A 72,089-nucleotide genomic window follows, 5' to 3' on the forward strand; every position below is an offset into this window, starting at 1 on the left:
TCATCAATATGTGGATTCTATAGGGTATCTGACTCAAGTTTTAGAAAGTAAAGACAGTTGTGCTGGACACATCTTACCCTTGTTAACTGCTGAATCACTAAACAAAAGTACATAACACAGCTTGGCCAGGCTGTCTGTTTATCTGCCTGTCTGTCTCTCTCTGCATGTGCACTTTTCATTTTATTACAATGGCCTCCTTTCACTCGTATTACAAGTAGTAGCCGTCTCCCTGCTGATTTCTGATCATATTGATCTGTGTTTTCATAATTAGCTTTATTATTACAACAATAACAACATTATCCTTTGTCTGTTAACATCTCGCACAAACAGCTGACACCAGCTTCTGATGGAGAGAAGACAGAAGTAGCAATAATATTGAAAAAACAATTGGATCTCCTAGCATTCTTTCTAATCTAGACAGTCATTTACCCCTGCAGCAGCAAATCTTTGTTTTTCTAATCAAGTAGCATCCCGATATAGTAGTATTCTGATATAGCAGCAGGCCTATTCTGATCGGTAGTATTCTGATTAAGTAGATTTCTGATTTAATAGAATTCAACTGTTACTTCCTTCGCCACAAACTTCGTGTTAGGTTTCCAGAAATTTGAGACCCTTAATTTTTATTACGCCAAAAATGGAATATCTAAGTTTTGACTTAAAAAACAAATTTTTGGCAGAAATGCAAAAGTTTCACTCAGAATTTGACGAACTGGTCGAGGACGTCACAAATGAAGGTTCCCTCAACAAAGTGGAAACGGAGGCGCTAAGCAGGTTCAAAGAGGTAAGCTGTAGATTCTTTAAGCAAATTTTATAATGAATAAGTGTTCACGACTTAGCCCAACATTGCATGACTTTATACAAATCGATTTGTAATCAAGTGGACCACATCTGTGTCAGTGTTGTAGTGCAGGAATTCCAAAGACTAAGTCTCTGACAGATTGACTCAACCTTTCGCTACAATAGTAGAAATAACAGGAGAGTTTGAACAGAGCAGATGGAGAGAACGGTTGAAAAATGTATATTAAAATGATGGTATATAGAATGAAATGATTGTATATAAAATGAAATGATGGTACATAGAATGAAATGATTTCATATAGAATGAAATGATGGTATATAGAATGAAATGATGGTATATAGAATAAAATGATGGCATATAGAATGAAATGATGGTATATAGAATGAAATGATGCTGGCAAGGAGCATGCAGTGGTAACATCATTCTCTTTACGTATCAATAGCCATGCAAATGATAATAATCAGTAATAAGACTAATCACTCCAAGTCCAAACCTTGCGGTGTCATGCCAACAGCTGGTCTCTTTCACGCTAGCAACAGCTTCGCCCCCACACACCACAGCTATAGAGGACTCAGCTCTATCCTACCAGCGAAAAATACAAATATATCTCTTGAAATTAATAAAATCTTTTGAAAAATCAAGAAATCTCCTGGAATATAGACAAAATTGTCATTTTGGGAAAAACACCAATTATAAGCGCGGTTAAAAAACAAATGGCATTACACAGTACCCGTATTTGTGCCATCTGTTGAAAGAAGCTTCTTGCGCCTCAAACTAATGAAAAATTACTTGAGGTCAACAATTGTGGAAGATAGATTGAAACATTTGGTAATTCTTGCTATTGAGGGTGATCTATGTTGGAAACAAAAATTCGATTGAAGGCCGACACTGTATGACTTCACTACACGCACGGCTCGTAAAGTAATTCTGTACGTAGTAATGTACGTAGGATGGCTGCCTGGTCGTGCGGTTTGCGCGCTGGACTGTCGTTCGGATTTATCGACGGTCGAGGGTTCAAACCCTGCCCGCTCCCATCCCCCGTCGTCCTGCGGGAGGTTTGGACTAGGAAGTAATTATCTTCAACTCTGAAGGAACATCCGAAACATGTAAAACATTTTACAAAACAAACAATGACTTACTTTCTGCCAAGTCACTTGTTTTCCTGGCAGGCTCAGGCAACCCATTCCATGCTCTAATAACATTAGGGAAGAATGAACTTTTGTACAAATTTGTCCTAGCATATGAAACGTATCCCTGCCCAAAACTGGGCGCCGCGCGATCCGTCTCGTATAGGACCCTGCGATTGTTAAGGCCGGCCCTGCGCAGGATATCCACGAAACGAAACTAACATCATTAATAAGCTTGCGCTATACAAAAACACAAAAAAAAACAAACAAAAAAAAAACACAGAAACCTAGACGGCGTGACATAAGAAAGAATACGGACATCATCCGAGACCAAACGTTACAGAAGGCCTGAACACTGACCTGCAACGTCACAACCTGTGGGCAGTTTAGACCAATAGCTCGTTGCCCTGTCGTACAGACCTATGAGATGGCTACGAGCTATTGATGTACACTGCTCTCAGGTTGTGACATTTGCAGGTTAGTGTTGAGGCCTTCTCGAATGGACCTCATTCACCAATCGTAAACAAACAACATTTAATCACGTGATCTTATTGATAAAACAACGGAAAAAACTGTCACGTGACAACCATCATGAATTAAACATGAGATCGTAAATTATATAGAAGATATAGAGCACCACGTGCTTAATGTTGTTTGTTCACGATTGGTGAATGAGGTCCATTACGATCTAATTTTTAATACACAATGGCTATCACGTGACAGTTGTTTTTTTCTTTGTTTTATCAATATAATCACGTGACTAAATGTTTGTTTACGATTGGTGAATGAGGTCCTTTGTGTCGCATCACCGGCCTAACGGAGATAGACCCATCAAATGTAAACTTGGTTGATTTTTTTTATTTTTTTTGTGACAGTGCGGTACACACACACAAAAGTACGTACACCACCAATACTTATTCGTTGTGTACACAATGCCTAATTCACTAGAACGAGCAGTTGGTAACCTGGACTGAACGTGACATTAGCGTACACATTATACAGGTACAGAGGCTATTGATAGAAGAGTTTGAAACCGAACTTTAACATAAATAAGCTCAAACGAGAACCCCAACCACTTATGAAAAAAAAATATTTCAAGTCAGTAGAGTTATCTGGGCCCATACTGTAACTTTCGGGCGATGTGATGTAGATGTTATCTGCAGCGGACGCCTTGACTGGCTTGGCCTCGTGTTCACAGAATGCCAGAAGGTCGACTCCCACAAGATATTCTGTATGATCTAACAGAAGGCAGGAGATCCACTGGTCGTCCACTTTTACGGTATATGATTGTATGCGGACGCGACATGAAGATTTTGAAAGTCGACACTAAAAGCTGGGAAAACGTGACACTGTATAGATCCACATGGAAAGCGAGCATAAAGGAAGGGTCTCGGATTGCAGATTACAAACACAACAGCGGTAGAAAGAAGGGTCAAAATGCAACAGCCCCTGGTGATTACAGATCACCTGTGACGCAGCTGTGTATCAAGGATTGCCCTCTTTAGTCACACAAGAAGTTGCAAAGGGAAAAGATCGTCTCTCGAACCGTAAAATGCCAAAGATGGTCCAATTTGATGTTTGCCTAGTAAGTGATGGTTGTTAATCGGACCTTACGCATTGGCAATCTGGATATGGTCACTTTACTCATAATAAATATTAGGCTTAGTTAATATAAAGTTTCCCTTTCAGACCTTGCGACCTATGAGTCAGACAATGTAAAGGTCATCTGTTTATGTGGCCTAGGTTAACGAGGGTGTCATGTGGCCAGCACATCGACCAACCGCCTTTACTTTTTCCCAACTAATGTCAGGTACCTATTAGAACTGGGGGGACTTAGAGGCGCCCTAAAGATCTCGAAGAAAAAAATCTCAATCTTTTTCATGATTCGAACCCGGGACTCTCGGTTGGGAAGCCAATCGCTTTACAAATCAGTCACCGCACCCTATTTAATTAACGTAAGACGATTAAATTTTAACCCTGGTGCTATTAATGGGACTCCACTGCTGAGTCTTTGCTTATTTCTATTTTAACGAGTTTTTTTTTTTTTTTTATATTCAGATGATCCGTTACACTGTACCCAGAAGCCTCAACAGTAAAGGTTTGATAGTGGTGATCGCGTACAAATACCTGGTTCCAAATGCTGGCGAAGAGGATCTGAAGATAGCGAGAGTGTTAGGATGGTGCGCTGAAATGGTGAGACCATAAAGACATTCCATGCCGTAGAGATTAGTTGAGACAATACCTCGTTGAGAAAGATGTAATAGGAAGTTTACTCCGTCCCCACGCAATTGCAGACTCAGGACTTTTGAGATTTTGAACTTTATATGTTTTGCTTATATATAAGCCAGAGCCCTCCCTGACTGACTCATTCAGTCATCCGTAATTCTCCCACGTAATGGATTTATCTTATCTTATTTTATATAATACAGACGATACTTACAAAAAAAATGAAGATGATTACGTCCTACGCGTCATGCATTCAGCCATGCATATTAACCAATGACTTAAATTCTGCCAAGTCACTGGTTTTCCTGGCTAGCTCAGGCAACCCATTCCATGCTCTAATAACACTAGGGAAGAAGGAGTATTTGTACAAATTTGTCCTAGCATATGGGATGAGGAATGTGCCTATATCTTTGTGTCTTTCAGAGTATTTTATTAAATTTTGTTTTTGTATTTGAAGATTATGGTTCAGTGTTTTATGTATAATTGCTACTTTACTTTTCAGTCTTCTGTCCTGAAGGCTTTCTAAATTTAGTGATTTTACTAAAGGTGTTACTCTAGTCAAATGTGAATATTCGTTTGTTATGAATCTCACTTCTCTATTTTGTGTCTCTTCCAGTTTCTTAATGTTTTCTTGAGTTGAGGGGTCCCAAACAGAGGATGCATATTCTATTATTGGCCTAACCAAGATTTGTGACTTTTGGCACGCCAGCCAATGCCCTCACAGGTTATGGACGATATTCCTTAAAAAGTACTTGGAATAACTAAGCAATTAAAAAAAATTCCGTTATGCATTATGAATGACCTCAAGTGTCAAGTGTCGTTCCTTTTTTAAAAAATGCTTTTAAAAACCTATTACGGTAACATTCACCCAGATATCCATTTTTCCCACCCCTGCCCAACTAATAACTGATATAATTACGCTTCGTATAAGCTTTTTTATTTTAAAAATATTGTTTTTATAATGTTTCTCTTCCTTTTTTTTTTTACTCGGTCAGCCGCGATGCGTGCGGTCAAGCGTGACACCATGTGGTAATCTTATAAACCAGGACCAGGTTTAGACTTAATATGATTCTTAGCTATTTGAGACGTGAAAACTTTTTTAATCAACATACAACCCTATAGCTTTGCTATTTGTTATTCAAATAATAGAAAATATCATAGAACTTTTTTTTTTTTTCTGTAGACCCCCGGTTTAACTTGCACACTTTTGCAAATTCATCAACTTTTTTTTTAAACAAATTTCTAACTGTAGTTAGTTTAAGAGTGAAAAAGTAATTTAAAACTACATAGTACGTTATGGAGATCCTATCTTTTTTATTGATAACATTTAAATTTAAACCAATGAAAATAACAATGAATATGTATTACTGGAATCACCAACAAACACACTGGAAATGTTTATTTGTTTAAATGTTGTTGTTTTTTTTTGCAGGTTTGTCATAAGTTGCTACGGATATTCTGTTTCATATAGAAATGTGTTGTTCTATGAAGTATCTTTCAAACATTAAATATTGATTAAATTAATTAATTTGCCTTATGTACTGAGCGCCTAAAGGCAGCACGGAAAACCAACTCCTAGATACCCCCTCCCCCCCACTGGTCCACAAAATAGATTGGACCAAAAGCGCTCTGAGCATGCTATAAGCAAGAAAGTAGTGCTATATAAAAGCTGTAATAATAATGTATTATTGTAAAAGTTTTCGGAAAAAGTTTCTCGTGTATTTCTTGCTCTTTCACGTCTGGCTCAAATGTTGAGTCCGCGTAAGTAACTGTTTTCATTAACAGGAGAAGGGGCAAAGGTGAGTAACTGGCGCCGTAACCAGTAAGCTTCGAGCAGGATGGGCTTATTAGCCTTGGCTACCCACCTAGCAGAAGGAAAACTGAATTCAAATCTCTGCTGCTTTGCAACTTTACCCAAACATGGGAAAGGTTTCGTGGGTCAAACTTGTGGAAAAATAAGGAGACGGCGACCATTAGGTGCCACACCTTGTCAGACCTGTGACGCCGCTGATCCCAAACTGTATATATGTCGTTTGCAAAGAATCACTTAAGAAGTTTTTAATTGTATAACTCATGCCATCGATGTGTCCTTGAATTGGTTGCTTAAAGAAATTCTTTTAATAGTAACAGATGTAGGTTTGTGTAAAACGGCTGGTAAATTCAATGTTTGACCTTTGCCGTTTTCCTCATTTTGCTATAAGTAAAGAAATCTTGTAAGACGCTCACAAAGTATCATCCTCTCTATATGATGTCGAAGAGAGATTTTGTGGGTCTATTCTAAACTTAATCTTTGAGTGTTCGAAAGTATTATCAGTGTTACATTGTCTCAGATGATCCTCCAGCGTAATTGGTTTCATTTTGTCATAAAAAGGCACTTAGGTAAACGCTTGTTTGAGAAGAAAGGAATGAATTCCAATTTTAAATAATCGAAGATGTTCAGTCTACATTTCTTTTTTAAAACATTAGTTACACGTAGACAAAATTAAGCTTTTTAAATAGGTATTGGAATTAAATACAACAATTTTTCGTTTCAATAGCAGGATAAATATTGAAAGAATTAACTTGGGTACAAATCATATATATTAGTGTAGGAAATAATTACATTAATGGAATGTAAAATAGAGTCACGACCTACTTAAATGAAATCTATTATCGTAGACCCCCGGTGACATCTCACAGACCCCCAATTTATTTTTTTTCACTTTCGTAGACCCCTTGGAAGTCTTCGTAGACCCCTGGGGGTGTATATAGACCCCTTTGGGAATCACTGCTGTAGACTTTAACAAAACTTAACGATTTATTAAGTGCTACTAAAAGTGTAAAAAAAAAAAAAAAAGATAACTAACTACTTCTTTGTTTTAGCTTTTCCAACAATGTTAAATATTAATGCGCCATAACTTTTTTTTTGTTTTCAATGCAGTTACAATCTTCTTTTATCGTATCAGACGATATGATGGATAACTCTGAACTACGAGACGGAAAGATGTGCTGGTACAGAAAGGTGACGCTTTTAACTTTTCACAATCTAAAACATGTAACAGGTCAAGTTGGTGACCTATTTTTTTGGTTTCCGAACCTGGGTCCTGGGTTTGAATGTCAGTAAAGACTGAGATTTTGAATTTCTTGATTTTTAGGGGGTCCCCGAGTCCACCCAACTCCAATGGGTACTTGGCTTTAGTTGGGGAAAGTAAAGATGGTTGGTCGTTGTTCTTGCCGCATGACTTCCTGATTGTTAACAGTTGGCCAGATAAATAGATGACCTTAACATCATCTGCCCTATAGATCGCAATGTCTGAAATGGGAACTTTTTTTTTTACTCGACACCTATCAAACATTTAGTGGTCCGGTTAAGTTATGAGCCCTGGCAGTTGTCTGAGTGGCCCGGGTTTAAGGCATTTGACAACCTGCTCGCCGCCATCCCCAGTCGACCAGCGGGAGGTTTAATCTAGGATGTAGTCATCTTAAAATCGGAAGTAACACCCGAAACAAGATTAAACAAAACCAAACAACCAACTTAAAAAAAAAAATCCTCCAAAGTAAAAGTTCCCATTTCAGACCTTGCAATCTATTGGGCAAATGATGTAAAGGTCATCTGTGGCCCACGGTTAACGAGGGTGTCATATGGCCAGCGCAACGACCAACTGCCTTTACTTTCCCTCCACTGATCTCAGATACCCATTAGAGCTGGGTGGACTTAAAGGTGCCCATAGATACCGAAATTAAAAATTTAAGTTTTCATCAGGATTCGAACCCGGGACCCCCTGGTCGGAAGCTAACCGCTTTACCACACAGCCACTCTGCCTCCAAAAGGCACCTTCCAATCAATGAGGTTACTCTCCAATCCACCACAGAGTTGTCGTTATGTCCTAATGTCTGTCAAGGGATTTCACTTAATATCCAAAACATAGCCAATGAACCAAGTGGGAAAGTCGGAACTTCCATCATGGCAGGCATTCAATTGTTGTCTTTTTGTGTTTTTCAGAACAAGTTAGGCAATAAGGCTCTCAACGATTGCTTTCTGTTAGAGTCTTATGTCTACAAACTCATCAGACGATTTACGTCACGGAAACAGTATTACGTCCATCTTGTGGAGCTATTTTTAGAAGTGAGTAGTATTGTACTAGATTGTATAATAATAATAATAATAATAATAATAACAATAATATTATAAATACTCACCACAAGAGGTTCTCGAGTCTACGGATCATCTACTATACTGGGATAGGCCTATTTTGACTGACAAAACGGTAGATTTTAATCGCCCAGAACTGCTGCTCATCGATAAAAAAGAAAAGGCCGCTACCATTATTGACATCGCCGTACCACTATCTCATAATTAAAAAAAAAACTGAGCTGGAAAAACAACGCAAAATATGGGAACCTTTGCTTGGAGATAAAGCGTTTATGGAAATTATCTAAAATAACAATATACCCCATTGTCATATCAACCTAGGGGATAATAACAACTGACCTCACAGATACCTTCAAGGCCCTTGGCATTCCCAAGAACATTCTCGTTGCCTGCCAGGACTGCTGCAGACCTACCACATCACCAGAAAATTCCTCGGTGGAAACTGATAAAGGGACTGCGATGAATTTTGTTTCCCTTTAACGAAACTCGACCCTTGCTTCGCCAGAGAATGACTACTCGCTCTTTTATAATAATAATTTTATTTATAAAGCGCTGTTAACAAACAAAATGTAGGCTCAAGGCGCTTTGATAACATTACAAACACAAACACGACAACAGTAATCAAAAACTAATCTAAAAAAGTTTTAAACAAGTAGGTCTTAATGTTCTTCTTAAAAGTGGTATAGCATGTTGTCTGTCTGAGATCAATGTAGAGTGAGTTCCAAACCTTTGGTCCATGCACTGAAAAAGCCTGCAGACCGTGGCTTTTGAGGGAGAAACGTGGCACCACTAAAAGCGTTGCGTCCATTGAGCACAGGGCTCTCTGTGGGACATATGGAGTAATCGGTTCTCTAAGGTAGAGGGGCATCTCATTGTTATATATACACTGATGACAATAACATAACAGATATAAACACAAGAGTTAAAATGACAAACTAATCTAAGAAAGTTTTGAAAAGGTAGGTCTTTATGTTTTTTCTAGAATCTAGTGACGGAGGTTGTTTGTCTGAGATGAATGGGGAGTGAGTTCCAAGCCTTTAGTTCATGCACTAAAAAAAGCCCGCAAACCGAAACTAGGCGTAATCAGAAGCGTTGAGTCCATGGAGCGCAGTGATCTACAAGGGACATATGTGGTGATCAGTTCACTAAGGTACAAGGTCATTTTTTTTTGTGGTGGTAGATGCAGTGTTGACAAAGTGTGGCCACCTTATGGTTACTTCTTGCATTCACAGGAAGCCAATGGAGTGAACGCAGGAGAGCTGTAACAGAATCACGTCTTGTTTTTTCGTAGGACTATTTGTGCAGCGTCGTTTTACATTTGCACTCTAAGAACGAGTTCAGAATCAATGAAATTGATCATAAAAAGAATCAACTTAAAATAGGTAGAGAAACTGTAAGGCATCCATTCTTACCATTCCACAGCTCCGCTCCGCCGGGTCGGACACTTATTTAGCTCGAGGGACGACCGCATACCAAAGGCAATCTTTTTTTATGTTTGCGAGCTTAAAGAAAGTCGGCGTGACCTAGGTGCCCTGGAAGTTCCATAAAGATCAACCAGGTGCCATTCCGCTCTCACTTAGAGGAAAGAAGCTCGCAGCTGATGGATTCTGAAAGAGTCAGTTGGAGAGCTTATTATTATTTTTCTCTTAGTATAATTACTTTAAATACAACGTGTTATTTTAATTTTGTTATAAAGGTAACGGATAAAGTAGTGATAGGTCAGTGCATAGACGTCATCACATGTCCAAAAGAGGGCAGCCTCGATTTCACCAAGTTCAACATGGATAGATACTGTGAAGTAGCCAGATTGAAATGTGGGTTCTCTCTGCCACTGACTATCGCCATGCGTATGGTAGGTTTCAGGATTTTATCTCTTACTAGCATCTAGAAGATAATGCTTTTTTAAAAATCTAGTTGTATGAGCCATGAATTAAAATGAAATGGTTTCACCCTTTATGAATGGATTTGTTGTCGATGCTCTAAAGTCTATAAGATGAATCGTACTCATTCTAGTACTTTTTTTGCGGCCTTCTTCAGTTGAGAAGCGACAATGGATAAACTCATAGAAATGAGATGATTCCTGGGCGTTAGCTATGGTCAGAATGATGTCGCACTCACAGGTGTTCCCCCCACTCTCCAAGCTGCTGATGTTTCCAAAGAAACAGCAAGTGCCGATACAGTTTGAGGTCTTCGCGTCGCAGGTTCTGCCAGGGTTTACCTTCTCCTAGGGGGGTGGCTAGCCATGGCTAACGAGTCTGTACTGAATTAGGCACAAGCTACCCGCCTTCACCCTTTCTCATGGTTCCTCAAGGTTGTCCTTGTCGGAAGTTGTAATGGATATAAGCACTCCACTACCTACAAAATGCTTCCTGATAAAATGTGCTTCAAATAGGCTCTGATAGCCAGTCCAACAAGTGTGGCCCAGATATTGAGTCCGGCGGAACCTTTTTCACTTAGCTTTCTCATACCAAAATGCTCAACACACACACACACACAAACAAACATACACGCACATATTCAAATATAGATAAACAAAAAAAAAGATGAAAGCTAAAAGTAAAGCACTTTCATGTTGAAAGAGCATGCTCAGAGCGCTGTGGTCTAATCTCTCTTGGGAATGAGGACAGATTAAGAAGCTTAACCGGGTTTCGAACTCGAGACACCTTGATAAGTACCCCACATCCCATTTCTCCACACTTTTCTCCGTATAATATTGCTATATTCAAAACTGTTTCTAAATTGTCGAAGTATCGCTAAATAGTCGAAGTATCGCTAAATTGTCGAAGTATCGCTAAATAGTCGAAGTATCGCTAAATAGTCGAAGTATCGCTAAATAGTCGAAGTACCGCTAAAAAGTCGAAGTATCGCTAAATAGTCAAAGTATCGCTAAATAGTCGAAGTACCGCTAAAAAGTCGAAGTATCGCTAAATAGTCGAAGTATCGCTAAATAGTCGAAGTACCGCTAAATATTCGAAGTATCGCTAAATAGTCGAAGTATCGCTAAATAGTCGAAGTACCGCTAAAAAGTCGAAGTATCGCTAAATAGTAGAATTATCGCTAAATAGCAGAAGTATCGCTAAATAGTACAAGTATCGCTAAATTGTTGAAGTATCGCTAAATAGTCGAAGTATCGCTAAAAAGTCGAAGTATCGCTAAATAGTAGAATTATCGCTAAATAGCAGAAGTATCGCTAAATAGTACAAGTATCACTAAATAGTACAAGTATCGCTAAATAGTACAAGTATCGCTAAAAGCGTTTTTAATCGGCAAGTATATATGTAAAATAGCAGGCATACAAAAAAAGTGTTTGTGCATAGCGACCTAAAAAAAAACCCAGATCTACTGAAAGGTAATGCAAAGCTTGTTTTTTTTTTGTTTTTCTTCCAGGCAGGAATTTCTGAGACAAACTTCTATACCATAGCAGATAACATCATGCTGGAGATGGGACTCTTCTCCCAAGTAGAGGTAATTCTGTTGGTAGTATTCTGCAGACTAGTGTCAACAATAATGCTTAACAAAAATATTATACAAAGCACGTCTCAACTCACTCTGTCTGTTTGACTGTCTGGTAAAAGTTTGTACACGTTATTTCTCCCACACCCAATCTCGGATCAAGCTGAAACCTTGCACAATTATTTCTTTAACATGACAACACAAGAATCAATTTAAAAAAAAAAATAAAACCAATTCGTTAATTAATTATTGATAATAAATTAATTTGTTTGGCAACTTGAACAAGGGAAAGAAATGTAGTTGACTGAAGTGGTGGTATAAGCTGAATTAGTCCCCTTTTAGGTCGTCATCTGAGTCTTAGTGAAGACAAACTTAAAAATAGGACGAGACTATAGAAACAATAGTTCATAAGCCCTCCACCGTTTTGGCCTGAGAAACCTGAGAAGGCTTGAGCCATGAGTTCGAATTCAGATCATGTCCTCTTGTCAATTCTTATCTATGCTTTTTGATTGTTAGTCTAGATTTATCACAAATTTTAATTACTTGATAGATCCAAACTAATTGATACAACTACTACTACTACTAATATAAGTGTTTTTAAAAAGTATTTTAAAAATATTTTCTTGTTGTATGAATAAGACAAGCATAAACTCATAATGGGGAACAGACGTAGCTTGTCATTATCATCATCTGACCCTTGACTTTCGTAGTAGGGGGCGCTGTGATAGTTCGCGAAACCAAATCCCTCCACTTCGCCCAGTCATCAGCTTTTCTTAGCAGGATTTCAAGAGAGAGGCCCGTCCATTCTTTCATTTTATGCATCCATATTTTCTTTGGACGACCCTTTCTTCGTGTTCCTTCCACTGTACATTGAAGAATGACTTTCGATAGTGAGTCATGTCTAGCACTATGACCAAACCAGCTCAAGCTTTCGTTTCCTCACAGTATTGAGTAGTTCTTTTTCGAGTGTGTGGGCTTATACACAGAGACAATAAAACATTCTGACTAAATACCGAAACAGATCAGAATAGGACGAAAATATTCACACACACACACACATACACACACACATACACACAAACACTCTCTCTCTCTCTTTCACACACACACATACACACACACCAATAAACAAAATTTATATTCGAAATTGCAAACAGCCAATCGGAAAGCCTCTTTACATAATTAACAAACCCACTGGGCATTCAATACAGCTTCATATAAATTCCATATAAGACTGCTGCCCGTCAAATAATTGTAATATTTAACACTAGTCGACTTGCGGTGTAGCATACGCCGCTATTTTGCAAGGCCGGCCTTAGGCCACTGCAACCTATGCGACCGCAGCGGGCCCCGCACTTTCATAGGCCCCACGCTAATCCTAGGTGTAAATTATTAAATTAAACCATTTTATAAATTATTAACAGATTTCCCGCGGCCTCCTGATTTACCAGGAACTCCTTGAAATCTCCTGAGCTTGCAAAATATACGAAAAAGTCCTAGAAATCTCCGAAAATTATTAAAACCTTTTAAAACTCACAAAAACCACCAGAAATATAGACAAAAATGTCATTAAATTTGGAAAACTCTTATACTACCCGCATTAAAAAAAAAACGGTATTATACAATACCCGTTATTATGGAATCTGGTGAAAGAAGCTTCTCGCGCCTCAAACTAATGAAGAAATATTTAATACAGGGGCTGCACAATTTTTACGTTTCATAGTTATGATGACTTATAATAGTAACATATTATTATTGATACACAATTAGACAATGTTTGCAATAGATTGACGTGTCCATTCTATTTAGACATTTGTTCCACGGATATTACAGAATGATTACTTAGACTGTTATGATTCCGATGTATCCAGAAAAATCGGAAACGACATAGAGGAACGCAAATGTACTTGGCTCATTGTCCGTGCTCTGGAAGTGGCCACACCAGAACAGAGGCGGAGACTTATGGTGGGTATTTGTTTGTTGTTGTTTTTATTATTTTTGGATACAGTGATTTCAACGTATTCAGTGTTTATACTTGTTATGACTTCCTTAAGCGTTGAATTGTTCACACTATCAAACGGTCTCTCGAAGTTAAGTAACATTTGAAGGTTTGGTGGTGCTTCTACACAAACAAAGCGAAGAAACAGTGTTTTAGACAATTTGCAATTTTTTCCAACTTAATTCACCTCACCTCACCTATCTCTTAGTCTGTTGACACAGTTGGGACACCACACAAGATCTGTCGACCGTCTTTCTCCTTTCCTCACTGTCTCTTGCCTTGGTTAGAATTCCCTAAGAATTCACTATTCACTAAGACAATTAGTTCAGTGTTGAACAAAATTCCAATCAAACATAAATCAATTACGCAAATCATAAGCGTGGTAGAATATTTTGCCTGAAGAATAATATTACCAATAAATAACACACAGTGAACAGTCACTGATAAAAAATTACTATCAATGACTATTGACTAACGACTAACAACCAATGATCCCAAATGAAAAATGGTTTCCTAGGACTAATGATCCCAAATGACCAATGGTTCCCAAGGACTTATGATCCCAAATGACCAATTGTTCCCAAGGACTAATGATCCCAATTGACCAATGGTTCCCAAGGACTTATGATTCCAAATGACCAATGGTTCCCAAGGACTAATGATCCCAAATGACCAATGGTTCCCAAGGACTAATGATCCCAAATGACCAATGGTTCCCAAGGATTAATGATCCCAAATGACCAATGGTTCCCAAGGATTAATGATCCCAAATGACCAATGGTTCCCAAGGACTAATGATCCCAAATGACCAATGGTTCCCAAGGATTAATGATCCCAAATGACCAATGGTTCCCAAGGATTAATGATCCCAAATGACCAATGGTTCCCAAGGACTAATGATCCCAAATGACCAATGGTTCCCAAGGACTAATGATCCCAAATGACCAATGGTTCCAAAGGACTAATGACCCCAATTGACCAATGGTTCCCAAGGACTAATGATCCCAAAGGACCAATGGTTCCCAAGGACTAATGATCCCAAATGACCAATGGTTCCCAAGGACTAATGATCCCAAATGACCAATGGTTCCAAAGGACTAATGATCCCAAATGACCAATGGTTCCCAAGGACTAATGACCCCAATTGACCAATGGTTCCCAAGGACTAATGATCCCAAATGACCAATGGTTCCCAAGGACTAATGATCCCAAATGACCAATGGTTCCCAAGGACTAATGATCCCTAATGACCAATGGTTCCCAAGGACTAATGATCCCAAATGACCAATGGTTCCCAAGGACTAATGACCCCAATTGACCAATGGTTCCCAAGGACTAATGATCCCAAATGACCAATGGTTCCCAAGGACTAATGATCCCAAATGACCAATGACCCCAATGATTAATGATCTCGATAACGTAGCCTTGTTTTACTTTAACTGATACATTAAATAGTATTTAGATATTTTGTTTAGGTTTACAATGATTGGGCTAATTGACGAACCAAATGTTCATGGGAATGAAGTGACAGATTAACGAGGATATAGATTGAATATAAAGAAGAGAAATCAAAGATCTGCAAAAAATATACCGAAAAAAAAAGATACATTCTTTTTTTAACTTGTAGATAAATGTTCCTCTTGATTGTCCGGGGTTTGAACCCCGTCGGTTATCCCTCGCAGTCCTGTGGGAGATTTAGGCTGTAATCATTTTCCATTCTTAAATAACTCCCGAAACATGTTCAACAAACAACATGTCTTATGTATTAAATCTCTCTTATAAATAATCTGAACTCTCAAGTGACATTCAGACAGTTGTTGTTAAGTGCAGATGAGACTCTTAAATTAATCACCTATAGACTCATAGATAGTAGATGATGAAGACTTTAATCTTGAGAAAACCATTATATATATATATATATATATATATATATATATATATAGTTCGTCCATCGTGGTTCGATGATGACCACTTTGTCATCCAATAACAACCTAGTGTACATCACTCCGTTTTTAGATCCTTCTTACCTCTGCACTCTCCTAACACGCTTTCGCACCATCCAACATTCACGCTTTGCTGCGCACGTAACAGTTGTGTGTTTTTTTTTAAAGGAATTATACGAGAAATGCAACGTACCAGACACTACAGCCATAGATGAGGTAAAACGCATCTACCAAGACCTGGACCTACCTAGTCTTTACGCCCAGTATGAGGCTGAGAGTTACAGGAGGGTGCTAGGCATGATTGACTCCCTGGACGGTAGATTACCAAAAGGCATATTCCTGGAATTTGTAAACTTCATCTACAGGAGACAAAAGAGTAAGCTCTCCAGCTGACGTGCCAACTACCATTGGGCGAATAACAATAGCTAGCTATTTTTGGCATTTCTAGCTAGTGGACAGACTAATGAACGTGTTGATAACCTATGTGTCTTAAGAAGTAATTAATAAATTGTACATATTTGAACATTGCAAAATCTAATTTCTTAACTCTATTGCTTGAAGCTCAAAGCAAATGTCACAATTTAGTTAGCGTCCTTGACATTGTTTAGCTTATATTGTTCTTTCAAAATCTTTTTCGTTCTTCCTAGTTTTTCCAAAGCTTCTATCAACTCACTCTGTCTGTCTGTCTGTCTGGTCAAACGTTAGCACACGTTGTTTCTCCTACACCCAATCTCGGATCAAGTTGAAATTTCGCACAATTATTTCTTTTACCTGACAACACAAGAATCAATTTAAAAGAATTAACCAACTAATGAACTATTGGCAATTAATTATTTTGTGTGTATCTCGAAGAAGGAAACGAAATAGTACTTGACTGAGGTGGTGGTATAAGCTGAAGTAGTCCCTTTGATAGGGCGCCTCTTTAAAGTAAGGTTGAAACAAACAATAGATAACTATACAATCTTCTATGTTCATACGCAACTCACAGGCCGTTCCACCCCCCAGCCCTCTTTAGTAAATGGGTTTAAAAAACGATCACAATGAAATTCCCGCAGGTCTCTCTTTCTTTGTACCCCCCACTCCCACCGTCCTAAGTGGTCCAGATAAGTGATTGTATCATAGCATATTGAGAAAGCTAATAGCAGGAAATAGCGCAAAACAAAACAAAAAAATGGTGAAAATATTTCTAATCGCACAGATTTATTGCTGTTGGTTTAGACGTCTATTATAAACTTAATGACATGACAGATCCAAATGAATTGATACAACTACACTTCGTATAAGCTTTGTTAAAAAAAAAGCATTTTTTTTTTTTTTATGTTTTTCTTGTTATTTTTCTTTCTTTTATCGCCTTCACATTTATCCAGACCGATTTCTCTTTTTGATCCATGTGATTTGATTTTATTGCACAAAGAATGAATCATCCAATAGGAGATCGCTGTGTTCCAAATAAAATGTTTGTTTGTAAAATGTTTGTTTGTAAAATGTTTGTCAAATGTTTGTTTGTAAAATGCTTGTAAAATGTTTGTTTGTAAAATGTTTGTAAAATGTTAGTAAAATGTTTGTTTGTAAAATGTTAGTTTGTAAAATGTTTGTAAAATGTTTGTTTGTAAAATGTTTGTAAAATGTTTGTTTGTAAAATTTTTGACATGTTTCGGATTTTCGGAGTCGAGGATCATCTACTTCCTAGTTCAAAGCTCCCACACGACGACGGGGGATGGGAGCGGGCAGGGTTTGAGCTTGAGACCATCTAGATAACCGAACGACAGTCCAGCGCGCATTCCACTGGACCAATATGTGCCATAACTCTACTGCTGCCACACGTTATCTGTCCGTGACTATTTCTACCAGTCTCTCCCCTTATTTAATTGTCCTACCAATTAGTCTCACCCCCTTCTTTAATTGTCCTACCAATTAGTCTCACCCCCTTCTTTAATTGTCCTACCAATTAGTCTCACAACTTCTTTAGTTGTCCTACCAATTAGTCTCACAACTTCTTTAATTGTCCTACGAATTAGTCTCACCCCTTCTTTAATTGTCCTACCAATTAGTCTCACCCCCTTCTTTAATTGTCCTACCAATTAGTCTCACCCCTTCTAATTTGTCCTACGCTCATTTTAATTTGATGAACATACGCCTGGAGAATGCATTCTTTTCGTTTCAGGCATATTATTAAAGTAGCATATATTGTTATATATGGTAGCATATATTGTTGTATATGGTAGCATATATTGTTGTATATGGTAGCATATATTGTTGTATATAGTAGCATATATTGTTGTATATGGTAGCATATATTATTAAAAATGGTAGCATATACTGTTATATATGGTAGCATATATTATTGTATATGGTAGCATATATTATTAAAAATGGTAGCATATATTGCTATATATGGTAGCATATATTTTTATATATGGTAGCATATATTGTTGTATATGGTAGCATATATTGTTGTATATGGTAGCATATATTATTATATATGGTAGCATATATTTTTATATATGGTAGCATATATTGTTATATATGGTAGCACATATTGCTATATTGGTAGCATATATTGTTATATATGGTAGCTCATATTGCTATAATTGTAGCATATATTGTTATATATGGTAGCATATATTGTAGTATATGGTAGCATATATTGTTGTATATGGTAGCATATATTGTTGTATATGGTAGCATATATTGTTGTATATGGTAGCATATATTGTTGTATATGGTAGCATATATTGTTGTATATGGTAGCATATATTGTTGTATATGGTAGCATATATTGTTGTATATGGTAGCATATATTGTTGTATATGGTAGCATATATTATTCAAAATGGTAGCATATACTGTTATATATGGTAGCATATATTGTTGTATATGGTAGCATATATTATTAAAAATGGTAGCATATACTGTTATATATGGTAGCATATATTGTTGTATATGGTATCATATATTATTAAAAATGGTAGCATATACTGTTATATATGGTAGCATATATTGTTGTATATGGTAGCATATATTATTAAAAATGGTAGCATATATTGCTATATAAGGTAGCATATATTTTTATATATGGTAGCTTATATTGCTATATTGGTAGCATATATTGTTATATATGGTAGCATATATTGTTGTATATGGTAGCATATATTGTTATATATATCCTAGCATATATTGTTATATATTGTAGCATATATTGTTATATATGGTAGCATATATTGTTGTATATGGTAGCATATATTGTTGTATATGATAGCATATATTGTTGTTGTATATGGTAGCATATATTGATGGTTCCCGGTAATTTCTTCCACGGTCATTTCATCCCCTGGTCATTTCATCCTTCGTCACCTCATCCCCGGTCACTTCACCCCCTGTCATTTCATTCCCTTGTCAACAGCACATCACGCAACAATATGCGCAGGATAAATTTGACATCCCATCAACAAACAGACACAATATAACTAAATTTAAACTCCGCATTACAACATCTACTTATTGAAATATATTCTTTCATTTCTCAACAAGTATGAAGAGACTGGTCGGAACACTATCAACACTCTAATAACATGTCTCAAATATCAAAAAAGAATTCTAAATAAACATACTTATATATCTGATGAAACGAGACAAAATCTTAGCACAATTACACAATGACTAAAATATTTAATTGGGGATGAAATGACCGGGGATGAAAAGACCGGGGATGAAATGATCGGTCACTAAGAAAAAGCCTTTGACCGAGTAAGCCATAGCTTCTTGTTCAATGTGCTTGAGAAATGTAAAATAATGTCCCTGTTAATCATATATATTGTAATGACCATGCTCTGTAGTGACTCTATGGCTGCGCACCAGCGCACGAGAATAGACTAAATGAATGGGGAGACAGGAAGAGGAAGTGCGAGGAGATTGAGATGAGCCTTGTTTTTTTTATCTATTTTTATTCTTGTAAATATTGTCTTTGTTCCCTCACGGTTGAGTTGCTTACTTTAAATGTTGTAACACTCTAAAGCTTGTCTATACAATACAACAAGTCGGCCAATGTTATGCCTTTATCTTATGATATGCTTTCTTGGAGGTTGGGTGATGTCATAAATGAATAGTTTAGTCTCTAGTTCATTCGGTGGGTGGAATGAAGAAAATGTACATTTTAAGCATTTTTTTTTCATATATTAATTAGTAAGAAGCGCTCAGATTTAGTAGGGCCGAGTAGTAATAAAAGTATATTAAAGAGGACGGTGTCCTCTCTCTCGACATAATTTTGACATCAATAGATAATTCAATAAAATGTGAAAAAGTAGATCTATGTATTTAAAAATTTTATGTTATTTTAATGGTATTCTACTATTCGTAATATTTTTAAAAAATTACATCTTTATATAAAAATTAAATTTAAACAGTTCAAATAATTTAATAAAAAGAATGAAAACTTCTTAATTATTCCTTAGACTGTAGCGTCACTGGGGTGGTGTCACAAGATTAGCTCCAAGTGTCTCTCCCTATGAATTATTTTCGCCATCAAAAAGTCCGGATACCTCCTTTCATTGTTTCAAAACTGTAATTACTCTCGTGTCTTTTTTAGCGGCCCCCGAAAGGGGAATAGACTCTATTAGTTTTAAGTGAAATATATGTCCGTCCGTTCCGTTTAGATATTGTAAACTAGAAAAGATATTGAAAATCCGACATCACACTATTTTAGACCATTCAAAGTTCTGATGCAACGGCTACTTTTTTTTTTTCTGAAAGCGAAAAATCTAATTTTTAAAAACAGTTATGCAAGCAGTTTTTTTAAAGAGAAAAAGCTAATTAGTATAGTAATCTTGTAAACTTTATTTTCCTGAACAATTTTTATTATAGCGGAATATTTTGCCTCCTAACGATTCCAACAAAGAGATAGTCTTTTCAAAACAATTATATCAATTATACGACTTTAGTTAGGCAAGGAAAGGCGCAGTAGCTAGGCGGTAAAGCGCTTGGCTTCCGAACCGGGAGTCCCGGGTTCGAATCCTGGTGAAGACTGGGACTTTCACCTTCGGATCCTTGGGCTCCTCTGAGTCCACCCAGCTCTAATGGGTACCTGACATTAGTTGGGGAAAAGTAAAGGCGGTTGGTCGTTGTGTTGACACCCTCGTAAACCGTAGGCCACAAAAACAGATGAACTTTACATCATCTGCCCTATAGACCATAAGGTCTGAAAGGGGAACTAGTTAGACCAAGTTCGCATCTAACTTTGCATTCACTTGCACCTATCCTTTGATCTGATGGACCGTTGGAGCACTACACCAGATCTGTCAACCTTCTTTCTCCATTCTTATCTCTCATTTGTCTTTGATATAATTTCATTTGGATGTTCTTTCTGAAAATATTGAAGCCTGCCTGGGTGGACTACTTTGGAGCCGATTTTGAGTTTGTGTTTCCACACAAACTGTCTTTGTAACCTTGTTAAATTTTGATTTTATTTTTGTTTGGACATTTTATTAAAAGTGTATAATACATTTTTAGGTTTGTAATAATAAGATTAGAAACAGATTTACCGACAAATAACGTGTATTCCTTATACGATGAAAATAAAACAATTTGTTAGATTAACATTCCACAGCAAAGTTTGTAACAAGCATTGATCTTTCGTCGCAAGTAAATTTGACATCTCTTAACCCTTTCTCTCCGTAATTATTTACTACATTCTGGTGGAATCAACGCTGGTATCGTCAGTTAGGAAGAAAGAGTTTATCTATCTCATATGTCATCGCTTTTAGCATTTCTCTCTCATTACATACCTGACAGTGTCACCGCTATTAGCATTTCTCTCTCATTACATACCTGACAGTGTCACCGCTATTAGCATTTCTCTCTCATTACATGCCTGACAGTGTCACCGCTATTAGCATTTCTCTCTCATTACATACCTGACAGTGTCACCGCTATTAGCATTTCTCTCTCATTACATACCTGACAGTGTCGCCGCTGTTAGCATTTCTCTCTCATTATATGCCTGACAGTGTCACCGCTATTAGCATTTCTCTCTCATTACATGCCTGACAGTGTCACCGCTATTAGCATTTCTCTCTCATTACATGCCTTACATTGACATCGCTATTAGCATTCCTCTCTCATTACATGCCTGACAGTGTAGAATCTCACTATATTCTGTCCTCGCTAATTGAGTTACTTTCTCATATCTCGTGCTTATTTTTTTTATTAATACCTATTTTAGACCTTGAGATCTTTAGGGTAGATGATGTAAAGGTCATCTGTTACTGTCGCTCACGGTTAACGAGGATGTCATGAGGTCAGCACAACGACCAACCGCCTTTACATTTCTTCAATTAATATCAGATACACATTGGAGCTACGTAGACTCAGAGGAGATCCCGAAATTCAAAACCCAAATCTTCAATGAGATTTAAACCATTGAACCTGGTTCTGAAGCCAAGCGTTTTATCTCTCAGCCACCGCGACTTCTGGTACATTTCTTTTACTATCTCTCGCTTATGTCATCGCTAGTAACATTGACCCTTTTTTATTTTATTTCTATAGGTCATCGTTAGTAACATGTAGGCCTACCTCTTACTGCTCGACTAATAAATGTTACATTTCCTTTTGTAACAATCATTTGTCTATGTCTATTCTAATTTAATACTGTTGTAAATCTATAGCAAGGTACAGGTAATTGTAGCCTAGGTTTTTATTTACAGCTAGTATAAACAATCGCTGTTGAAACAGGCATGGTCTTCAGCTATCAAGTCCCAGAGTGTCCTATCTCAAGTGACACCAGTCCTTTTCTATCTAAATACCAGTGCAGAGTACCGACACACTTCCTAGTGCCGACCCAGGTCCTCAACACAGTGCACAGATAGCACCAAGGACGTTCTCTTGAGTTAAGACAGCCCAGGGATGAAACGATTAGTGATAAAATGACCGCAGATGAACTTGACCGCGTATGAAATGATCGGTCACCAAGTAAAAACCTTTGACAAAGTAACCATAGCTTCTTGTTGAATGTGCTTAAGAAATGTAAAATAATTACCTTGTTAATCAGATATATAAGGATTGTGTATACAATACAACAAGTCGGCCAATGCTATGCATTTCTTATAATATGCTTTCTTGGAGGTTGGGTGATGTCATTAATGAATAGTTAAGTCTCTAGTTCATTCGGTGGGTGGAATGAAGAAAATGAACATTTATTGGAAAAATTAAAAAATGTATATTTTCACCTGATCTATTTTATGTTCATATTTAATTAAGTAAGAAGCCGAGTAGTAATTATTGTATGTTAAAGAGGACTAAGTCCTCTTTTTTTTTTTTTTTAAAAAAAAAAAAGGGAACCTCAGAATTTGCGCTATTCAGTTTTAGCTTTATCATCATAGGAATCCTTGGGCCTCTTTTCTTTGCCTCTTTTTTGGGCTTCTTGTGCCTCTTTTATGGGCCATCTTGCCTCCTTTGTGGGCTTTTTTTTTAAATGTTTTTATTTGTAAGTTATCATAATTCACAAGTATAAAATCATAAACAATTGAAAAGTGATTAACCTAAAAATATAATAACAGTAATAGAAATATTATTTAATATATAATATACTACCTAACCTTTTTTTTTTTTTTTAATGTTTTTATTTGTAAGTTATCATAATTTACAAGTATTAACAGTCATAGAAATATTATTTAATATCAAAGACATACTACCTAACCAATGAACCCCCTAAAGACAGAAAAATGATACAAGTATACGTTAGTCCAGAACAAAAAGTAGAAAATCCTCCCCCTTTATTACATGTCAGATCCAAATTAATTGATACAACTACACTTCGTATAAGCTTTGTTAAAAAAAAAGTCTTTGTTTATTTAATGTTTTTCTTGTTATGTTTCTTTCATCGCCTTCACATTTACCCAGACCGATTGATCTTCTTTTTCCATGTGATTTTATTTTATTGCACAAAGAATGAATCATCCAATAGGAGATCGCTGTGTTCGAAATAAAATGTTTGTTTGTAAAATGTTCGTAAAATGTTTGTTTGTAAAATTTTCGTAAAATGTTTGTTTGTAAAATGTTTGTTTGTAAAATTTTTGTCTGTCAAGTGTTTGTTTGTAAAATTTTTGTTTGTAAAAATGTTTGTTTGTAAAATGTTTGTTTCAAAATGTTTGTTTGTAAAATGTCTGTAAAATGTTTGTTTGTAAAATGTTTGACATGTTTCGGATGTTCGGAGTCGAGGATCATTTACTTCCTAGTTCAAAACTCCCACACGACGACGGGGGATGGGAGCGGGCAGGGTTTGAACTTGAGACCAGCTAGGTAAACGAACGAATGTCCAGCGCGAATTCCACTGGACCAATATGTGCCTGAAATGTTCATAACTCTACTGTTGCCACACGTTATCTGTCCGTGACTACTTCTACCAATTAGTCTCACCCCTTTCTTTAATTGTCCTACCAATTAGTCTCACCCCCTTCTTTAATTGTCCTACCAATTAGTCTCACCCCCTTCGTTAATTGTCCTACCAATTAGTCTCACCCCCTTCTTTAATTGTCCTAACAATTAATCTCACCCCCTTCGTTAATTGTCCTACCAATTAGTCTCACCCCCTTCTAATTTGTCCTACCAATTAGTCTCACCCCCTTCTTTAATTGTCCTACCAATTAGTCTCACCCCTTTCTAATTTGTCCTACGCTCTTTTTTATTTGATGAACATACGCCTGGAGAGTGCATTCTTTTCGTTTAATACATGTTATTAAAGTAGCATATATTGTTGTATATGGTAGCATATATTGTTGTATATGGTAGCATATATTTTTGTATATGGTAGCATATATTGTTGTATATTGTAGCATATATTGTTATATATGGTAGCATATATTGATGTATATGGTAGCATATATTGTTATATATGGTAGCATATATTGTTTTAAATGGTAGCATATATTGTTGTATATAGTAGCATATATTGTTGTATATGGTAGGATATATTGTTGTATATGGTAGCATATATTGTTATATATGGTAGCATATATTGTTGTATATGGTAGCATATATTGTTATATATGGTAGCATATATTGTTGTATATGGTAGCATATATTTTTGTATATGGTAGCATATATTGTTGTATATTGTAGCATATATTGTTATATATGGTAGCATATATTGATGTATATGGTAGCATATATTGTTATATATGGTAGCATATATTGTTGTATATGGTAGCATATATTGTTGTATATGGTAGCATATATTGTTGTACATGGTAGCATATATTGTTGTACATGGTAGCATATATTGTTGTACATGGTAGCATATATTGTTGTACATGGTAGCATATATTGTTGTATATGGTAGCATATATTTTCATATATGGTAGCATATATTGTCGTATATGGTAGCATATATTGTTATATATGGTAGCATATATTAATGTATATAGTAGCATATATTGTTGTATATGGTAGCATATATTGTTGTATATGGTAGCATATATTGTTGTATATGGTAGCATATATTGTTATACTTGGTAGCATATATTGTTGTATATGATAGCATATATTGTTATACATGGTAGCATATATTGTTGTTTATGGTAGCATATATTGTTATACATGGTAGAATATTGCTATATATGGTAGCTTATATTTTTATTCATGGTAGAATATTGCTATATATGGTAGCATATATTGTTGTATATAGTAGCATATATTGTTATACATGGTAGAATATTGCTATATATGGTAGCATATATTGTTATATATGGTAGCATATATTGTTATATATGGTAGCATATATTGTTATATATGGTAGCATATATTGTTGTATATGGTAGCATATATTGTTATACATGGTAGAATATTGCTATATATGGTAGAATATATAGTTGTATATGGTAGCATATATTGTTATACATGGTAGAATATTGCTATGTATGGTAGCATATATTGTTATATATGGCAATCAAATCATTAAATAAGAACAATTTGATATAAACTTTGTCACATGTAAATTATGAGTGCGTCTGGTGTGAATGTACACTTTGGTTTCTTATAGTTATAATGTTTTTTTGTTTGGTGTGATGCACAAATTGTAAGACAAATTTCCATACGAACAATAAAGATTATTATTATAATTATTATTGTTGTATATGGTAGCAAATATTGTTGGTTCCCGGTCTTTCATCCCCGGTCATTTCATCCTTCGTCACATCATCCCCGGTCACTTCACCCTCGGTCATTTCATCCCCTGGTCACTTCATCCCCAAACCTTTTCATCCCCTGGTAATTACATCACGCAACAATATGCGCAGGATAATTTTGACATCCCTCCAACAAACAGACACAATATAACTAAATTCAAACTCCGCATTACAATATATCTATTTAATGAAATATATTCTTTCATTTCTCAACAAGTATGTAGAGACTGGTCGGAACACTATCAACACTCTAATAACGTCTCAAATATCAAACAAGAATTCTAAATAAACATATTTATATATCAGATGAAACGAGACAAAATCTTAACAGCACAATTACACAATGACTAAAATATTTAATTGAGGAAGAAATGACCGGGGATGAAAAGACCGGGGATGAAATGATCGGTAACTAAGAAAAAGCCTTTGACCGAGTAAGGCATAGCTTCTTGTTCAATGTGCATGAGAAATGTAAAATAATGTCCCTGTTAATCAGATATATTGTAATGACCATGTTCTGTGGTGACTCTATGGCTGCGCACCAGCGCACGAGAAAGGACTAAATGAATGGGGAGACAAGAAGAGAAAGTGCCACGAGATTGAGATGAGCCTGTTTTTTTTTAATCTATTTTTATTGTGATATATATTGTCTTTGTTCTCTCATGGTTGAGTTCCTTCCTTTAAATGTTGTAACACTATAAAGCTTGTCTATACAATACAACAAGTCGGCCAATGTTATGACTTTATCTTATGATATGCTTTCTTGGAGGTTGGGTGATGTCATTAATGAATAGTTTAGTCTCTAGTTCATCCGGTGGGTGGAATGAAGAAAATGAACTTGTATTAGAAAAATAAAAAAATGTATGTTCTTAGCTGTTCCATTTCATGTTCATATTTTAATAAGCAAGAAGACGAGTAGTAATTAATGTATGTTAAAGAGAACCATGTTCTCTCTCTCGATATAATTTTTGTATGTCTATTTGTATGTAGAAAAATTTTGAAATAATAGATCTATGTATTTGAAAATTTTATGTTATTTTAATGGTGTTCTACTATTCGAAATATTTAAAAAAAAAATTATCTTTATTTAAAAATTTAATTGAAACAGTTCAAATAATTTAATAAAAAAAAAAAACTAAATAAACTTCTTAATTATTCCTTAAATATTAATTTATTTACTATATCTCGAAACAGTAGCGTCACTGGGGCGCTGTCACAAGGGAGGCTCAAGGAGTCATTTAGAGGCAATGTTAATAGCCATCAAAATGTCCGGATACCTTATTTTATTGTTTCAAAACTGTAATTATTATTTATTTTCTTTTTAAATTTTGATTTTTATTATTGTTTGGACATTTTATCAAAAGTGGTATAATAGATTTTTTAGGTTTCTAATAGTAAGATTAGAAACAGATTTACCCACAAATAACATTTATAAGATGAGAATAAAACAAATTTTTAGATTAACATTCCACAGCAAAATTTGTTACATACATTGATCTTTCGTCGCAAAGAAAATTTGACATCTCTTAATCTATCTACTATGTCATAAATATTAGCATTTTTCTCTCATTACATGCCTGCCAGTGTCACCGCTATCAGCATTTCTCTCTCATTACATGTCTGACAGTGTCATCGCTATTAGCATTTCTCTCTTTTTAAATGCTTGACAGTGTCACCGCTATTAGCATTTCTCTCTCATTACATATCTGACAGTGTCATCGCTATTAGCATTTCTCTCTTTTTAAATGCTTGACAGTGTCACCGCTATTAGCATTTCTCTCTCATTACATATCTGACAGTGTCATCGCTATTAGCATTTCTCTCTTTTTAAATGCTTGACAGTGTCACCGCTATTAGCATTTCTCTCTCATTTCATATCTGACAGTGTCATCGCTATTAGCATTTCTCTCTCATTACATATCTGACAGTGTCATTGCTTTTAGCATTTCTCTCTCATTACATGGCTAAAAGTGTCACCGCTATTACCATTTATCTCTCATTACATATCTGACAGTGTCATCGCTATTAGCATTTCTCTCTTTTTAAATGCTTGACAGTGTCACCGCTATTAGCATTTCTCTCTCATTACATATCTGACAGTGTCATCGATATTAGCATTTCTCTCTCATTACATATCTGACAGTGTCATTGCTTTTAGCATTTCTCTCTCATTACATGGCTAAAAGTGTCATCGCTATTAGCATTCACTTTTAGAATCTCACGCTATACTGTCCTCGCTAGTTGAGTTATTCTCTCATATCTCGTGCTTATTTTTCATTAGTTCTTATTTTAGACCTTGAGATCTTTAGGGTAGATGATGTAAAGATCATCTGTTACTGTCGCTCACGGTTTATGAGGACGACATGTGGTCAGCACAACGACCAACCGCCTTTACATTTCTACAATTAATATCAGATACACATTGGAACTACGTAGACTCAGAGGAGATCCCGAAATTCAAAACCCAAATCTTCAATGAGATTTAAACCATTGAACCTGGTTCTGAAGCCAAGCGTTTTATCTCTCAGCCACCGCGACTTCTGGTACATTTCTTTTACTATCTCTCGCTTATGTCATCGCTAGTAACATTGACCCTTTTTTATTTTATTTCTATAGGTCATCGTTAGTAACATGTACCTCTTACTGCTCGCCCGATAAATGTTACATTTCCTTTTGTAACAATCATTTGTCTATGTCAATTCTAATTTAATACTGTTGTAAATCTATAGCAAGATGCAGGTAATAATAGCTGAGGTTTTTATTTACGGCTAGTATAAACAAATTCTGTTGAAACAGGCATGGACTTTGGCTATCAATACCCAGAGTGTCCTATCTCAAGTGACACCAGTCCTTTTCTATCTAAATACCAGTGCAGACCACCGACACACTTCCTAGTGCCGCCCCAGGTCCTCAACACAGTGCACAGATAGCACCAAGGACGTTCTCTTGAGTCAAGACAGCATAAAGTTGGTTAGTGATGAAATGACCACAGATGAACTTGACCGGGTATGAAATGATCGGTCAACAAGTAAAAGCCTTTGACAAGGGTAACCATAGCTTCTTGTTGAATGTGCTTAAGAAATGTAAAATGATTTCGTTGATAATCATATATATATAAGGCTTGTCTATACAATACAACAAGTGGGCCAATGTTATGCATTTATCTTATAATATGCTTTCTTGGAGGTTGGGTGATGTCATTAATGAATAGTTAAGTCTCTAGTTCATTCGGTGGGTGGAATGAAGAAAATGAACATTTATTACAAAAATGTATGTTCTTAGCATGACTAAATGCATGACGCGTAGGACGTAATCATCTTCTTTTTTGAAGTAACGTCTGTATTATATAAGATAAGATGAGATAAGCTGTTCCATTTTATGTTCATATTTTAGTAAGTAAGAAGCCAAGTAGTAATTAATGTATGTTGAAGAGAACTAAGTTCTCTCTCTCAATATAATATATGTATGAAATTTGTATATAATAAAAAAACTATGAAATAATAGATCTATGTATTTTAAAATTTTATGTTATTTTAATAGTGTTCTACTAGTCGAAATAATAAAAAAAATTATTTTTATTTAAAAATTTAATTGAAACAGTTCAAATAATTTAATAAAAAAAACTAAATAAACTTCTTAATTATTCCTTAAATATTAATTTCTTTACTATGACTCGAAACAGTAGCGTCACTGGGGCGCTGTCACAAGGAAGGCTCAAATAGTCATTTAGAGGCAAAATTAATAGCCATCAAAATGTCCGGATACCTCATTTTATTGTTTCAATACTGTAATTACTTTTTTTTTTTTTTTTTTTTTTAATTTTGATTTTATTACTGTTTGGAAATTTTATCAAAAGTGGTATAATAGATTTTTTAAGATTTCTAATAGTAAGATTAGGAACAGATTTACCCACAAATAACATAAGATGAAAATAAAACAACTTTTTAGATTAACATTCCATAGCTAAGTTTGTAACAAGCATTATTCTTTTGACGCAAGTAAATTTGACATCTCTTAATCTATCTCCTATGTCATCGCTTTTAGCATTTCTCTCTCATTTCATGCCTGACAGTGTCATCGCTATTAGCATTTCTCTCTCATTACATGTCTAAAAGTGTCACCGCTATTAGCATTTCTCTCTCATTTAATGCCTGACAGTGTCATCGCTATTAGCATTTCTCTCTCATTACATGTCTAAAATTTCACCGCTATTAGCATTTCTCTCTCATTTAATGCCTGACAGTGTCACCGCTAATAGCATTTCTCTCTCATTACATGCTTGACAGTGTCACCGCTATTGGCATTTCTGTCTTATTACATGGCGGACAGTGTCACCGCTGTTAGCATTTCTCTCTCAATACATGGCTGACAGTTTCATCGGTGTTAGCATTTCTCTCTCATTACATGCCTGAAAGTGTCATCGCTATTAGCATTTCTCTCTCATTACATGCCTGACAGTGTCATCGCTATTAGCATTTCTCTCTCATTACATGGCTGACAGTGTCACCACTGTTAGCAATTCTCTCTTATTACATATCTGACAGTGTCATCACTATTAGCATTTCTCTCTAATTAAATGCTTGACAATGTCATTGCTATTAGCATTTCTCTCTAATTACATATCTGACAGTGTTATTTCTATTAGCATTTATCTCTCATTACATATCTGACAGTGTCATAGCTATTAGCAATTCTCTTTTATTACATATCTGACAGTGTCATTGCTATTAGCATTTCTCTCTCATTACATGGCTGACAGTGGCACCGCTTTTAGCATTTCACTCTCATTATTCCTTATAAGATAAAAAATAAAACAACTTGTTAGATTAACATTCCAAAGCTAAGTTTGTAACAAGCATTGATCTTTCGTCGCAAGTAAATTTGACATCTCTTAATCTATCTCCTTTGTCATCGCTTTTAGCATTTCTCTCTCATTACATGGCTGAAAGTGTCATCGCTATTAGCATTCACTTTTAGAATCTCACGCTATTCTGTCCTCGCTAGTTGAGTTACTCTCATATCCAGTGCTTATTTTTCATTAGTTCTTCTTTTAGACCTTGAGATCTTCAGGGTAGATAATGTAAAGGTCATCTGTTATTGTGGCCCACGATTAAAGAGGATATCATGTGGTCAGCACAATGACCAACCGCTTTTACATTTCTTTAAACTAATATCAGGTACACATTGGAGCTACGTAGACTCAGAGGAGATCCCGAAATTCAAAACCCTGGTCTTCAACAAGATTTGAACCATTGAACCTGGTTCTGAAGCCAAGCACTTTGTCCCTCAGCCACCGCGACTCCTAGTATATTTCTTTTACTATCTCTCGCGTATGTCATCGCTAGTAACATTAATCCTTTTTTTAAATTTTAATTCTATCGGTCATCGCTAGTATCATTGACCCTTTTTTTTTAATTTTAATACTATCGGTAATCGCTAGTAACATTGACCCTTTTTTTAAATTTTAATTCTATCGGTCATCGCTAGTAACATTGACCATTTTTTATTTTATTTTATTTCTATCGGTCATCACTAGTAAAATTGATCTTTTTTAAAATTTTATTTCTATTGGTCATAGTTAGTAACATTGACCTTTTTTATTTTATTTCTATCGGTCATCGCTAGTAACATTGACCTTTTTTATTTTATTTCTATCGGTCATCGCTAGTAACATTGACCTTTTTTATTTTATTTCTATCGGTCATCGCTAGTAACATTGACCTTTTTTATTTTATTTCTATCGGTCATCGCTAGTAACATTGACCCTTTTTTTTTAAATTTTATTTCTATCGGTCATCGCTAGTAACATGTACTGTTCGCACGATAAATGTTACATTTCCTTTTGTAACAATCATTTGTCTATGTCTATTCTAATTTAATACTGTTGTAAATCTATAGCAAGGTGCAGGTAATAATAGCCTAGGTTTTTATTTACGGCTAGTAAAAACAAACACTGTTGAAACAGGCATGGACTTCAGCTATCAAGTCCCAGAGTGTCCTATCTCAAGTGACACCAGTCCTTTTCTATCTAAATACCAGTGCAGACTACTGACACACTTCCTAGTGCCGACCCAGGTCCTCAACACAGTTCACAGATAGCACCAATGACGTTCTCTTGAGTTAAGACAGCCCGGGGATGAAATGATTAGCGATGAAATGACCACAGATGAACTTGACCGGGTATGAAATGATCGGTCACCAAGTAAAAGCCTTTGACAAAGTAACCATAGCTTCTTGTTGAATGTGCTTAAGAAATGTAAAATAATTACCTTGTTAATCAGATATATAAGGCTTGTCTATACAATTAAACAAGTGGGCCAATGTTATGCATTTCTTATAATATGCTTTCTTGGAGGTTGGGTGATGTCATTAATGAATAGTTAAGTCTCTAGTTCATTCGGTGGGTGGAATGAAGAAAATGAACATTTATTAGAAAAATTAAACAATGTATATTTTTACCTGTTCCATTTCATGTTCATATTTTATTAAGTAAGAAAACGAGTAGTAATTAATGTATGTTAAAGAGAACCAAGTTCTCTCTCTCGATATAATTTAAGTATGTAACTATGCATATAAAAAAAATTATGCCAATATAGATCTATGTATTTTAAAATTTTATGTTATTTTAATGGTGTTCTTTTATTCAAATATTAAAAAAAAAATTATCTTTATTTAAAAATTTAATTGAAACAGTTCAAATAATTTAATAAAAAAAACCTAAATAAACTTCTTAATTATTCCTTAAATATTAATTTATTTACTATAACTCAAAACAGTAGCGTCACTGGGGCGCTGTCACAAGGGAGGCTCAAGGAGTCATTTAGAGGCAATGTTAATAGCCATCAAAATGTCCGGATACCTTATATTATTGTTTCAAAACTGTAATTACTTTTTTTTTTTTTTTTTTTTTTTTTTTTTTTTTTTTTTTTATTGTTTGGACATTTTATCAAAAGTGGTATAATAGATTTTTTAGGTTTCTAATAGTAAGATTAGAAACAGATTTACCCACAAATAACATTTATAAGATGAGAATAATACAAATTTTTAGATTAACATCCACAGCCAAATTTGTTACAAACATTTATCTTACGTCGCAAAGAAAATTTGACATCTCTTAATCTATCTCATATGTCATCACTTTTAGCATTTTTCTCTCATTACATACCTGACAGTGTCATCCTTATTAGCATTTCTCTCTCATTACATACCTGACATTGTCATCGCTATTAGCATTTCTCTCTCATTACATGCCTTACAGAGTCACCGCTATTAGCATTTCTCTCTCATTACATGTCTGACAGTGTCATCGCTATTAGCATTTCTCTCTTATTACATGTCTGACAGTGTCATCGCTATTAGTATTTCTCTCTCATTACATATCTGACAGTGTCATCGCTGTTAGCATTTCTCTCTCATTACATGCCGGACAGTGTCATCGCTATTAGCATTTCTCTCTCATTACATATCTGACAGTGTCATCGCTGTTAGCATTTCTCTCTCATTACATGTCTGACAGTGTCATCGCTATTAGCATTTCTCTCATTACATATCTGACAGTGTCATCGCTGTTAGCATTTCTCTCTCATTACATGTCTGACAATGTCATCGCTATTAGCATTTCTCTCTCATTACATGCCTGACAGTGTCATCGCTATTAGTATTTCTCTCTCATTACATGTCTGACAGTGTCATCGCTATTAGTATTTCTCTCTCATTACATGTCTGACAGTGTCATCGCTGTTAGCATTTCTCTCTCATTATATGTCTGACAGTGTCATCGCTATTAGCATTTCTCTCTCATTACATGTCTGACAGTGTCATCGCTATTAGCATTTCTCTCTTATTACATGTCTGACAGTGTCATCGCTATTAGTATTTCTCTCTCATTACATGCCTGACAGTGTCATCGCTGTTAGCATTTCTCTCTCATTACATATCTGACAGTGTCATCGCGGTTAGCATTTCTCTCTCATTACATGCCGGACAGTGTCATCGCTATTAGCATTTCTCTCTCATTACATATCTGACAGTGTCATCGCTGTTAGCATTTCTCTCTCATTACATCCCTGACAGTGTCATTGCTATTAGTATTTCTCTCTCATTACATCCCTGACAGTGTCATCGCTATTAGCATTTCTCTCTCATTACATATCTGACAGTGTCATCGCTGTTAGCATTTGTCTCTCATTACATCCCTGACAGTGTCATCGCTGTTAGCATTTCTCTCTCATTACATCCCTGACAGTGTCATCATTGTTAGCATTTCTCTCTCATTACATCCCTGACAGTGTCATCGCTATTAGCATTTCTCTCTCATTACATGCCTGACAGTGTCACCGCTATTAGTATTTCTCTCTCATTACATGCCTGACAGTGTCATGTCTTATAGCATTTCTCTCTCATTACATGCCTGACAGTGTCATCGCAATTAGCATTTCTCTCTCATTACATGCCTGACAGTGTCATCGCTATTAGCATTTCTCTCTCATTACATGCCTGACAGTGTCACCGCTATTAGTATTTCTCTCTCATTACATGCCTGACAGTGTCATGTCTTATAGCATTTCTCTCTCATTACATGGCTGACAGTGTCATCGCTATTAGCATTTCTCTCTCATTACATGTCTGACAGTGTCATCGCTATTAGCATTCAGTTTTTAGAATCTCACGCTATTCTCTCCTCGCTAGTTGATTTACTCTTGTCGTGCGCATCTGGTAGGGTATTTTCGTTTGAGCACCATAAGTTCTTATTAGTTCTGTTTCTAAGGATACGTTATATAGTTGTCATTGTTCTCTTGTTGTGCCTTGAGATGAGTCTCTTTGTGTTCTCTTAGTGTGCCTTGAGATTGAGTTATCTGTGTGGTGTTATTCCCCAGTATTGGGTAAGTTAGTTTATTTTACTATCTTCTACATGTCGTAAGTTTACAATCGTTTCTTTAATAATCGTGAGAATGGCGGTATCAAAGGAGTGTGTATTTTTCTTATCTAGGGACGCAGGCTTGGGACTCTGCTGGAGTTAAGTCTGAGTTGTAGGCTTTGTAGTTGACTACTGCCCGTGGCGTTGGGTAGGCGGTGTGAAGCCTGATTGACTATGGCACTGAGATTAAGGTGTGCTATAGCCCTTTAAATGTAATCGGTAATTGCTATTGATATTTAGTCATAATGTATGCCTCATAATATCATTAACTCATTAAACCTTTGTTGTTATATGCAATATTGTTATTCACTAGTATACGTTGATATTCGGTTTATTCGTTCCTAGATATTTATTGCATAAATTGATTGCTAGACTGTTAGGGGTGCCCAGGCAGACGAGCCAAGGCTAAATTATAACCCCGGCATAAAGTTAATAAACACTGTTCAGGTGGGGAGCCCGGCGAAGTACCTCATACCCTTGATGAGCGCGAGGACAAAACCCACCTGACAACTCTCTCATATCTCATGCTTATTTTTCATTAGTTCCTATTTTAGACCTCGAGATCTTTAGGGTAGATGATGTAAAGGTCATCTATTACTGTCGCTCACGGTTTATGAGGACGTCATGTGGTCAGCACAACGACCAACCGCCTTTACATTTCTTCAATTAATATCAGATACATATTGGAGCTACGTAGACTCAGAGGAGATCCCGAAATTCATCGCTTTTAGCATTTCTCTCTCATTACCTGGCTGACATTGTCATCGCTATTAGCATTCACTTTTAGAATCTCACGCTATTCTGTCCTCGCTAGTTGAGTTACTCTCTCATATTGTTATGAAATGTTTTTGAAAAATATATCCTTAAACAACTTGTAGCAAAAGTCAATAACAGCCTAGACCCTCACCAATTTGCATACAAAGCAGCTAGAGGAACTGAGGATGCCATTCTATTGCTTTTGGACCAGCTTTATAAGCATCTCGATATACCCAAAACATATGCACGAGTCCTCTTCGTAGATTTCTCCTCGGCTTTCAATACCATACAGCCACATCTAATGATAAACAAACTGAGTAACTTAAATGTAAGCCCTTACTTGCAAGCATGGGTTCTAAACTTTTTAACCCAACGGCCCCAGTATGTTAAAGTCAACAACACCAAATCGTCAACTCGAGTACTATGTACGGGTGCTCCACAAGGTTGTGTACTTTCTCCTGTGCTATACACTCTTTACACTAATGACATAAGAAGCATCTATGACTCAGTTAAACTCATTAAATTCGCTGATGATACTGCCATAGTCGGTCTTATTTCAGGAGACGAAACTCAGTATCGAAGCTCGATAGAAGAGTTTACAAACTTTCTAGAACTGAATGTAACAAAAACTAAAAAACTTATAATAGATTTTAGAAAGAAAAAACAAACTATACGTGAACTGCAAATAAACACTACATCTATAGAACAAGTAAAGGCATATAAATATCTAGGCGTTATCATCAACAACAAGCTTTCATGGGAAGACCACCTCGGAACTCTGACAAAGAAAACAGCCCAGCGACACTTTTTTCTATACAAACTCAACAGTTTTAAATTAAATAAGAAGATCCTTGAGATATTTTACGGCGCGACTGTACAAAATCTGCTAACATACGGAATAAGTTGTTGGCAAGGCAACGCCTCATCTAAACTGTTGCAACGTCTAGAAAACATCATTAAAAAAGCATCAAAAATTACACTCACAACATTACCACATTTAAAGGAACTTTTTGAACAAACGTGCCTAAGAAAAATCGAAAAAATCTTGGAAGACAACGGCCACCCGCTCCATCAGAACTACGCCAGGTCGTCGCGAAGTGGGCGACTGCTGTCAATCAAAACAAGAACGGAGCGGTACAAAAACTCGTTCGTACCTCACTCGGTCAGACTCTATCACCGCCACTCACTGATCAGGGAACATAAAATGCACCAAGATACCTGTGTGTAGTCGCTGAATGAACTCTTTATGTTGTCTGTTGTATTTATGTGTATTTTTCTGTTGTGTTGTCTTTATATGAGAAACGAGTCCTTGTAATCACAACAAATTTCCGTAAGGATCAATAAAGCAGTCTTAGTCTTAGTCTTGTCTTAGTCTTATATCCAGTGCTTATTTTTCATTAGTTCTTCTTTTAGACCTTGAGATCTTTAGGGTAGATAATGTAAAGGTCATCTGTTACTGTGGCCCACACTTAAAGAGGATATCATGTGGTCAGCACAATGACCAACCGCTTTTACATTTCTTTAAACTAATATCAGGTACACATTGGAGCTACGAAGACTCAGAGGAGATCCCGAAATTCAAAACCCTGGTCTTCAACGAGATATAAACCATTGAACCTGGTTCTGAAGCCAAGCGCTTTGTCCCTCAGCCACCACGACTCCTTGTATATTTCTTTACTATCTCACGCGTATGTCATAGCTAGTAAGATTGACCCTTTTTTTAAATTTTATTTCTATCGGTCATCGCTAGTAACATTGACCTTTTTTCTTTCATTTCTATCGGTCATCGCTAGTAACATTGACCCTTTTTTAAATTTTATTTCTATCGGTCATCGCTAGTAACATTGAGTTTATTTATATCTTTTTTCTATCGGTCATCGCTAGTAACATTGACCTTTTTTATTTTATTTCTATCGGTCATCGCTAGTAACATTAACCCTTTTTTATTTTTATTCTATCGGTCATCACTTGTAACATTGACCTTTTTTATTTTATTTCTATAGGTCATCGCTAGTAACATTAACCCTTTTTTATTTTTATTCTATCGGTCATCACTTGTAACATTGACCTTTTTTATTTTATTTCTATAGGTCATCGCTAGTAACATTAACCCTTTTTTATTTTTATTCTATCGGTCATCACTAGTAACATTGACCTTTTTATTTTATTTCTATCGGTCATCGCTAGTAACATGTACCTCTTACTGTTCGCCCGATAAATGTTACATTTACTTTTGTAACAATCATTTGTCTATGTCTATTCTAATTAAATACTGTTGTAAATCTATAGCAAGGTGCAGATAATAATAGCCTAGGTTTTTATTTACGACTAGTAAAAACAAATTTTGTTGAAACAGGCATGGACTTCGGCTATCAAGTCCCAGAGTGTCCTATCTCAAGTGACACCAGTCCTTTTCTATCTAAATACCAGTGCAGACTACTGACACACTTCCTAGTGCCGACCCAGGTCCTCAACACAGTTCACAGATAGCACCAATGACGTTCTCTTGAGTTAAGACAGCCCGGGGATGAAATGATTAGCGATGAAATGACCACAGATGAACTTAACCGGGTATGAAATGATCGGTCACCAAGTAAAAACCTTTGACAAAGTAACCATAGCTTCTTGTTGAATGTGCTTAAGAAATGTAAAATAATTACCTTGTTGATCAGATATATATAAGGCTTGTCTATACAATACAACAAGTCGGCCAATATTATGTATTTCTTATAATATGCTTTCTTGGAGGTTGGGTGATGTCATTAATGAATAGTTTAGTCTCTAGTTCATTCGGTGGGTGGAATGAAGAAAATGAACATTTATTTAAAAAATTTAAAAGATGTATGTTCTTAGCTGTTCCATTTCATGTTCATATTTAATAAAGTAAGAAGACGAGTAGTAATTAATGTATGTTAAAGAGAACCAAGTTCTCTCTCTCGATATAATTTAAGTATGTAACTATGCATGTAAAAAAATTATGACAATATAGATCTATGTATTTGAAAATTTTATGTTATTTTAATGGTGTTCTACTATTCGAAATATTTAAAAAAAAATATCTTTATTTAAAAATTTAATTGAAACAGTTCAAATAATTTAATAAAAAAAAACTAAATAAACTTCTTAATTATTCCTTAAATATTAATTTATTTACTATAACTCGAAACAGTAGCGTCACTGGGGCGCTGTCACAAGGTTGGCTCAATGAGTCTTTTAGAAGTGAAGTTAATAGCCATCAAAATGTCCGGATACCTCATTTTATTGTTTCAAAACTGTAATTACTTTCGAGTCTTGTCAAGACAGCCCGGGGATGAAATGATTAGCGATGAAATGACCTCAGATGAACTTGACCTTTGACGAAGTAACCATAGCTTCTTGTTTAATGTACTTAAGAAATGTAAAATAATTGAATTATTAATCATATATATTAGGCTTGTCTATACCATGGGTCGGTAACCTTTTGTGTCGAAAGAGCCAAAAATTACAATTTACAAAATTTTTAAGTTTGTAAAGAGCTACAAAGTTTTTTTCTTGCCAACTATAAATAGTTCTCAAACAATGAACATTTTTTAATTAAAAAAACAGCAAATTAATATATAAGTAATGTTTATCATAACAAATTAGATTATATATATATATATATATATATATATATATATATATCATGGGCGTAGCCAGGGAAGGGTTCTTGGGGTTCAAACCCCCTCCCGAAATGAAATCCCCCCCCCCCTGCGGGGTGGGATCGGAATTTAGTGACTGATTTTTTGCTTTGATTTTGTTTATTTTAGGTGAGATTTTAATACTAAACCATCACTTGCCCCAGCACAACCAAGGGGATTATGAGTTTAAAACCACCTACCAGGGGGGTTTGAGTTTAAAAACCCCTACCAGGGTGGTTTGAATTTAAAACCCCCTACCAGGGGTTTTTGCAGTTAAATCCCACTCTTCTATAAAACAAAACCAACAAAAATTGCAAACGACAATCCCCAAATTCCAAAAGCACAATTTACGATAAAACCCCTCTTCAATATAAAAAAAAAGCAAACTACACACTCAAAATTCTATGAGCGTAGCCAAAGGCTTTTTGAGTTTACCCCCCCCCCCCCCCAACCTCTCTTCAGCAGGGTTTTGAAGTTAAAAAAAATACCTTTTCAATGTAAAAAAAAAGCTAATTACGCACTCAAAATGTTATGAGCGTAGCTTAATGGGTTTTGAATCAGTTTTGAGTTTAAACCCCCCTTCAGCGGGGTTTGAAGGTAAAAAATACCTCTTTAATAATAAAAACAAAGCAAATTATACACTCAAAATGTTATGAGTGTAGTCAAAGGGGTTTTGAGTTATAAACTCCCCTTTAGTGGAGTTTGAAGCTAAAAAAATACCTCTTCATTATATAAAAAAAAGCAAATTACTCACTCTAAAATCTATGAGCGTAGCCAAAGGAGTTTTGAGTTTAAACCCCACGCCAGCGGGGTTTGAAGCTAAAAAATACATCTTCAGTGTAAGAAAAAAAAAAGCTAATTAAGCACTCAAAATGCTACGAGCGTTGCCAAAAGAGGTTTTGAGTTTAACCCCCCCCCCCCCCTTGAGGGGTTTGATGCTAAAAAATACCTCTTCAATATAAAAAAAAAGCAAATTAAACACTAAAATTATTTGAGCGTAGCGTATTGGGGTTTTAGGTTTAAACCCCTCTCCTACATATGGCTTTTTTAAAAGTTTAAAACCTCTCCTGATGGTTTTGAGTTTAAAATTCCTCTACAGAGTGTTTTGAGGTAGAAAATCTCTATCTTCAATATTATTCTAAAACAAACTACAGTTACACATTTCTACCAGTGGCGGGGCTCCTTAATAAAGTGCAGTGAATAGTCATCTGCCGAAATTGAAAAACACTAAATGTGGCTCAACAAAGATGGCTAAGACAGATTTTAGGAGTCAGTTATAGAGATCGGGTCTAAATCAATAAAATCCTATGCCGAAGTGGGAGTCGACCCCTTAGTAAGATTGTGATAGAGCGTCGCATAATATTTGCGGGCCATGTTCTCCGACAAAATGAATTACGCATAAGAAGATTTGCGATGACATCCTAGTACAACTTAGCGCCACACATTCATGGAGGTCCTCAGAGCAGGTGGGAAGAGGCTTCAGACATTACCAGTGACAGATTTTTATGGAAACAGCTTGACGGCAAATGCGCCGAACGGCGCGGGAGGGTCTAAGTCAGTAAGAATAGCAAATTAGTTTTTTGAAACAAAACTTTTTTAAAAGCAGGAAAATACACTGTAGATACCTCAGAATATGCATTTTGTTGGCTTTCAATACCAGAAATCGCGTTTGGCGGCGGGGCTCCGCCCCGCGATTGGGAAGCTCCTAGCGCTCCCCCAGACACCCTTGCTGGCTAAGGCGGGAAATCTACAATTTTTTCACTAACTCCAGGAAGAACCTATTCTAGGGCACAATAAACGTCTTCGGAAAGAATGAATGGTCAGAATGTAATAAAGATGATGTACACACACACACATATAAAAATATATTTTTTTATTCGTGGGGGGGCTTGGGGGGGGGGGGGGAGAAAAAATCCCCCCCCCCCAAAACCCTCCCCGAAAAAAAATCCTGGCTACGCCCATGATATATATATATATATATATATATATATATATATATATATATATATATATATACTTTTTTATTTTTATTTTTGTAATAAATAATGAAGATTAAACTTCAATAACAAACAATCGAGCAAACAAATTCAGTGGGAGCGTTAACTTTGTATGGTTTTAGAAAGTTTTCCTCATAACTTGTTGTTTTTAGTTTCAAACAAGACTCTAAATTTTCATTTGCTAGTTGGCTTCTTACTTTACTTTTAATTATATTCATGCAAGAGAATGAGGCGCAGTGGCTGAGCGGTAAAGCGCTTGTCTTCCGAACCAGGGACCGGGGTTCGAATTCTGGTGAAGACTGGGATTTTTAATTTTGTGACCTTCGGACGCCTCTAAGTCCACCCAGCTCTAATGGGTACCTGACACTAACTGGGGAAAAGTAAAGGCGGTTGGTCTTTGCGCTGGCCACATGACACCCTTGTTAATCGTAGACCACAGAAACAGATGACCTTTACATCATCTGCTCTATAGACCACAAGGTCTGAAAGGGGAACTTTTTTTAAGAGAACGATTGCTCGCACGACTATGTCGATCCAAAGATAGTCATCACTTCGAATGCCAACTTCACCTCACTGTAGCATTCTGGGAGATTATTCCATACGCCGAATCAACTCTCGGCATTCCTTGTTGCGTTACGTACATACATTTCTGAACCTTCAATTCTTCCAACTTTCTTTTCAACTCTGTAATCCAGTATCAATTACAAATGAATCAAGGTGGATTTCGTTACTATTTGTGTTGATAAGGTGTACTCGGAATGCTAGAATGATTTTGTTGGTTTTGAACTGCTTAAATCTGTCAAGAAATTCATCTTTGATTTTTTTATATAACTGTACTGAAGTAATTCGTGTCAAAAGTGGCACTGATTTTATCGCGATACTGCTTTAGACATTGAAAATGAAGTAATTGACCGCTCTGAATATCTTCTGCAAAAAGAATTAATTTTTCTTCAAAACAAACCAATTCATCTACTAAAACAGGCTGGGCTTTCCTTTCCTTTCAGTTTTAGATTCAGCTTTTTTAATTTTGCTGTTTTTAGTTTTTAGTTTTCGCTGTTATATCAATCATAAAGTAAAATTTTTGCAACTATTTGTCGTTCTCTAATTCGATGTGATAAATGTCTTTTTCATTTAGAAATGTATTTATTTCGTTCAAGCACAAATCAAAACGTTTCATCACCTTACCTTTGGAAAGTCATAGCACTTTTTGGAAAGAAGAAGATCGGAATACTGAGTCTCAATTTCGTTTAAGTGGTAGAGTGCTTTTGACAAGATGATGTTAAAATCTTGATTACGTTTTGGGCACAAAGCGTTTCTTGGTGCATTATTCAGTGAGACATAAGAATTTCTTGGTTTATTTCGCTCCGACAAAATGATGTTGCCCTTTTCTTTTTTCCTGTCAAACTTCTGGCTCTATCAATTGCTATTTAAATGATTTTATCTTATTTTCTTTAAGGTATTTTGGCATAGCCTTCGCTCTATCGTCCCTTCTAGTTTGTCACGAGAGCGGTAGCAATCCTAGGAACGACATAAACCTGACAAAAAAGGCTACTTGTGTCGTGTCTTTCTGTCGCCAGACTAATCTATAGCAAATGATGCGGCAGAAGAAAGTTGAATATCTTCCACCTGCAAATATGTTACATTTGAAAACATTTTAGCTATTCTATTTTGTACTGTTTCAGCGGATAGTGGCAAATCTTTGTTTGTTTGTTTTATGTTTTTTTTAAGATTTCTGGTTTGTTTTTGAAATCACGAAGCAGTTCTTCAGATGCACGTAGGAAGCAGTCTTTGACATACCATCTGTAAATGGTTTTCCTTTTTGTGCAATTTTTAGTTGCAAAGCTTGCCAGATTAGCATTACTTGTAGATTGCTTCTAAATTTAAGAAGTTAATTCGCTTCCAACTCATTTACTTTAAACAACAAGCTATACGTCCCAGTCAAAGCACGTGGTTAAGACGCCAATCCGTCTTGCGTCGAAAGCAAATTAAAACCTACATAGAAACACCCGATGACGGTCGAGATCTTCCGAGGAACTGAGAACAGTGAAAACGCGTGTAATGGTGGAGGGGTTTGGTGAACAGCGAGTACAAGTGGCTGAGAGATCGAATCAGCGCCTTATCTTCGTTAAAAGATTCAGAACTTCTTTAAAAAATGTTAGATAAAATAAATAATATTTGCGTATGGAACTAAAGAGCCGCAGCTTCCCATCCAAAGAGCCGCATGTGGCTTGCGAGTCGCAGGTTGCCGACCCCGGTTCTATATAATACAACAAGTGGGCCAATGTTATGCATTTCTTATAATATTATTGTTTGGACATTTTATCAAAAGTGGTATAATAGATTTTTTAGGTTTCTAATAGTAAGATTAGAAACAGATTTACCCACAAATAAAGTGTATTCATTATAAGATGAAAATAAAACTTTTTAGATTAACATTCCACAGCTAAGTTTGTAACAATAATTGATCTTTCGTAAATTTGACATCTCTTAATCCAGTGCTGCCCAAAGTACGGCCCGCGACGTGGTTCCATCCGGCCCGCCGAAACGTCGGCACAAAAAAAGTTTCAAAAAAGTTGAAAATGTATCTTCACCTTCGTTAGGGCTCTCGCTTTTTCTCTGATGGATTAGTAACATGACGTTTAACGAGTGTGCGTTTATGAGTTTATGTAATGGAACTCTGAATGTAGAGTCTACCAGAAAAAATGAATGGATCTTTTTGAGGAACACAAGTCAATATAATTGTTTTATAAAGAAAGTCTGACTGTTTCAGAAACAACACCATATAGAGCGGCATTATAAAACAAATATGAAGGCCTTCTTGGTTTGAGCCGCGTATAAAAGATTGGTTAAATCACCATGGTTAAACTACGCCAAGAGATTGGAGGGTCGATGGGAATATTTACCAAAAAGAGATAAGAAAATAAGTTGATGATAAAGTTAACAAAAATGTTGCTCACATTTTAAGTAGAGAAATGAAGCCATTTTTAGATGCGTAAAAAATGATATACTTTAATAATGATATACTTATATATGTAAGTACTAGATCCCATAGTTTTAAATCGTTTCAGGTGAATTTTTATTTAATTTTTTTTTTTTTACGTTTTGTTGATGTGGCCCGCGACACGCGTGTCGAAAGTTAAAATGGCCCGCAGCTCGAATTAGGTTGAGCATCACTGTCTTAATCTATCTCCTATGTCATCGCTTTTAGCATTTCTCTCTCATTACATGGCTGAAAGTGTCATCGCTATTAGCATTTCTCTCTAATTACATGCCTGACAGTGTCACTGCTATTAGTGTTGATGTCTGTTTTATATAGGTTGCACCACTCGGTGTTTGAGAGTAACATCCCTTGTAACTGTTGTTATCAACCAATATGGCGTTAGATTAAACAGCTGATTTCATGTCTTTTAAGTTATATCCAGAGTCTTATTATTCGTTCATAAATATCAACAATTAGCATTAACCTTTAGCATCTCACGCTATTCTGTTCTCGCTTGTTGAATTTCTTACTCATATCTCATTATTTCATTAGTTCCTCTTTTAGACCTTGAGATCTTTACTGCAGATGATGTAATAGTCATCTGTTACTGTGGCCGTCGAGGATGTCTTGTGGTCAGCACAACGACCAACCGCCTGTACATTTCTTCAATTAATATCAGGTACACATTGGAGCTAGGTAGACTCAGAGACTGGTTCTGAAGCCAAGCGCTTTGTCCCTCAGCCACCGCGCCTCCTAGTCTATTTCTTTACTATCTCACGCTTATGTCCTCTCTAGTAACATTGACCATTTTTCAAATTTCATTTCTATCGGTCATCGCTAGTAGCAAGTACCTCTAGCCCAGGGGTTCTCAACCTGTGGGTCGCGACCCCTTGGGGGTCGATTGACGATTTGCCAGGGTTCGCCTTAGACCATCGAAAATATGGATTGTTTTTGTCTATTTTTCTTTTGCTGTGTGTGGGGGGAGCGGGGTGGGGGTTGTCGCGGCCGAGTTGGGGATTCTAAAAAGGGGTCGCCGAGCTTAAAGGATTGAGAACCGCTGCTCTAACCTCTCGCCCGATAAATCTTACATTTCCTTTTGTAACAATCATTTGTCTGTGTCTAATTCTAATTTAATACATATACTTGAGTATTTCATTTCTTTGTAACGAATGCTTCCTCTCCTTCTCGCTAGCTTTTTGCTGCTGAGCTGCTGAGCTTTTTTGCAGACTGTTTCAAGGAAAAATAGTGTGCTGTTCTTTTAAGTTGTTTTTGCATGTAACATTAATTAAGCCAATATTTTTACGTTATAATTAGGAATAAGGTATTTGTTTCGGGAATAAGGCGAAAGTTTTACTTATTGACGTGACAGATCTTTAAAAAAAACAAGAACTCTCTAAATTACGCTATAAACAAGACACTTTGTGTAGAACATTGGGAATAACCAGTAGTAGATGTACGGCTTTACTAAAAGACATTCGACGGATCCCTTCTTAAGTATTAAAAGTGTTTATTGTTTAATACTAGCGTGGACTCCATTTATCGATTGTTGACCTTTCATCGGTGTTCATGTACAGCATTGAGTTCGGTGTTACCTCATTTCTTCCTATTTCAAGTACTCATCAACGCCGAAGAGTACAACACTATATAAGCGTAAAATCTTCATTAGATTAAAAAAAAAAAACGCCACTTACGTAAGCTGACCGCGCTTACAGTTTTATTTTGTTAAACATTTAAATATTATGCTTACAATTTATAACATTGTTATGGAATCTGTGTGTGTGTGTGTTTCTCTGGTGACTGTAAGGAGTGGTTAGCGATTGGTTGTGAATAACGCAAGATAAGCAACAATGTCGTCAGCTGTCTTAGGTAGGACTGAAGACTCCGGATAGCCAGAGTGAAAAGACGTGTTTTTGTAGTGAATCAGATTTAGTTCAGAATACAATTTTTTATTACGAAATTGACTACATTTCTTTATTTCATCTCAAGTTGAATTTGTTTTTACTGTAATAAAAGTTCTATTTAGTTTTGTTCACATAAGAAGTTATTTAAGTTTTTTTTTAAGTTTTATAAGTTAGTATATAATACGCCTAGAGAGTCTTAGTTGTCTATCTTATCCTATCTTATATAATACAGACGTTACTTCAAAAAAGAAGATGATTACGTCCTACGCGTCATGCATTTAGTCATGCATATTAACTAATGACTTAAATTCTGCCAAGTCACTGGTTTTCCTGGCTAGCTCAGGCAACCCATTCCATGCTCTAATAGCACTACCAGCTATATGGTACCACAAGTCAACGACTTTCAACATCAATGTTGTAAAATATGTTTAGCTTTATTTCTTTCTCTCTCTCTCTTTTTGTTTATCTGTCTATTCTCCAATCTTTCCCTTCTTTCCAAGAATAAATCATTTACGCTCATCTTGATCTATTCAATAACTTATGACATTTGTCTTGTACACGGCGTTAACGACTCCCACCAGCACAGACTTTGGGATCTTGGTCTCAAGGGAATTAATCATTAATATGACTTTGTCTAAACTTTCTTGTTTAAACTGTTGAAACAGCTCTTCCAGGCTCAGATCTCTATACAGTCTCTTGACCTTTGACACAGCTTCCGCTTCGTCTTGATGACATCTGTTATAGAGGCTCTGTGGAATAAAATATGTTGTGAATCTAAGGCAGGCAACTCAACTCTAAATATTTAGCGGAACACTTGGCACATTCTGAGGATTTAGCGGAACACTTCGCACAGTCTGAGTATTTAACGGAACACTTTGCACAGTCTGAGTATTTAGCGGAACACTTCGCACATTTTGAGTATTTAGCGGAACACTTCGCACAGTCTGAGTATTTAGAGGAACACTTCGCACATTCTGAGTATTTAGCGAAACACTTCGCACATTCTGAGTATTTAGCGAAACACTTCGCACATTCTGAGTATTTAGCGAAACACTTCGCACATTCTGAGTATTTAGCGGAACACTTCGCACAGTCTGAGTATTTAGCGGAACACTTCGCACAGTCTGAGTATTTAGCGGAACACTTCGCACAGTCTGAGTATTTAGCGGAACACTTCGCACAGTCTGAGTATTTAGCGGAACACTTCGCACAGTCTGAGTATTTAGCGGAACACTTCGCACAGTCTGAGTATTTAGCGGAACACTTCGCACAGTCTGAGTATTTAGCGGAACACTTCGCACAGTCTGAGTATTTAGCGGAACACTTTGCATTTTTTCTTTTAGAGAGGTTAATTCACGTGATGGCCAACTAGTTAATTATTCCAGTAGTTCTTGGAACACCTATTTAGGCTTCGCCGGAAAAAAGTTTGCGAAACACTGCTCTAGTTTACTAGGAAGTGTTGAGAACGGTACCATTGCAAGTCGATGTTTTTTGTTTTTTTTAATTTATTTTAACTAGCCAGTTGTCGATCTTACCATGAGATCTTTCTTTTGTTCCTCTGTGGCCACTTCCAGAGCACGGACAATTAGCCAGGTACATTTACGCTCTTCTATATCGTTCCCGAATTGTCCAGGGACTTCCGGGTCACCGAAACAGTCCATGTAGTCGTCCTTTGGGAAAAAAATTGAAGTAGTTGAAACATCGTTAGAGAGACAGCTCAGTCATTTCAATGTTTTTTTAGCGGCCCCCGAAAGGGGAAAAGACTCTATTAGTTTTGTGTGAAATGTCTGTCCGTCCGTCCCGTTTAGATCTCGTAAACTAGAAAAGATATTGAAAATCCGACATCACAATATTTTAGACCTTTCAAAGTTCTGATGCAACGGCTACTTTTTTTTTCTGAAAGCGAAAAATCTAATTTTTAAAATCAGTTATGCAAGCAGTTTTTTAAAGAGAAAAAGCTAATTAGTATGCATTATAAGTTAGATCTAATTTAAAACGAATAGTAATTTTGTAAACTTCATTTTCCTAAACTTTTTATTTAAATGTGAACATGAATTTTTTTGTTGTTGTTTTTTTTGAGGATTTTAATAAGAGATTGAGCATTTTCAAAACAATTAGGCCTACATCAATTATGAGACTTCAGTTAGGCCAAGAGAGGCTCGGTAGATGAGCGGTAAGGTGCTTGGCTTTGGGGGCCCCGGGTGAAGACTGAGATTTTCAACTTCGGAATCCTTGGGCTACTCTGAGTCCACCCAGCTCTAATGGGTACCTGACATTAGTTGGGGAAAAGTAAAGGCGGTTGGTCGTTGTGCTGGCTACATGACACCCTCGTTAACCCTCGATCCTGTTCATTTTTTAACTTTACATCATCTGCCCTATAGACCACAAGACCTAAAAGGGGAACTAGTAAGGCCAGGTTCACATCTAACTTTGCATTCACTTGCTTCTATCCTTTTATCTGCTGGACCGTTGGGGCACTACACAAGATCTGTCAACCTTCTTTCTCCATTCTTATCTCTCATTTGTCTTTGATATAATTTCATTTGGATGTTCTTTCTGAAAATATTGAAGCCTGCCTGGGTGGACCACTTCGGGGGCCGATTATGAGTTTGTGTTTCCACACAAACTGTCTTTGTAACCTTGTTATATATAGACTAGACGCGCCTATCTCTTAACACTACACAACAATGTCCTAAAACAGGGTCTTGGTTTGTTAAGTAGTTTTAAACCTAACCTATATAACCAGGGGCGGACTGGCTGTATGGGCATTCGGGCAAATGCCCGGTGGACCGGTAATAAAGTGGGCCGGTAGGACCACAGTGATCCTGTTCATTTTTGACGTCACGTCTGTATTTTGTAAGATAAGTGCACTTAATGCCACAACGGCATGTATTAAATTGTTAAAGGGTTTATAATATTCTCTTACAAAAAGGGACCTCTGAGCGACATTTTTTTTTTAATAATCTTTTACAGACTCTTTTAGGGCCTAATAATTTAATCTAACACATTTTCCGAAATAAAGTAATAGCCTACATCCGTAGACAGTGCTACTAGTAGGCTTCATCCTTTTAGGGCCTACATAATTTGCGATAGAAAAACAAAAAAGGGCCTATATACTTCTTATAAGGATATAGTGTTCACTTTATGCATGTGTACAGCTATCGATACATTATCAAACTTAACAGAATGATTTTCAGGACCCAGGTTGACCTAGAATTGAATGTCCATAATATAATATACAATTTATGGACCCGGATGGTAAATAAATGCCCAGGCCGATTTTGACACCCAGTCCGCCCCTGTATATAACATATAGTATGCATGATATAAAATATGTTAAAACTATATTGCCGCACAATGTTGTAGGCAGTGACTTTTAAGATCGACTTTCTTTTTTTCAAACTAATTAAGAATTACTTAAATTATTAGAACAATGTTGTAGGTAATGACTTTAAGATTGACTTTCTATCTTTTTTTTTTCAAACTAATTAAGAATTAATGAAATGAACGGAGACGTATGAACTAACCTCTATTTGAACAAAGAGACCTATTTCCAACAAGACGGTACGAACTTTGGAGAGATGGTCTTCGTCGGTAAAACCAGCCTGTGAAAAGTACAAAATGTTTTCAAAAACTTTGCTGCGGGCAGAAGGTTCTAACTTTTATCCGCTCTTATTGATTACAAAACTTTTTTAAAACAGCTCACTCTGTCTGTCTGTCCGTCTGGACCATATCTTGAACACGTTATTTCTCCCTCTTTTCATTGTGGGATCAAGCTGAAACTTTGCACAATTATCCATTGTCGATGAAAACATATAAATCAATAAAAAAATGAATTTCTTTGCTTATTAATAAATGGTAACTAATCTGTTTTGTTTTATTTAGAAAAGAGAGATATATCAGATAGTATTGAGAGATATGGCAGTAATTGTGTCATTCTTCATTTTTTTTTTATTGGTAAACACGTTATACCTACCAGAATCATTGCAGTGTCCACAGGAAGACATGCCATAGATTTCCATCTGGCAACAGCGCTATAATTGTTCATGTTGAATCTAGAGAAGTCCAAATCCTGGTCAGGGCCTTGGGCTAACATGTCCATGCATTGACCAATCACTGTGGTTCTTGTTGTCTGTCAAGGGGAAGATATCATTGAAAGTACATTGAAAAAAAAAAATTCGCTTCATAATTTTTATACTTGTTAGACTTGACTGACAGAGATATAATGCCAAAGTTTCATGATTTCTGACACCATTTAAGTTATATCAAGAAATATAGTATTGTTATAACTCTGCCATGCGCACCGCCATCCAGGCTAGTGCAGAAGGTGCTCACTTCTAGAAACCAGACTAAGAAGGATGTTGACATTAAGTAAAAAGAACGATTTCCGCCCAAGTCTAGAGCCAAAATGAAGATGCTGTGTTCAAGGCAGATGTCCTATGTGTTTGTCATGTCCTCTTGAAAATAAACACATATGCCTCGTTGAGTTGCCTCCCTTAAGTTATTACAATATTTACACTAAAAACATATTGATTGTTTTTCACATGAACCCCCATTACATCATGACCTCTGTGACCGGCACCTCCTGAGGTCACGCACAGACACGACACCTATTACCAGGAATAACACACTTCCATACAGTCCAACCTCTGACACATACACACAAACATCGACCTATAACCCACACACACCAACCCCATTCACTCACATACACAATCCCCAGCCCCAAAACAATACACAACAAAAAATAAAGACTTCGGCTCATTCTATAGAATGTGACTATAGAGGTAATAAGATGAAGATTTATAAAGTGAAATCTTTAAAAAAAAAAAAACTCATTAAAAACAAGCAAATAAAAAAAATTCTTTTTTTAAAACAAAACTAAGCCTATCTAAGGGAAAGAACTCCACTTTTAAAAAATCATATTTGTCATACTATAAAATTTATTTCCCTTTTGATATCAAACAACATTTATTGACTCATGTTTTGTTAGAAACAATGAATAATTGCGCAAAAGTTTTCACTTGATCCGAGGGCGGGAAATGGACGAAATAACGTGCAGACAATTTGTAGCAGACGATAAGTTTTGTAAACAAAAAAAAGGCGAAAACATTCAACCCAATGAGAATAACTCTTGTCAAACTATTCAGAACGAGGTAGAAAATGTGTTCAACTGTCAAAAATGTTTCTTAAATTGATGCCTGAACGAAGCATGAAGTCAGAGAGACACAACACAAACAGTCATTAGACTTGAACGAAGCACCTAGTCACGACTTAATGCTCAGATAACAACACATCCATGTTTGGAGCACATTCTCACCTTCAAGAAGAGTTCCAACAAAGGGACATAATACGCTTTCTTCGATGTGTAGATTTTTAAGAGCTGGTAGACTGATGTTTCCAGAAATACGCTGTCGTTAATGGCCATCATACCATTCTGAAAAAAAAAAACACAAATTTATAAAACTGAAAAATCTTGTCCTGTTATGATTTAAAAGATACGCCGAGAGACAAAAGTTATCTTAAAGAACATGTTCTTCTCTCTCCGTAAATATTAAATCAAGAACGACCCACAACTGGTAATCGAATACCATTTACGATATGTATCTAGTTTAAAACTCATACTATGTTACGATACATGTTGTTAATTTAAAAGTATGCATAAAGATGAAATGACCTGGAACCTGGGGAAGACAGGGATTTTTAATTTTGCGATCTTAAGGGCGCCTCTGAGTTCAGCAAACTCTAATGGGTATCGGTTAAAGGTAAAGGCGGTTGATAATTGTGCTGGCCATATGATACCCTCATTAACTCTGGGCCACAGAAACAGGTGACCTTTATATCATCTGCCGTATAAATTGCTGTGTCTGAAAAGGGAACTTTATATTACTTTGAATGCGATTTTGTGCTATTATTATGGGGCTATGTTACTAAAAAAATGTCTTTACCACATTTAAGTCGAATTTTGTAAACATTAATTTGGTGAGAAAAAGTATAATATGACTGAGGTACAGCACAATTTGTAAACTTTTAATAGTGTAAGTTAAAAAAAAGATGTGTGTGTGTGTGTGTGTCCTGCAGACGTTACATGTTAGTATTACAAACTGTTAAATGTAATTTATTTACCATCTTGTACCAGCATGCCTTGCCCTCTCTCTCTTCCGAGTTATCCAACACATCATCTATCATAAAGAAGAATGCACGGAGCTATAGATAAGGAAGAAATTAAAAATTAGAATGTGTAAAAATATTTTAATGTATGGAATCGGTCCTTTAATGACACATATGTCTATTGTAAAGTTATGGGTTGGACCTATAATAGAATATGCAACTTTTGTTTGGGACCCCTCAACTCAAGAAAACATTAAGAAACTGGAACAGACACAAAATAGAGCAGTGAGATTCATAACAAACGAATATTCACATTTGACTAGAGTTACCCCTTGAATAAAATGACTTAATTTAGAAAGCCTTCAGGAGAGAAAACTCAAAAATAAAGTTGTAATTATACATAAAACACTGAACCATAATCTACAAATACAAAAACACAATCTATTAAAATACTCTGAAAGACACAAAAATAAAGGCACTTTCTGTTTCCATACGCTAGGACAAATTTGTACAAATGATCCTTCTTCCCTAGTGCTATTAGAGCATGGAATGGGTTGCCTAAGCTAATCATCTTCTTTTTTGAAGTAACGTCTGTATTTTATAAGATAAGATAAGATAATATTACGTATAGAAATAGGGACGTTATTTAATAATAGATAGTATAGAGAGCTCAATAACAAAGACGGACTAGTGCCTACATCACTGTCACGACAGATACTTGACTTTCTCATTCTGTATCACATTTTCGTTTCAGACGTATGTAATTATGGACTTAATCCTTTCACATTTATCTTGTTCGTTCTTTTCACCGGCGAACTTATCGCCCTTGCATCGTAGTGGGAAGCGTGGTCGAGAGGTGAAGTACGCTGTAACTTGGCTTGGCTTGGCTACCCGTGAAACGGACTCAAGGTTCGATACCCGACTCTAGCAGAGTTGTGTTTACTGAGCACCTACAGGCAGCACGGACCCCCCCCCCCCAACTGGTCCACAACTTAGATTAGACCATAGCGCTCGGAGCATGCTACAAGCATGAAAGTAGCGCTATATAAAAGCCATTATTATTATGTTAGAAATGAACGAGTAGTCATTCTCTGGCGCTGCCAGGGTCAAGTTTCGCTAAAGAGAAACAAAATTCATCGTAGTCCCTTTAACAGTTTCCACTGAGGAATTTTCTGGTGATGTAAAGGTCTGCAGCAGTACCGCCCTCTGACAGGCAACGAGGATGTTCCTAGGAATGTTAAGGGCCTTGAAGGTGTCTGTGAGGCCAGTTGTTATTATCCCCTCGGTTGATATAACAATGGGGTATATTGATATTTTGGACAATTTCCATAGACGCTTAATCTCCAAGCCTAGGTTCCCATATTTTCTTTGTTTTTCTATCTCAGTTTTTCTTAAATTATGAGACTGTGGTACGGCGATATCGATAATGGTAGCGGTTTTTTCTTTTTTATCGATGAACAGCAGATCCGGGCGATTGAAATCTACCGTTTTGTCGGTCAGAATAGGCCTATCCCAGTACAGCATATGTTCAGTAGACTCGAGAACCTCTTGTGGAGAGTATTTATAATAAGGAGGAGCGTCCTTACCGATCAAATTGTACGTCAAAGCCAGGTGTTGGTGTATTAACTTTGCAACTTGGTTATGGCGACCTAGGTAGGCTGATTCTGATAGGACTGGACATCCTGCCATAATGTGTTCAATCGACTTGCCCATATTTCCACATTTTCGGCATTTGTCGACAACATTGAGTTTCAGGATATGCTTCTCGTAATTTTTTGTTCTGATTACTCTGTCCTGTATTGCTGTAACAAAGCCTTCTGTTTCAGGGTAGAGATGACCTGCTTTGAGCCATGTTAAGGAAGCCGTCTTGTCGATGTTGTCCCCATGTAATAAAGCCGGAAATTTTCCGTGGAGTGCTTTTCTTCCCTTTGGCGAATCTCATGCTTTTTGCTTTGTATTATTATTATTATTATTATAATGCACCGCGTGCAGTCTTTATCTGACAAAAGTAATAAATTCAGTGAACAGAAACAAAACATTAGACTAGATTGCCTGCAATGGTTTTGTCTTGAGTTGTTATGGAAAGGTAAGAAATAGAACAGCAACGTCAGGACAGTCCATCTTCAGACTTAAAAAAACAAGCCTCATTGTGTGTAACACGTCAAATGGGATTTTAGGAAAGTACACTTTATGCTGTTATGTGATCTAACAGAGTTGTATACTCTAAACGTGGCATTTATTCATTTAGTTTTTAACCGATTGCAATTCATAAAAAAAAGACTTATAAATATAAAAAAAAAATGTGTAAACAGGTCTACCAGATTGCACATATAATCAATCACGTCTTAGAATTCAAAGATGAGATAGAACAGTATTTCAATATTTTTGTAATTTTGATAATTTACACTAGCAGGTTACCTCACGGCTCTTAGTTTTATATGGATGATTCAGTAATTGTAACAGATTTATGTACGAATCTCATGTCATTCAGGAAAACATTTAATTTTAAAGCGCAGCTTATAATGTTCATTATCGAAATACTGATAGAAGCGGTTGGGTAGCCCTAGGTAGCAGTTGGGTAGAGGCTATTTTAAAGTTACCACACCTTAATCTTATATCCCTGCTTTAAAAAATGTGTGCGTCCATTCCTAATAACGAATCTCTCACCATTTCTACGCACCATCCCAACACTCTTGCGACTTCTACGTCCTCTTGAGAGGCGTCCGGCACCAGCTGCTCATAGACTGACGCCACTGTCAGGCCGCTACTTCTGTTGATTTTGGGTACATTATAGATGCAGACCTGAAATATTTAGTAAGAATTATTTTTTTTTACTGATGTTTCCAGTTGTAATTAAATTCTTGCAAAAAGCTACAAAAAGCAAAACAAAAACAAAAAAAAAAAAACAATCTCAATCCGTTAGGTCTCCAATCAGATCAAATACATTGCTAGTGACCTTCACTTTCACCTATCCCTTAATGTGTCGGACAGTTGGGCACCACAAAAGATTTTTCGACCATCTTTCTCCTTTCCTCTCTGTCTTTTGCCATAGAACCTCTTTCAATGACATGCCCGCCCATTCTTTTAAGTAGTCCTCCCATCGCTTTCTCTGTCTGCTTCTTCATCTTTTTTCCTGGTACTGTTCCCTGAAGGTCGTTGTATACAGGTTCCAGACGTTTCTTTAGAAAAGAAGATTAGTATACCCAGTCCCAGGTCTTTGACATAGCAAGTAGGGTGACTGCGATTTGATTTGATTTTGATTTTAGGCACATCGGCACAATTTAGGTCATGTCGTGCCTAGGGTGACTGCAGGTAAGGCCCAAACTCAAAACCATCGCGATTCGGTCCAAACATCATATCACACGATATGGCAGCCATTTACTACACTACAAGGATTGAGTTTGTCGCCTTGATAAGCATTCATTTTTTTGTATAGTAAATAATAAATTTAAGCGTGTCGCTTCTGAAAGAAACAGCCAAAGACCTCGAACGTTTGTCGCGAGAACCAATTTAAGAAAAGCCCCTTGCAGAAAACAGACGAAGACGTCGAAAAGAGAATTTAAGTAGACGCCCTGCGGATTAGGCTTTGTCTGCGTTAGTAATGACAAAATATGTAGGTGGCAACTGGGTCTGCGTAGTCACGTAAAATACTGCAATCAACCTCAGTCTTCGGACTCGAGGGCATTGCCTTATAAATTTTTATGGTTTGATTGGACGAAAACGGAGATATAATTCATGTATAGGTCACATTGTGACGTCATGTTTCTTTGGTTTCATAATGTTGTTCAATCAGAACTACTTGCGTCTGCTTAATTAACAGAATCACAGTTTCAGTTTAATTATAAACAAGAAATTAAAATATTCCTTCCAGACCTTGCGATCTATAGGGCAGATGTTGAAAAGGTCATCTGTTTCTATGGACAACGGTTAACGAGGGTGTCATGTGACTATCGCAACGATCAACCGCCTTTTCTTTTCCCCAACAAATGTCAGGTACGCATTAAAGTTTGGTGCACTTAGGGGCGCAAAAAAACAACAAGCACCCCGATATTCTAATTCTCGTCTACACCGGGATTCGAACCCGAGAACGATCGATTCGGAAGCCAAGCGCTTTACCACTCAGCCATCACACCCCTATAATCAAATAAAAATGAAGAGAAAACAAGGTCTATGACCTATCAATTACTAGAGTGAACTGGGTTAGCAGTACAGTAGTGCAAACTGCACATAGTTTTATTTGAAATGTGGAGGGGTGGGCCATCCACGAATACCTTTCCCAGGTACTCCACCTAGTTTTTAAACCAAACCTGGTTATTATAACGCATTCTTTCTTCGTCAATATCACATACACTACACCGGCATATTAGTCGTAGATTTTTCATGTGCATTCAACACCATCCAACCACATCGCATGATACAAAAACTTTCTGAACTGAACGTTAGCAAAAACATACCAGCTTGGATTCTAAACTTTCTTATCAAACGCCCACAATATGTAAAAGTGAGCGGGCATGTGTCAGGCAAGAGAGAGCTTAGCACTGGAACGCCGCAGGGGTGCTTCCTGTCAACAGTGTTGTATACCATATACACAAATGACATTCAGAGCGTATCAGCTGACACTCCCATCATAACATTTACTGACGACACAGCAATTATTGGCCTTATTGCAGGTGACGAAAATCTGTACCATTCAACAAGTAACACTTTTTACTAATGGTGTATAAATAACTTTCTAATTTTAAATGTTCAGAAAACTAAAGAAATGATTATTGACTTTAGGAAACATAAAGGCCATATTTCAGAAATTCAGATAAACAACCAAACCATAGAACAAGTACTAGAATATAAATATCTAGGAACAACCATCAACAACAAACTGAAATAAAGTACACACTGTCAAAACCTCTACACAAAAATTCACCAGCAACTCTTCTATCTCAGAAAGTTAAGAAAATTTAACATCGACAAAACAATTATTAAACTTTTTTAAACAGCAACTATCAGCAGTCTAATTAACTTTGCCATCCCCTGCTGGTATGGTAATACTTCACTTGCACAAAGACTTAGACTAAATAGACTAAAAAGCATCGAACACAGCTACCATCTCTTGAAGAGCTTTTTCATGAAAGATGCCTTTCCAAAACATTCTCGATTCCTAAAGACAACCTGCACCCATTAAAACCACTGTTACATCAGATCTGAACGAAGTGGTCGTCTCCTATCCATCTATAATTCTCTTCTTCGCTCAAAAGTTTGGGCAAGCAAGAAGTAAAGGAAAGATCACTGTCTTATTTCTGCGGATAGTCACCACACGAAAAAACAAGAAGGGGGGGGGGGAGAACAAAGTGGGTATTCACATGTCACTACGGATGGCTGCGCGATGGACTGTCAAACCCTGCCCACTCCCACCCCCCTTCGTCCTGCTAGGGGTTTGGACTAAGACGTAAACTAACTTAAACTCTGAAGGAACACCCGAAAATTGTAAAATATTTTACAAACATTTTACAAACATTTTACAAACATTTTACAAACACTGAATAGCAGCGCCGGACTTCACCATTGTGATCAAGAAGTCATGGAACGAGAACATGTAATCTACTATGTATATTCACCCGTCACTAAATAGCAGGGCCGGACTTAAGCATTGTGGGGCTCTATGCGAAACGGATTTCGCGGGGCCAAGTTTGGGTAGGGAAGCGGACAATAAGTGAAATTTGTGAGTTTGTATTAGAAAATAAATTCGTCTATGCATTTTATTCAGTCTTTACTACGTACAGAATTACTTTAGGAGCCTTGCGTGTAGCAAAGTCATACAGTATATCAAAATAATTCTGTTTCCTACATAAATACCGCTCAATAGCAAGAATTATCAAAGGTTTTAATCTATCTTCCACAATTGTTGACCTCATTAGTTTGAGGCGTGAGAAGCTTCTTTCACCAGATTACACAATTACAGCTAATGCATAATGCCGTTTTTATTTATCGCTAGTATGATTGGCGTTTTCCATATTGAATGACACCCCAAAATGACAATATATATATATATATATATATATATATATTGTTGTAAACTTGTTCCCCCCCCCCTCCAACTGACCTTTTGTTTTCCCACGTGATACACTTTTTGAGTTGTGTTTGTGCTTGAAGGGAAACTGACCTGAGGAGTGTGTTGATGTGTCAACAGAGGAGTTAGGAGTTCTTGGTTGAGGATTTTGTTTTTTTCTATTGTGTTAGTGAATCGGGATATGTAAATTCGATTTGGAGATTGTGACATTATTTCTTTTTATCGGGGATATTAATTGATCATAGTTGGATTGTGCTTCTACAATCGGAGAGATACCAGCGATCCTGAGAGCACGGTGAGTTATTTACTTTAGTTCAATTCCACGTCGTAACAGTAGGCCTATATTTCCGTATATTTTAAGGACTTTTCGTATATTTTGTAATTTCGGGAGATTTCCAGGAGCTTCTGGTTAATCGACAGGAGGGCGCGGGAAATCTGTTTTAAGTTATAATATGGTTTAATTTGATAATTTATACACCTAGAATTAGCGCGGGTCCTATGAAAGTGCGGGGCCCAATGCGGTCGCATAGGTTGCAGTGGCCTAAGGCCCCCTTGCAAAATAGCGGCGTATGCTACGCCGCGATCAACTAGTTAGGACTAAAACAGAAAGATTTAAAAACTCCTTTATCAGCTGTCGTCATCGAGAAGTACATAGAAGTCTGATTCATAAAGCGCTGGTTATGAGTGTGTATGTGTTTTGTGTGTGAATGTTGTTCGAATTTTTCATCTATGCTGTTATTGTACAGTAGATACGCTGATGTTGTCAATTGTAGTCAAACTGAATTTCCTTTTGATTGGATCAATAAAATTATCTTATCTTATACCTTTTTGAACCACCCGAGGGCTGCCTCTGCGGCTTTGTCATGGTCAGACACATTCGTCACGATGTTCACTAGTCTAGGGAAGAGTGCATCAAACTCGACCAGGTCGGACGAAATAGTCTGCTGCTCACAGCTCGAACTCATAGTCCTAATTCTTGTTGTTGTTGTTGTTGATGTCGCCTGACGTCTGTTCCTGAACACAGCGGTACAAAAAAAGGACATTGTTTAATGTTGACGTGTACACCGATAGCAAAGACAAACAGACACAAACACTATTTTGTTCCCCTGGCAATCAAATCATTAAATAAGAACAATCTGATATAAACTTTGTCACATGTAAATTATGAGTGAGTCTGGTGTGAATGTACACTTTGGTTTCTTATAGTTATAATGTTTTTTGTTTGGTGTAATGCACAAATTGTTAGACACATTTCATTACCGACAAGAAAGATTATTATTATTGTTATTATCGGTGTCTTGTATCTCTTTTGTGATGGTAAAATAAAAAAATCCTGACACAAAGGGTGATTCTTTATTTCGAGAATCTTGTTAGCTTTTTTTTTATAGATATTTGTCTTAAACAACTGCCCAAATGGGGTTTGTTTTTTTGCCAATGATTTTACCAGCAGCATTTAGGATTCTATAAATTTTATTTTTATTTTTAATGCTCAGATTGCTATACCAGGCAGTGATATTGAAACTTAAAATATTGCATATATGAGCGTGATAAAACATAGCCAAAGCCTTTTCGCTAACATTAATTAAACGAGGACAGTTTTCTTAGTAATCATAATCTTTGCTGCCCTTTTTTTCTCTGATATAATCAGTATTTGCAGTAAAATTTAGTTTATTGTCTAAGATAGTACCAAGGTATTTAAAGGTTTGCACTATTTCAATAGTCTCTCCAGCTACAGAAACAATAACATTTTCCTTCTTTTCCCTACGAAAATTCGATTATAATTTCTTTGGTTTATTTTACATTTAATAATAAAAAATTATCTTTACAGTATTTTTCAATGTTTCCATTTCTCTGAAATACTCATTTACGTCTGAGCTCTCTGAGAGCAGGGCAAGAAGAGCCGCATCATCAGCGAATTTTGTGAAGGAGCAAAAAGGACTATCGAATTGAAAATCATTGGTGTACAAAATGAACTACAATGGCGATGTCATAGCCCCCTGGGGCGCCCCTGTGTTAACTATGCGTTCATTTGATATAACATTGTTTACCCTAACCCTCTGAGATCTCTGGGTCAAAAATTCATTAGCCCATAGCATTATGTATGGACTAATCTTCAATGCTTTCATCTTTTCAATGAGTAAATGAAGTTAAAAGCTGATGAGAAATCAATAAAAGAACAATCTTACATAAGTGTTTGGTAAGTCCAGATGTTTGTAGACACAATTTAAAATATTTTGGATGGCAATCGTCTACACTGTGACAAGAGGGACAATAAGGGTGGCTACCTTTATTTTTTTTTATTAGAGTTAGTCACCTTTATTACTTGTTAACTGTTTACAATTGCCACTCTCTCTTTCAACTGACCAGTGTAGTTTGAACTAAATCTCTATAATATTTATGTTGTTGTACTATTGCTATGTTACTCAAGAGGAGTGTGCCACTGTTGTGGGAAGAGTATTTCGATAATGAGCTAAGTAGACTTTATTTATTTGTTAGTACTAAGTTGGTTTATATAAATGGTATAGGTCTACTTAGTCTCTTATCCTCTCCTGTATGTTTTTTTTAAAGACATCTTTTGTTTAGATACGAGACAGTAGTGTGTCTCATGAATGACGTCATTTCATTGTTAATGTAGCAATAATACATAAAACACTGAACCATAATCTTCAAATACAAAAACAAAATTTAATAAAATACTCTGAAAGACACAAAGATAAAGGCACATTCCTCGTCCCATATGCTAGGAAAAATTTGTACAAATACTCCTTCTTCCCTAGTGTTATTAGAGCATGGAATGGGTTGCCTGAGCTAGCCAGGAAAACCAGTGACTTGGCAGAATTTAATTCATTGGTTAATATGCATGACTAAATGCATGACGCGTAGGACGTAATCATCTTCTTTTTTGAAGTAACGTCTGTATTATATAAGATAAGAAGAATGCATGTATGATATTATTGTAAACCATCTTTTTGTTTTTTCGGCATAAGACATTGTTGTGCCTCTATGATGGTGGTTCTTTCACTATGCTGACCGGAAACTGTCTTGCTACTTTGCTTTGTTTCATTATGTCATTTTCTTTGGTGAGCCTTTATTGCCATTTATATTTTTCATGATCTTTTTCTTTTGTTTGTAAATAAACTCCTTTTTTTTTGTTACAACTGAAATCTCAGAATTATTACTTGTCTGTCTCAGTAGTTCTGTACATCTAGAGGCTATAGTTATTAGCCTAGATAATTTAATTGGGACCACAAAGTACCACTGAACTAACTTGTCAGTACAGTACAGGTCACTGGTCTTATGACCAATCCTAATTATAGGTCACATACCTCATTACCCTTTTGGTAAGCAAATTGTAAAGGGTCTAACTTACTATAAAGATCATTCAGAAGAAACATTTTAACCAATTTTTCTAAACATTTAGACACAATGGAAGTAAGTGAAACAGGTCTATAGTCATTCATTTCCTTCGGTTTGGAAACCTTTGGCACAGGTACAATTATAGATGACTTCCACACAGGTGGTATCTCATGGTTTAGTAATGAAGTAGAAAAAATATCTTGGAAAGGTTCAGCTAGTTGTTCAGCACATTCTTTTAAGATTTGCTCTTTTATTCCATCAGGCCCACCAGCTTTCATTGGGTTGACGTTTTTGAAAATGTTACAAACTTGCTCTTTAGTAATCGCTAATTCTAAACAGTTGTTAACATTGACATCCTCAAGGGCTTTGAGTCTTAGATAATTAAAATCTTTCGTGTCGAAGCGACAATAGAAATTATTTAACTCGTTGGCTAATGTTTTTTTCGTCTCTTGTAGCAGGATTATTTTTACTTTTGACTTGTGCTCCTGCCATTTTATTCATGATACCCCACGCCTGTCTCATGTCACATGGGTATGTTAGTATGTTAGCTCTTCAGGAGCTCTTATGTCAAAGCAAATGTCTTCATATTTTGATTTAAAGCGGCCCATGAAAGGGGAAAAGACGCTATTAATTTTGTGTGAAATGTCTGTCCGTACGTCTGTCCGTCCATCCCGTTTAGATCTCGTAAACGAGAAAAGATAGTAAAAATCCACCATCATAATATTTTAGACCAAAGTTCTGATGCAACGGCTACTTTTTTCTTTTCTAAAAGCGAAAAATCTAACTTTTTAAATAACTAATGCAAGCAGTTTTTTTTATATAAAAATAAGAGATTGACCCTTTACAAAACAATTAGATCAATTAGATATTCTTATAAGACATCAGCTATTTCAGGCTCACATTTAACTTCACTTTCACTTTCACTATCCTTTGGTCTTCTGGACCGCTGGGGCACCACACAAGATCTGTCAACCTTCTTTCTCTCTGTCATTTGTCTTTGATAGAATTTCATTCTGATGTTCTTTCTGAAAATATTGATACCTGCCTGGGTGGACCACTTCGGGGGCCGATTTTAAGTTTGTGATTCCACACAAACTGTCTTTGTAACCTTGTTTTTTTTTTTTTTTAAGTTCCATTTTCAGTTGTTTTTTTTAATCCTTCTGAATATTTTTCAAAGATTGACATGGACTCTGGCTGGGTGGGTGAACAAAGGACATTCCTAGAAGTTGGACAGTTTATCTATACCATTCCAAAATTAATTACAAGATGATTAGCCGCACAGAGAAAAATATAGACGCTCGGCTTTTAATTTGAACACATGATATAACACTGAGGTGTTTTAACACTGAGTACTTTTAATTGCTCTGTCTATTGATAGTCTAAACAACTTTAACGAACGACCTAAGTCTCTACATTATTGTGATTATTGTAACGGGTCCCCCGCCGCCGATTCAGTACAATTTTTAATATAAAACGAAATCAATAAATTACGAACATTAAACGAGGACAGTTTTTTCACTAATAGTAATCATTGCCTGCAAAATAGCGGCGTATGCTACGCCATGGGCGACTATTTATTCAATAAATGTATTAAATAAATGTAATATATATAACACTGTTTTAAAAAAATATGATACGCTCAAGACGTTTTGAGAAGATAACAAGCACAAAAAATTACGAAGAGAGTTTGTGTTATCACACAAACTCAAGAGTCCACCCATTGGTTGTCCGCTTGGTAGGCAATATAGGTAAAGAGGCGGATTTCAATATTTTCTGTAACAATATCATAAGCGTTGAAGTACCCACAGTTAACAACCATAATTTTACATTCCTGCATACGCTAGAGAACGAAAGTTTTGCCGTAGTTATTATATTGTTTTACCAGCTGAAGTAAATATTTTATATCAAAACTGTAGCAATAAAAATCCAATTATATATTATACATAGTCTTCCTTGTGTTTTTTTTTTTTTTTTTTTTAAAATATAAAATATAAAGTTTTAAAATAGAAAGTTGCTGTTGCGCCTTAACTTTTCAAGCCAGAAAATATCACGATTTTCAATATCTTTTTTTTTTTAATTATAACATCTAAATGTGTTGGATGGGCGGACAGACGGACAGATAGACAACACAAAACTAATGGCAGCTTTTTTCCTTCCGGGAACAGTTAAAAATTAGAGTTATAAAGACAAGCTAATGTTAATTGGTTTTGAATAAGTAGGTCTTGATGTTCTTCGTGAATGTAGCGAAGCATGTGTTTCAGTGGCGTAGGTAAGAATTGATCTCTTTTGGAGTCTCTGCATTTCGACATGCGACATCATGACATGAGATAATGGCGTAATAATAATATAAAACGAATTTCGGCCACTCATTTTGGACGAACCCCCCCCCCTCTCAAGTGGGTACTCAAGGAATTTTCAAATTTGGTCCTCCTCCCCCCCCCTCCCCCTTCCTAGCTACGCCACTGATGTGTTTTATGTGTTTTATTTCAATGGTTAGCGATTTAAAAGCCTTAATACAAAATGCACTCACACAGCAAGACACACACATAGAGTATTAAATAAAGCCAAGTCAATTACATACCATCACCAGGCACCTTTTTTTTCAGAATTATGGTCGTGGATTACAAGAAGCTCCAACTTAAATAGCTAGAACAGCGTGACATGTAGACTGCACTTTGACCTATTTACGCACATCTTTTAAAAACCAGGTAGGGCGCATTCCGCGTGATTCGCCTTTTCTGTCCGACAAAAAATATCTTATTTGTTGACATCAGAAGTGACTCTTGCGTAGACACAGCAATAATCATTGAAAAATAACAACTCTCCAGGCGGATACAAGAACTAATGTGTATGGTCAGCGTTAAGTTGACAGCGTCTTATAGGGTTTTTTAAAACGTAAGGGAGGCAACACCAACCAAGTGGAAACAAAATAAGCTTGGCGATGTTTTACAGGGGTTAAAGATGTGTTGATGATAAATACGATACATAAAAACAGCGGCTTTCAGATCTTGAGTTTCCGCCATACGGAGTGCGATCTCTGGGTTCACGTGTCCCTCCAGCCTTCACCTGTCCCTCCAGCCTTCACCTGTCCCTCCAGCCTTCACCTGTCCCTCCAGCCTTCACCTGTACCTCCAGCCTTCACCTGTCCCTCCAGCCTTCACCTGTCCCTCCAGCCTTCACCTGTCCCTCCAGCCTCCACCTGTCCCTCCAGCCTTCACCTGTACCTCCAGCCTTCACCTGTACCTCCAGCCTTCACCTGTCCCTCCAGCCTTCACCTGTACCTCCAGCCTTCACCTGTACCTCCAGCCTTCACCTGTACCTCCAGCCTTCACCTGTACCTCCAGCCTTCACCTGTACCTCCAACCTTCACCTGTACCTCCAGCCTTCACCTGTACCTCCAGCCTTCACCTGTACCTCCAGCCTTCACCTGTACCTCCAGCCTTCACCTGTACCTCCAGCCTTCACCTGTACCTCCAGCCTTCACATGTACCTCCAGCCTTCACATGTACCTCCAGCCTTCACCTGTACCTCCAGCCTTCACCTGTACCTCCAGCCCTCACATGTCCCTCCAGCCCTCACCTGTCCCTCCAGCTCTCACCTGTCCCTCCAGCCTCCACCTGTACCTCCAGCCTTCACCTGTCCCTCCAGCCTTCACCTGTACCTCCAGCCTTCACCTGTACCTCCAGCCTTCACCTGTACCTCCAGCCTTCACCTGTACCTCCAGCCTTCACCTGTACCTCCAGCCTTCACATGTACCTCCAGCCTTCACCTGTACCTCCAGCCTTCACCTGTACCTCCAGCCTTCACCTGTACCTCCAGCCTTCACCTGTACCTCCAGCCTTCACCTGTACCTCCAGCCTTCACCTGTACCTCCAGCCTTCACATGTACCTCCAGCCTTCACCTGTACCTCCAGCCTTCACCTGTACCTCCAGCCCTCACATGTCCCTCCAGCCCTCACATGTCTCTCCAGCCTCCACCTGTCCCTCCAGCCTTCACCTGTCCCTCCAGCCTTCACCTGTACCTCCAGCCTTCACCTGTACCTCCAGCCTTCACCTGTACCTCCAGCCTTCACATGTACCTCCAGCCTTCACCTGTACCTCCAGCCTTCACCTGTACCTCCAGCCTTCACCTGTACCTCCAGCCTTCACATGTACCTCCAGCCTTCACCTGTACCTCCAACCTTCACATGTACCTCCAGCCTTCACCTGTACCTCCAGCCTTCACCTGTCCCTCCAACCTTCATCTGTCCCTCCAGCCCTCACATGTCCCTCCAGCCCTCACCTGTCCCTCCAGCCTTCACATGTCCCTCCAGCCCTCACCTGTCCCTCCAGCCTTCATCTGTCCCTCCAGCCCTCACATGTCCCTCCAGCCCTCACATGTCCCTCCAGCCTTCACCTGTCCCTCCAGCCCTCACATGTCCCTCCAGCCCTCACCTGGTTCTCCAGCCCTCACATGTCCCTCCAGCCTAATTATATTTGAGAATTTCGTGGCAATGTATTAATTTAGAATGTCGTCATTATGTGATAGGTAACACTATTGTGGTTTCTAATTTTTAAAGATTTCATCTACGATCTCATATTTTAATTTTGCTCCTCAAAGATTACATTGATTAAGCATGCTGACATTTTAGGTTTCGTGTTTAAATATCCCACCATTCATCTTCACCTGTCCTTTAGTCTGTTGGATCCTTTGGGGCACCACACAAGATTTTTCGACCGTCTATCTCCATTCCTCTCTGTCTTTTGCCTAGGATAGAGCTTATTTCAATGTTAGGTCCGTCCATTACTTTATGTTGTCTTCCCATCGCTTTCTCTACCTTTTCTTCTACCACCTGGTACTGTTCCACGAAGGAAGGTCTTTACGACTCCAAAGATTTTGGAATAGCTATAGAGTATAGAGCAGTGGTTCCCAAACTTTTTTATCTCGTAGACCCCTTGCCATGTTTTCTGCTTTTCGGTAGACCCCCTGCCAGTGGCGTAGCAAGGTACCCGTGGGCCCGGGTTCAAGAACATCTTGGTGGGCCCGGGTTCAAGAACATTTTGCTGGGCCCCCTCCAGCCAATAAGACAAATTTGGTTGTGTGACAAAAATGAGTAATCTAAATGCAAAGACATTCCAATGTAAAGATCGTACCTTTTTTTAAAAAATAAGTTATTCGAATGGATGGTTTTAAGGTCATACGATGAGAATGTGTTGGCATTGGCATCATATTGGTTTCAAAATCACCCACCGCAAGAAAACAAAGAAACAAACAAACTTCGAATGGATGGTTTTGAGGTCATACGATGAGAATGTATGGGCATTGGCATCGTATTGGTTTCAAAATCAACCACTGCTGGAATCCGCTATCGGAATAATTTAAATAGGCACTCGCTGAACCTCCAAGAAAACATTTAACATGTATATTTCATTAAGTATGGGGATCCAACCCAGGACTTGTGTGACAGGCTCGAGCTAAATGGGAGATGGCATAAACACGGCTTGGTGTTGGACCGAATTGATGTTGGAAATCAAGTACCAGTGCTTCTTGTGACTGAATTAGAGACAGTATTATAAGCGCACATTCTTAAAAGCACGGGATAAAACGATATTATTAATTAATATCTATTTGTTTTAAGACACATTAGGAAGTAATATGTAAGCATGTAGTTTAAATATTGGACTATTAGTGTTAAGTTAAATTTTAATTTAGGTGATGGCCAGATGTATACGACGTAACCACTGCCTGCTACATAAGTAAATATCACACCATTACTGCGAGGACTATAGGACGTAACCACTGCTTGCTACACAAGTAAATATGACACAAGTACTGCTAGGACTATAGGATGTAACCACTGCCTGCTACACAAGTAAATATCACACTAGTACTCCGGGTTCATCTTGATGGGCTCCTCTCCAGCCAATGAGACAAATTTAGTGTCTGACAAAAAATGAGAAAAACTAAATGTCAAGACATTACAATGTAAAGATCGTACCTTTTTCTTAAAAAAAGTAATTATGTCATAACATTTGATTCAGTTAGGACTGCATATAAGTAATAATGTCTTAAAAGTCAATGTTTTTACAACTTCTTAACAGAGTTAAACTATTTAAAAGTGTTTAAAATAAACAAGTAAATGTTCTTCCTAAGTTCTAATGTGGGCTCCAACTGGCCTTGAGCCATGGGCCCAAGCGTAATGAGCTCCTTCGCGCCATGGTTGCTACGCGACAGCTGTGGGCCCCTATTGCTTGTGGGCCCGGGTTCATTGAACTCCTTCGCGCCATGGATGCTACGCCACTGCCCCCTGCAAATTCATCGACTCCATTTTTTAAAACTAATTTCTAACAGTAGTGAGTGTAAGAATGAAAAATAGAGATTTATCTTTTTTTATTCATAAAATTCAAATTTAAACCAATTAAAATAACAATTAATATTTTTTACTGGAATCACCAAAACACACTGGAAATGTCTTTTTGCACGTCTACTATCCGTTGCTATGGATATTATGTTTCATATAGGAATTTGTTGTTCTATGATGTAATCATCAAACATTAAAAATTAATTGATCTTTCACGTGTGGCTCAAATATTGGATATACAGAACTGTTTTCACTAACAGCAGAAGGGGCGAAGGTGAGTAACCGGTGCCTAAACCAGTAACTTTGAGCAGGAAGGGCTCATTAGCCTTGGCTTGCAGCCCACCTAGCAGAAGGAAAACTGAATTCAAACCTCTGCTGCGTGCAACTTTACCCAAACACTGGAAACGTTTCGTGGGTCAACCCTGTTAAAAATAAGGAGCCGGCGACCCTTAACCAGTTTGAAGCACACAGCATTACATTCTGTCAGAGCCTGTGACTTCGCTGATCTAAAACACTGAATGTATGTCGTTTACAAAGAATTACCTAAGAAGCCTTCAATTTTATAACTCATGCCACCAATGTACCATTGAACTGTATTGAACTGTATTGTTGCTTAAAGAAATTGTTTTAATAATATCAGATGTAGGATTATATAAAACAGTTTTTAAAACTACAACGGCTGATAAAATCAAAGAGATATTGTGAGTCGCCTACAAACCATCATCTTCTCTATCTGATGTCGAAGAGGGATTTTGTGGTTCTGTTCTGAACTTTATCTTTGAGTGTTCGAAAGTTTTTCAAACCATTATCTATTTTGTCAGGGTGGCATCGTCTCAAACGATCCTCCAGCGTAATTGGTTTCATAGCGTCATAAAACCGCTTATTTGACAAGGAAAGAATGAATCCCAATTCTAAATAATCAACGCTGTACAGTCTTTCTTTTTGTTACACATTAGTTACATGTAGACAAAAATTAAGCTAGTGAAATAAGTATTGAAATGAAGTGCTACAATTTTTCGTTTGAATAGCATCATACATATTTAAAGGATTAACTAAGGTACAAATCATAGATTAGTTTAATAAATAATTACATTAGTGGGATGTGAAAATCAAAGTCGCAACCTGATTAAATGTAATTTATTATCGTAGACCCCCGTGGACATCTCATGGACCCCCAATTTATTTTTTCATTTTCGTAGACCCCTTGGAAGTCTTCGTAGACCCCTGGGGGTCTATATAGACCACTTTGGGAATCACTGGTATAGAGCTTTGGTTTACGTATTATTTAAATTTTGTTTTTGAATTATGCAAGAGGTCATCATGGGATGCAGTCGCTGTAGTAACCCTGTCTCTAATCTGTTCGTTTCTGATGCGGTCTTTGAATGTTTAATAATAAGATACTTTAATATTAGTGGGAGAAATGCTGTCTCTCTCTCTCTCTCTCTCTCTCTCTCTCTCTCTCTCTTTATATATATATAAATATATTGTTATAAACCTGGTGATGACACTGATGGGGGCTATGGGGGTAGTGCTGTGTGTGTTCTTAGCCTACCCAAATCGCCTCAGTCCAGCGCAGGACGAGCGGTCAACCGAGACCAGTGATAGTACACGCCAGTTCGGCAACGACCTGTGTGTAAATATTACGCACGCAAGTCACGGCGATTGTGATCATTCTGAGTGGTCAAGAACGTTCCATTCGATTCTAGAAGGCCAATAGATACACTATATAAGAGCGAGTATGTCCGAAAGACTGGACTTCACGTTACCTCGCTATGTGACCAGTGCGAGGCGAGAACCAACAGGGTGTGTGAAGTCAGGCGGAGCAAGACTAGGTTTTTGTAAAGACAGTGTTAATGTTGTTGCCAATTGTGATGTATTTGAAATTAAACTGACTGATACTTTGGAGCCCTGAGTTGTGAGGTTCTTTAAGTTCGTTGTGTCGTGTGGTGCAGTTTGAAGAGAGCCCGGATAGTAGGAGAGACATCTGTATATAATATAGTGTAATGGTTATTATAAATTTTTACTGTTTAATTCCATTTCGACACCATAATGTCAATTATACAGTTATTGAGCTGACTTTAGATATTGTTTATCGCAGTTTGCATCTTACGAACGTCTTGGCCAAGACAACTTTTTTTTTAAAGAAGAAAAAAACCTTTGAAGGGAAAGCACATGTATTTTTTTTCATAGCAGTCGTATCATTAACTGGGTTATCCCGCTTTGATGCTGCACTCAGTAAGAGAATTGTAACTGTGCTTGATATTTCGCCTTTGGGTGCGAGTGTTTGGGTCTAGTGACTGAGGGGTGGGGTGAGGTCAGAAAGCAAAGAACAATTTAAGTAAATAGTTGGTGCACATTTTATTAGATAATGTTGAAAAAAGAAAATGGGAAAAATTATTTTAAGAAGTAGTGATGAGGGCACGTTGCTAAAATCTCCATTGAAGTGTTCATTAATTTCAATTACACCAGCATCAAAGTTGTGAAGAGGCTTATTGTGAAGGGTCATGTTGTGACTCGCCATATAATAATAATAATAAAAATAATCTTTATTGTCCGTAAGGAAATTTGTCTTACAATTTGTGCATTACATCAAACAAAACATTGTAACTAGAAAAAAAAACATAAAATGTACATACACACCTGACTCACTCATAATTTACACGTGAAAAGTGTATGTCTAATTGTTTCTATTTAATGATTTGATTGCCAGGGGAACAAAAGAGTGTTTGTGTCTGTTTGTCTTTGCTATCGGTGTCTTGTATCTCTTTTGTGATGGTAAAATCACAAAATCCTGACCCTAAGGGTGATTTTTTATTTCTAGAATCTTTTTAGCTTTTCTATGGATGTTTGTCTCAAACAGCTGCCCAAATGGGTTTTGTTTTTTGGCAATGACTTAACCAGCAGCATTTAGGATTCTATGTTGTGAACAGCCATATTGTTAAGTGCCATCTTGTGAAGGGCCATATTGTGAAGTGCCATGTTGTGAAGGGCCATATTGTGAAGTGCCATGTTGTGAAGGGCCATATTGTGAAGTGCCATGTTGTGAAGGGCCATATTGTGAAGTGCCATGTTGTGAAGGGCCATATTGTGAAGTGCCATGTTGTGAAGGGCCATATTGTGAAGTGCCATGTTGTGAAGGGCCATATTGTGAAGTGCCATGTTGTGAATAACCATATTGTGAAGTGCCATGTTGTGAAGGGCCATATTGTGAAGTGCCATGTTGTGAATGGCCATGTTATGAAGGACCATCTTGTGAAGGGCCATATTGTGAAGGACCATCTTGTGAAGGGCCATATTGTGAAGGACCATCTTGTGAAGGGCCATATTGTGAAGGACCATCTTGTGAAGGGCCATATTGTGAAGGACCATCTTGTGAAGGGCCTGAAGGGCCATATTGTGAAGGACCATCTTGTGAAGGGCCATATTGTGAAGGACCATCTTGTGAAGGGCCATATTGTGAAGGACGATCTTGTGAAGGGCCATATTGTGAAGGGCCATCTTGTGAAGGGCCATATTGTGAAGGACCATCTTGTGAACGGCCATCTTGTGAAGGACCATCTTGTGAAGGGCCATATTGTGAAGGACCATCTTGTGAAGGGCCATATTGTGAAGGACCATCTTGTGAACGGCCATCTTGTGAAGGGCCATCTTGTGAAGGACCGTCTTGTGAAGGGCCATATTGTGAAGGACCATGTAGCGAATAGCCATATCCAGTACATGTAAAACATTTTACTAACATTATATATCTCATCTTTCTTTTCAAGGGCCATTAGTAAAGGGCCGTTTTGTGAAGCCATATTTTGAACGGCCATATAGTGACGGGCCATGTCGTGAAATGTCTAGTTGTAAAGGGCTATACAAGGATGAGCAATATTGTGAAAGGTCGTGAAGGGTTATATCGTCAGGGCCATGTCGTTGCTTGGTAAATGAGTAGATCGACGTGGACTGATACCGGTTCCAACGTTTCAAAGCTTCCTCCAGAAATGAATATTATTACATCCGACCTCAAACCTACCGAAAGAGGGCGGGCAGGGTTCATACCCGGCACCATCGATGAGACAGTTCGGAGCGCATATCACACGACATTCCAAATAAACATGACCATAACTGGTTGGGAGGGGGGGGGGGGATAAGAAAAGTGATATTAGAATTC

The 72,089-nt window shown here is 37.0% G+C and overlaps 3 protein-coding genes across 4 annotated transcripts; 2 read left to right on the plus strand and 1 right to left on the minus strand.

The window, feature by feature from the left end:
* The first annotated feature begins 484 nt into the window (after positions 1–484).
* On the plus strand, positions 485–17,084 carry LOC129928800 (farnesyl pyrophosphate synthase-like). Its single transcript, XM_056044839.1, has 8 exons — positions 485–781; positions 3,985–4,119; positions 7,073–7,153; positions 8,135–8,257; positions 9,981–10,136; positions 11,672–11,749; positions 13,571–13,702; positions 15,848–17,084. The coding sequence occupies exons 1-8, from the start codon at positions 635–637 to the stop codon at positions 16,070–16,072; spliced, it is 1,077 nt and encodes a 358-aa protein (XP_055900814.1). The 5' UTR covers positions 485–634; the 3' UTR covers positions 16,073–17,084.
* A 29,424-nt stretch (positions 17,085–46,508) lies between these two features.
* On the minus strand, positions 46,509–64,412 carry LOC106068636 (farnesyl pyrophosphate synthase-like). 2 transcript variants are annotated; one of them, XM_056042969.1, is made up of 9 exons: positions 64,177–64,409; positions 59,063–59,252; positions 54,842–54,976; positions 52,190–52,270; positions 51,384–51,500; positions 50,040–50,195; positions 49,591–49,668; positions 47,599–47,733; positions 46,509–46,812 (listed from the first exon to the last, which is right to left on the minus strand). In XM_056042969.1, the coding sequence occupies exons 2-9, from the start codon at positions 59,201–59,203 to the stop codon at positions 46,594–46,596; spliced, it is 1,062 nt and encodes a 353-aa protein (XP_055898944.1). In that variant the 5' UTR covers positions 59,204–59,252; positions 64,177–64,409; the 3' UTR covers positions 46,509–46,593. The 2 variants fall into 2 exon arrangements, with proteins under 2 accessions (XP_055898944.1, XP_055898945.1); XM_056042970.1 differs by lacking the exon at positions 47,599–47,733 and having other exon boundaries at positions 64,177–64,412.
* Positions 64,413–64,564: 152 nt separating this feature from the next.
* LOC129928740 (uncharacterized) lies at positions 64,565–66,097 on the plus strand. The gene has a single exon (XM_056044522.1). The coding sequence runs from the start codon at positions 64,565–64,567 to the stop codon at positions 66,095–66,097; it is 1,533 nt and encodes a 510-aa protein (XP_055900497.1).
* Positions 66,098–72,089: the final 5,992 nt, after the last annotated feature.

Source organism: Biomphalaria glabrata, chromosome 10 (assembly GCF_947242115.1).
Source record: "Biomphalaria glabrata chromosome 10, xgBioGlab47.1, whole genome shotgun sequence".
In the NCBI taxonomy this organism is placed as follows: Eukaryota; Metazoa; Mollusca; class Gastropoda; family Planorbidae; genus Biomphalaria; species Biomphalaria glabrata.

Bases quoted from the DNA above. Each gene is read 5' to 3' on its own strand.
- LOC129928800 (XM_056044839.1), top strand. From the start codon at position 635: ATGGAATATCTAAGTTTTGACTTAAAAAACAAATTTTTGGCAGAAATG. The intron at 782-3,984 runs GTAAGCTGTAGA...TTTTATATTCAG, and splicing joins CGCTAAGCAGGTTCAAAGAG to ATGATCCGTTACACTGTACC. The intron at 4,120-7,072 runs GTGAGACCATAA...TTTTCAATGCAG, and splicing joins TAGGATGGTGCGCTGAAATG to TTACAATCTTCTTTTATCGT.
- LOC129928740 (XM_056044522.1), top strand. From the start codon at position 64,565: ATGATAAATACGATACATAAAAACAGCGGCTTTCAGATCTTGAGTTTC.
- LOC106068636 (XM_056042969.1), bottom strand. From the start codon at position 59,203: ATGAGTTCGAGCTGTGAGCAGCAGACTATTTCGTCCGACCTGGTCGAG. The intron at 52,271-54,841 runs GTGAGAGATTCG...CCTTATCTATAG, and splicing joins TGGGATGGTGCGTAGAAATG to CTCCGTGCATTCTTCTTTAT. The intron at 47,734-49,590 runs GTTAGTTCATAC...TTTTTCCCAAAG, and splicing joins GTCTCTTTGTTCAAATAGAG to GACGACTACATGGACTGTTT.